The sequence below is a fragment of the Haliotis rubra genome, unplaced genomic scaffold, assembly GCF_003918875.1.
Source record: "Haliotis rubra isolate DU_JTF1 unplaced genomic scaffold, ASM391887v1 Scf376, whole genome shotgun sequence".
In the NCBI taxonomy this organism is placed as follows: Eukaryota; Metazoa; Mollusca; class Gastropoda; order Lepetellida; family Haliotidae; genus Haliotis; species Haliotis rubra.
The window spans coordinates 566,785-638,873 of NW_025767053.1; the positions used below are offsets into that span (position 1 = coordinate 566,785).

Genomic DNA, 72,089 nt, shown 5'->3' on the forward strand with positions numbered 1-72,089 from the left:
AAGCGATCAGAAGTTTGGCAGCCACATTCCATCCAAGGTCATCATCATTTTTACAATCCGTATAGTGTGTCACGTGACATATTTGACGGGGTGTATAGTTCGCTTACACGGTTTCGTATGCCTTGGCAATTGTCCAATCACAATTCGACAAATGTATCTTAAGGGTGATAATAATTATTGTTGTGTATAGTATTCACTGTGTGACAATGTTGTGAGTTGTATATGATGTTAGTCAGTGAGGGACAGCAGCGTGCTATGCGTAGACAAGTGCTATGTATATTTAGTTTTCAGAGCGGTTCGAGATGCTAATGTATCCCCTGTGATCAAAGAAGCAGTGTAAAACATGTTCTGACGGCATTGTGTGTTCCATTACAAGGAATACACACGACGTCAGTGCAAATACAGTTAAATATATTTTTAATGTAAATTGTCAAATAATTATGTGTTTTAAAAATGAAGTGAATTGTTTGAAAACATTTGACACAATGCTTTGTAAATATTATGCTTGAATAAAATAACTGTGCATCATTTGATGTTGTGCCATTCTTTAATGCAGAAAGATAATTACATGATTTGTGGCGGTTTCCTTAATCACTGTTTCAATGTTGACAGGTTAATATCAAAATCTGTATGATTTGACACTGGACACTTCGCTGATGCTGCCTCCCATATTGTAACACTCAAGTACACTCAAGTAATGTTCAATGAATCTTATGCTGAACTGTATATTTATATGCCCAAAATAAAATGCCCATTAACAAATATCTTACAGGGAGGATGAAGATACTTCCACACCAGTAACGAATCTTGATTGGTCAAGGCTTTTGGTCATGTCATCCCCAAATGCAAATCCACTTAAACTTAATCCTTTTGCCATAGCAAAGGGTATTGAAGGTTTAGCTGGGGATGTAAAAGAAATTAAAAAGTTACGTTCTGGCTGTCTTTTGATTGACTGCAGGAAAACAATTCAATCGCAGATCCTCCTTTCAACTAAATCGCTAGCTAATGTTCCTGTACAGATGTCTCCTCACAGGACATTAAAAAACAGCAAAGGAATTGTGAGAGATGCCATACGTTGTCTCTCGGACATGACGGGAACGGAAATTGTGACAGAATTGAAACCAGAAGGTGTCACTGACGTCAAACGCTTCACATTGGAGAAGGGTGCTGGGTAACGCTTAGCGCTCTTCAACACCCCGTTGTGGACCCGGGGGTATATTTTGTCCGCCAATCCGTTTGCCGTGGGTTGCGCCCCTGTGTCGGTGGAGGACGGGAGTCTGGTGGTTCAGGGCACTGGGAGCGTTGAACCATGTTCCTTTTGCCCAAGACACCACTTCGCCCCTTACTTCACCTAGACGGGTAGTAGAACTGGCCCGGTGCCCTGTGCATGTATTTGCGCATTTATATTATTGGGCTTTGGACATTTTGATTTTCAATGTACAAATTCTTTATATATGAAATTGCCTAGAGTCCTATGCCAGAAGGCGGTGGCTCATGGGCCAATCTGGTGATGTTGACCTCTGAATAATGTATGTCTCGAATTTCTTGTCAAGGGCCAAACCAGTCTGGCATTAAATTGGTAGATAAACGCAGCTATTCATGTCGTATTCACTTGAGTATAACACCCTTGTATCCCTGGTGTCAGCATCTTGGAGATCCGGTGTTATATGACACCGTCCTTGTTGACATTCCGTGGTGGATGGGGAGCAGGGGTGCCGAATCTTTTTCCTTTCATTATGGCGTCACAACAATCTGGTTCACTGAAAAATGTAGAGAAAAGGCGTTTGGATGAACTTGACCAAACTACAAGAAATACCTCTTCAAATGCTGAGTCATGGGCTAGATTTCTGGTTATTGAGGGCAAAGATAATTTACCTATACAACTTAATCCTTTTGCGATCTCCAAAGCAATATCTGGAAATTGTGGAGAAGTGGCGAACTTCACCCGTCTTCGTAGCGGCTCGCTTCTGGTCGAGTGTGCACGGAAACAGGAATCTCCAAATCTTTTGTCAATCAAAATGTTTGCAAATATTGAGGTTGCTGTGTCTGTGCACAGAACTATAACTTCTTATCACGGCATTGTTCGGGACAGGGCTCGTTGTGTTTCGGATATGTCTGAGGAGGACATTGCAACAGAGCTTAAGGAGCAGGCTGTTACAGTGGTGAAACGTTCAAGAGATAGGGTGTCGTCATTAACACCAACACCTATCTCCTGACATCTGCTCTTGCAACCATTCCCCAATCAATTAAAACAGGATACTTAAACCTCGGAGTGGAGGTGTATGTCCCCAATCCAATCCAGTGTTCTACATGTCAACGTTTTGGCCATGGGTCGAAATCATGTCGTAACTCTGTGGTGTGTCACCGCTGTGGAGATCAGACTGTCAAAAAGAGTATAAATGCGCAAATTGTGAAGGTCCTCATCCTTCTTCATACAGATCCTGCCCTGTGTGGCAAAGGCACGGAAGAAAGCTGAACATTACTTCCGTCGCCATCCTATGGTCCACAATTTAGACAAATTTAAAAATATTAACGCTAAAGCATGGCGTACTCTCAAGCATAGTAAACGCCAATCTTGGCGAAACTATGTCTCAAGAATCAATTTGCGCACACCTATATCAAAGGTGTGGAATATGATCCAGAAAATCAAGGGTAAGGGCTATAAATCTAGCATTCACCATCTCAAAGATGGGAATCAGTTATTGACTGATAAATCAGATATTGCAAATAAACTACGAGAGACGTTGGCCAAACATTCTTCCTCATCTCATTATGTACCTGAATTCCAAAATTATCAAAAACAGCAAGAAAAGAAATCTCTTAATTTCAATTCAGATAATGGGGAAGACTACAATGAAACATTTTCGATACATGAGCTACATACTGCTCTTGATCTGGCTAATGATTCCGCTTCAGGGGCTGATAACATACATTATCAACTTCTGAAGCACTTACCTGAATCATGTTTAGAGACGCTCTTACATATTTTTGATGGCATTTGGACATCTTGAATTTTTCCTTCGTCGTGGGACGATGCTATTATTGTTCCCGTACCAAACCCTGGACGTGATCATACTGATCGTTCTAACTATAGACCAATTTCACTGAATAGCTGCGTTTGCAAAACCATGGAACGTATGCTCAACAATCGACTTGTTTCATACTTGGAAACCAATATCCTTATAACTCATATACAATGTGGTTTCCGCAAAACAAAAACCGTACTACCATCGATCATTTAGTACGTTTAGAGTATTTTGTGAAAAATGCCATAATTAATAAACAACATGCAGTGTCGATCTTTTTTGATTTAGAAAAAGCATACGACACGACATGGAAACATGGGATTTTAAGAGATTTACATGCCTTTGGATTACGAGGCCGTTTGCCTCAATTTATATCCAACTTTTTAAATGACACGCAATTTCAAGACCAAGTGGGTTCAACCCTGTCTGACCATTATAATCAGGATCAGGGTGTCAAGGCAGTATTTTGTCTGTCACATTGTTTAGTATCAAGATAAACAGTTTATCAAAGGTGTTAAACGATTCAATTGATGGATCACTTTTTGTGGATGATTTTAATATTTCTTGTCGCGGTAAAAATATTCATACTATTGAACGGCAATTGCAGCTGTGTTTAAATAAAATAAATAAATGGCGTCTTGAAAATGACTTTAAATTTTCCAAATCAAAAACTAATTGTGTACACATTTGTAGAAAATATAAACCGCATAAAGATCCAAAACTATCTTTAAATGGCACTCCCATCAAAGTTGTGAAGGAGGCCAAGTTCTTGGGTCTTATTTTTGATTCACATTTTCTGCCACACATTAAGTCACTAAAAGCTAAATGCCTGAAGGCACTTGATCTGTTAAAAGTCGTTTCAAATTCCAAGTAGGGAGGGGACCAAACTACCCTACTACACCTATACAGATCTCTCATCCGTTCGAAAATTGATTACGGCTCCATTGTATACGGTGGAGCTTGTAAAAGCAACCTAAAACTACTTGATTCTGTCCATCACCAAGGCCTAAGACTTTGTCTTGGGTCCTTTAGAACCTCTCCTATTGATAGTCTGTATGTCGAAGCAGATGAGCCTTCTCTTACACAACGTCGTATAAAATTATCTTTACAATACATTACTAAACTATATTCTAGCGAGTCTAACCCTTCATTTGACTGTGTCTTTAACCCCCTCTATGACGATTTATACAACAAAAAACCTTCTCTTGTTCCGCCTCTTGTGCTAAGAATAAAGCCCTTCATTTCTGCTGCCGGCATTGAGCTGGAAAATATAGCTCCTTCCCGTTTTCTTTCTTCTCCTCCTTGGCAGCTGGTGAGGCCTGACGTTGACCTAACTCTGACAAAGTTTAAGAAATCTGTAACTAATGAATTGCAATATAAACAAGAATGTAATCAATTAAAAAAAATATATATAATACTCATAAATCCTTATTTACAGATGGGTCCAAGGATGGTTGCGCGGTGGCATGTGCCACTGTCGTTGGATCCCGAACAATATCTTCTCGACTACCAAATAACAGCTCTACTTCACAGCAGAAGCTAACGCCATATTAACAGCTCTTAAATATATTAATAAACACCGTAAATATGAGCACTATGTCATTTTTTCCGATTCTCTTTCTTGTCTTCAGGCTATTAAAAATCTTTCTTGTAAACATCCACTTTTATTAGAAATTATTGAATTGTATAATAAGTTTGCTACTGGCCAATGCGACATCGTCTTTTGTTGGTTACCCAGCCACGTTGGCATTTCTGGTAACACAATGGCTGATATTGCTCATAGGCAGCACTCAACAAATCTGTACACCACTTCTGATCCCAAACTCTGATTACAAAGCTGCTATTATTAAATCTTATATCCGTGATCTGATGCAAAATAAATGGGACAGCCAAGTAGGTATCAATAAATTACATGTAATAAAACCAACTATCGGTTACACCTACTTGGGTTGTCTGTCCAGATTTGAAATGGTTTATCATACGACGATGTCGTATTGACCACACAAGATATACACATGAGTACCTATTAAAAGGTGACGATCCTCCGTTTTCTATCTCTTGTGATGAAAGAATCACGGTCAAGCATGTCCTGCTTGATTGTGTTGAATATTCCCTCACAAGGGATATCTATTTCAAGTCACGAACTATGAAGGATCTTTTAGTAGTATAAGTTCTCATTTAATTATTGCATTTTTAAAAAATTAGATTTGTTAACTGATTTGTAAATAGATAAAGATTTTATTATTGGTAATTTGAATTAGTAACTGATATTGTTGGTGGCTGTACCCTCAAAGGGGGTTGAACTTCCTCAACCATGTAAAATCATGGGAGATCTAAACGGCCATAATCCTTTGTGGGGTAGTGCCGATACCAACAATAAAGGAAAAATCATTGAGGACTTCATTTCAAACAATAATAAATGCATCTTTAATGAAGGATATGTCATATACTTACACCCTGGTTCAGGAACGTATTCTGCACTCGACCTGTCGCTCACAGACCCAAGTATTTATAACGAATTTAAGTGGTCTGTCCACGATGACCTGTGTGGAAGTGACCATTTTCCTACAATACTTTCTGCTATAAACCCGAGTGATGACCCATCTACTACAAGGTGGCATTTTAATAAGGCTAACTGGCCATTATTTCAGACACTGTGTGCTGACAACTTGAAATCTGACTTTTTTGTCAATGTTTCAGATCCGATTGAGTTGTTCTCTGCTAAACTGAATAATATTGCCGATGAAACTATTCCTAAGGCTTCTGCTAAACCACATGTTCGTAAACCATGGACTACTGACGATTGTAAACAAGCTAGGAAGTGTAGGAAGAAGGCAGAGAAATACTTTCGACGTCATCCTATAGTTCACAATTTAGATAAGTTACAAAGCCAAGTCTCGACCTACTTTTAAAAATAGTAAACGTCAGTCTTCGACGAACTTTGTATCGAAGATTAATTCCCGTACGCCAATGACGAAGGTATGGAACATGATACAGAGAATCAAGGGCAAAGGTAGAAATTCTAGTGTTCATCATCTCAAAGAAGTGGTGAAGATTATAATGAAGTATTTTCACTACATGAGCTGAATACTGCATTAGCGCAAGCTCATGATACGGCAACAGGTGCTGATAATATCCACTATCAGCTCCTGAAACATTTACCCAATGCATGTCTTGAAACACTTCTGAACATTTTTGATAATATTTGGACAACAGGGCACTTTCCTCCGTCATGGCGTCATGCTATTGTTGTACCAATACCTAAGCCTGGCCGGGATCATACAGATCCATCAGACTACAGACCTATTTCACTAACTAGCTGCGTTTGCAAGACCATGGAACGCATGGTCAATAATAGATTAGTATGGTTTCTAGAATCCAATAATCTTATTACTAACATCAAATGTGGTTTTCGCAAAAATAGAAGCACTATTGACCATTTGGTTCGGCTGGAATCATTTGTTAAAATTTCCATGGTAAATAATCAGCATGCTGTATCAAGCTTTTTCGACCTGGAAAAAGCTTATGATACAACATGGAAATATGGAATTTTAAGAGATTTACATGACTTTGGTTTGAGAGGCCGTTTGCCTCAGTTTATATCACAGTTTTTAGCAGACAGACAATTTCAAGTTCGTGTTGGATCAACCCTGTCTGACCATTATAATCAGGATCAGGGGGTTCCACAAGGCAGTATTTTGTCTGTTACTTTGTTTACCATAAAAATAAATAGTCTCTCGAAAGTATTAAATGACTCAATAGATGGGTCTTTGTTTGTGGATGATTTTAACGTATCATGTCGTGGTAAAAATATGCATACCATCGAGAGACAATTACAGATGTGTTTGAATAAAATTCATAAATAGCCACTTGCGAAGGTCTTTAAATTTTCACAGATTAAGACCAAATGAATACATTTCTGTCGGAAGTATAAGCCTCATAAGGATCCCGAACTGTTCTAAGACGGCTCTCCAATTAACGTTGTAAAGGAAGCCAAGTTTCTGGGACTGATTTTTTGACAAACATTTGACCTTTTTACCACACATTAAGTATTTGAAGACTAAATGCCTGAAGGCATTAGATTTATTAAAAGTCGTGTCAAATTCAAAGTGGGGAAGGGATCAAACTACCCTCCTGCATTTGTACAGATCACACATCCGATCAAAACTTGACTATGGCTCCATCGTATATGGTGGAGCCTGTAAAAGCAACTTGAAACTACTTGATTCTATCCACCACCAAGGTCTAAGACTTTGTCTTGGATCTTCCCGCACTTCTCCCATTGACAGTATTTACGTTGAAGCTGACGAGCCTTCTCTAAACCAACTCCGTATCAAATTATCCTTGCAGTTTATTACTAAACTATATTCTAATCAGTCGAATCCTGCTTATAACTGTGTCTTTAATCCCCTGTATGAGGAACTGTACAACAAAAAGTCTTCTCTTGTTCCGTCTCTGGGAATAAGAATGAAGCCTTTCCTTTACGCTGCTGGCACTGGGTAGAATAAATTTCTCCTTCCCGTCTTCTTTCTTCTCCTCCTTGGCAATTGGTTAGGCCAGAAGTCGACCTAACATTAACCACTTTTAAAAAATCAGAAACTAATGAATTACAATATAAACAAGAATTTAATCAATTAAATACTAAATATAGTACATACCAATCTTTTTTCACAGACGGGTCCAAGGATGGTGGCGCGGTTGCTTGTGCCACTGTCATTGGATCTAAAACAATATCTTCCCGATTACCAAATAACAGCTCTATTTTCACAGCAGAAGCTAACGCCATACTAACAGCTCTTAAATATATTAAAAAAACATCCTAAATACAAACAATATATCATATTTTCAGACTCTCTTTCTTGCCTTCAGGCTATTAAAAAATCTTTGCACCAAACATGATCTTTTTAATCATGTTGCTCCTCATTTAATTCTTTGATTTTTACCAGAAATTGATTTAACTGATAAATTTTGATATTGTGTAGATAGTTGATTTTGAATATTAGTAGAGTTTAAGTTAGATGGTCAGAGGCAACTTAGATGGTCAGAGGCAGTATCCTCGAAGGGGGTTAAATCATTGTAAAATTATTGTCCTCCTGAGAGGATACGTAAGTCCCAAAACTTTCAAAGTCAATTTCGACCTACAAAGTTATTTTAATCGTAGAATAATTGTTGTTTTAAATGATGGCTAAAATTCACTACAATCCCCAGTCCAGCTAGGGTCCATGCAGGTAGCCTAAGTATTGTAACCCCACATGGTCCCTAGTATGGTGATCTACCTTCAGTTGTTGGCGATCTATAGCCCATTTTTACATTGTATTGTCCAAAAATAGTTTTGTACTTTTAAAGATATCTGCTAGCTAGTTTTAACTCAATCTGTGATAACCTAATGGTTTTACTGTCCTTTGCTGACAGGGTTTAATATATTACATGTATGTATTATTAATTTAGAACTAGTTTTAGTCACGATATGGCTGAAATATTGCCGATGTGACTTTAAATCTCAACTCACTCACTCACTCTAAAAGGGCACTAATCCAGAGCAATTTCCGCGCACTGTTATTGTTTTTCTCCCCTGAGGACCCGGATGATATATCACTATTTTCGACTGCTTCGTGACCTTTGCTGCGCCACCCGCATGCGCAATTGATAGCATAGGTCCAGATTGATCAACAAAAATGAAATCTTTTTTACTCGATTATAATTCCATCTTCAATTCTATTATAACAAATGAAAACATTTTGAAGTTTAATTATCTGTCAGTGGTAAAAAAACGTCCGGACAGAAAACTAACGAAGTCAATGTATGTCTTTATATTTTGTCTTATAATCCTAATTATTTCGTTGTCATATTTGTATGCATTTTGAAACTTAATAAAAAGCATACGATCTGCTTATAGTTATAGTGTATTTATAAGATGACTGTAATATCTAGACATTTTCTAGAATGCCAACATGAATCATATTTCACACACGCCTTAGTAATCACCTAGTGTATGTTGTCTGTCTCATTACGTTACACGGCGAAAACAAATGATTATGTTGAATGATACCACAAATTATTAAAAACAAAATGCAAATATTAGAAATAAAACAGACTAAAGTCTGCAACAATCTCAGGTTATTACCTTGTTAGAGGAATGTATCCATCAATATCCACATAAGTTTAGTCCCGATTTTGACAGCCTCAAATTTGACAGTAAAATGTCTCACTTCTGTTATTGATCTAGCCAGGTATCCCAATTTTGTCAATGAACTTTGGTACACTTGTCAGCTCTTCTCGTGCCCGTTTGTGTACATTACTGGTAAGGATATAGGAACCAATAGAGCATTGGTCTGGATGTGTATGCTGTTTGTCTCATCTTCAGACAACAGTCCCATTTGCTGTTGTAGTGACTGAGGCTGTTTTCAGGCACTGACATCTCCATATAATGGTACCATTCCTGTTGGCAGTTCGTCTCAGATACCTATATCCATCCAGCAACAATTCTCCACCTGGTCTCCTACCATGTAACTTTGTAAGAAAATGTGATGAATTTGTGAGCATATATACTTTGCAAGTAATTGGTAAAGCTACTTCTCCCATCCTGCTCATTCATGACGTAACCTTTTTTTAAATATTGCATTCACACATCTCAACGGATAATGCTGCTTCTCGCATCCTTTTCTCTCAGTTGATTGTGGAATTAGTGTTCAAGAATGATACTTGTTCTGTACCTCTCTCGGGTTATTGTATTTACATAACTACCCTTATTTGGTACAGCTAGTTATCCCAGGTTTGAGAGCGAAACTTCGCGAATCAGTGACCAAGACGCTGTCAAAAATGGGACACTACCTCCACATAAAGGAACAATATGCCATTGATCTGCAGCTGACAAAGAATCCTGTTCCATGTCAAGTGTCTTTTAACAGTATAATATGCGAAAAAGGGCTACATCGATTCAGATCTTTTAACATTGGTGTATAATCTAATTGGTCATCCAAGATCGCACACATGGCAACTAATTGCATGATGTCCGCCATTCTTTAAAGAAGTAATTTAATTAGCCAGTAATGAGCCATCAATCCACTTGTGTCTTTCTCGGCTTGGTCATCTCCTGCCCCACCCTCCCACCCACCATTGTCTTGCTAATTAACATGGTCTGGTGATCCTCTTACGCCTTAAGTAAACAACTTGCCCGACTGGCAAAAGAGGAACACCCCCATAAACGTACTGGCGGTTATTCCATTGAAGGAAAGATGTTTTTACACAGGTACTTTACGACAGGGTGTAATCAGTATTGATTAGTAAATCTACATACATAAACACTACCTTTTGACAAATCCGCTGTGCAAGATAAAAGTAATTAATTAATCAACGTGTTATCGGCTAATCCTTTGATCAATTTTTGTTTTTGTATCTCAGCTGATAATTCGTCTTGCTGCACTTCCATGAGCATATTACATAACATGTAATACATTTGTCGCATCGGACCTTAATTCATAATGCTGAGTATTTACTCCAGACACAAGAAATGCGAAATGGGAACCTTTGTTGGGTAATCTAAGTGGTATTACCGCCATACTTGTTATAAATTCATTAACTGACCATCCAGTGAATGATGACAAATAACATGTGTAGGTTTATACCACCAAACACTGGTTACAGCAAACGGAGTAGTAATCGCTGAATTGCATGCAATTTTAATTGCCTTAAAAAACTTATGGGCCGACACTGTTTGGAGGATACGAACGGAACTTCATTGTGGCATAAGAAATACATTTAAGCATTTGATGTGTACTGAAGTTAAAATTGTATATACCCAAGTATATTTTCATTTGTCATTAACATAATATGTAATAGACATCATATGTTTGCATGGCATGATTAAATATCGAGGTAAATAAATAAACCCCACAGAAATAAGATCAAATTGGATCAGTCACTATGCCATCCATGCATTCGAAAATCCGGAAAGCATACACACTGCTGGGATACTTTATTGCAATTAGACAGGAACTACCGGGGATAGTCTCAAATAACAGCATCTGATGAGCATGTACCCTTCCTAATGTCCCGCAGTTTGGGTTGAAGAAATTTTGTCAAGGTGGCCAGAAGCCTAGTCAGTGTGTCCGTCACGGTCGAAGGAGCAGATACCGACCAGCTTGCAGTTTATTTTGCTAATTAGACTGTTGGCGAGAAACATTAATCGCTCTGGATCAGTTCCCCTCTAATTACATGGGGATATATAATGAGAAGAAGCATGAAAGTGTACATTCGATTTCGAAATGGCTAATGCTCAACTTGAACATAAGTTTATTCCTACACCTTATCTGTGCAATATGCCTTAGGCCAAAGACAACCCACGAAGAAGAAATACCGATACGTGGAACGTCGTGTTCAAGAACTGAAACACCAGTTTCAAAATGGAATGTTAACCGTTAGACAGTTTGCTGATTCAGCGTCTCTTCTTTCACATATTTAATATATTTATAATATACTTATAAATGTGTATGTATATTTAAAATTTGGTAATATTTCGTAACATTTCGTAATATAATGTAATATAACTATTTATAATTCCTGTAAAATGTAGCATGTTGTGACATGATTAGGTATAATCTGTCTATATAGTCTCCCGTTAACACTCGTGGCTTACGCCTTCTATGTATTTTATGTGTTTTATATTTCAATGTATATGTGCTAAGTGAACTGAGACTGAAATAAAACACTATATTTATACATATATTTGGCTCGTTTTCTCATTAGGTGTGCTCCCATCCGCATCATCCGGATTATCCTCTTCTATCAACACGTAGCCCCATCATTGTCTTTATAATCCAATGTTAATTGCTAACGGACGGGACATCGACCTTTTTTTCTTAACTCATCCAATTGGACCAAAGGTCGATAGAGGGGAGTTTCCATGTATATTCTCACGCCGTTATCAAGATAAAAGTTACTACAACCAGGTGAATAGAAGTATATATGCATAGTGACAAGCAGCAAATTAACAACAACAGGTAATTCAGCAAGTAGCACATCGTTGGGGCCAACAGGAAAGTAAGATCAACAAGTCGAAATTCACTCCATTGTCCAAGTGATGGAATCAATCAACATTCAATCAGCTTGTTTATCCTGAACGATGTACATCGAAATGCCGCTGTGTGCAATAAACAGGGAGTTGTTATCACGTAAGTGGTATGATTAGTTATGAATTCGAATATTGTTTACTGCAGTATAAATGAGATCTGCTTCCAGTTTGCGAATGACCAATCTTTTGAAGTTGGTTTAAGTTCTACTTTAGTAAACTGCTACCTAACAGATTGATCTCAGATTAAAACATCTCATTCCAAATTCGTGTTTCTACTTTTAGATGCTATGAAATGCTGAGATTTTAAACATTAGATATAAATCTATCGGTACCAGTTTGGTGTGTCTGGTCATGAGTTAACTAACATAGTGATTATATACTCTTTTACAATTACATGTGTCATTAACATCGTCATTTATGCCATTATAATGTTCTCTCATAAATTTCATCATACAGCATTAATTTCATTCAATGTTTGTGAAGCTCATATGATAACATGAAAAAATGTTACAGTTCCTTTTGAAGTGTGAAATTATTTTTGTTCCTCAAATGTTCCAACCAATATAGTCATTATGGTTACAAACGGCTGATTTTTAATACCTATCAAGTTAGATGTTATATGAGTGCTCACAAAACATCCATGATTTGTGAATTCTGTTCGGACGATAAAGAAATATCTATTTTATAAGAAACACTATATAAATTATCTTCCTTACTCTGAGAGAAGCGTGACATTATTCGTTCAATATTAAATAATTTGTATCTTCATAAAAGAAGGTACTATCAAAATATGGAACAAACTTCCGTATACTACCATTTCACTAACATTGCGATATTGACCATGGAATATTGTTTAGTTTAATCTGTTTTCAATGTCATAATATGTGAGGTTCCTCATTCACACATAGTAGTATAAGTTCCATTTAATTACGTGCATTTTTAAAAAAAAAATAGATTTGTTAACCGATTTGTAAAATGGATAAAGATTTTATTATTGGTAATTTGAATTAGTAACTGATATTGTTGGTGGCTGCACCTCAAAGGGGGTCGAACTTCCTCAACCATAAAATCAAGGGAGATCTAAATGGCCATAATCCTTTTGTGGGGTGTGTGCCGATACCAACAACAAAGGAAAAATCATTGAGGACTCTCTATTTCAAACAATAATAATGCATCTCTTTAATGAAGATATGTCATATACTTACACCCTGGTTCAGGAACGGCCTCTGCACTCGACCTTGTCGCTCATAGACCCAAGTATTTGCAACGAATTTAAGTGGTCTCGTCCACGATGACCTGTGTGGAAGTGGACCATTTTCCACAACATTTCTGCTATAAAACCCGAGTGATGACCCATCTACTACAAGGTGGCATTTTTAATAAGGCTAACTCGGCCATTATTTCAGACACTGTGTGCTTTGACAACTTGAAATCTCTGGCCTTTTGTCCAATGTTTTAGGATGCGATTGAGGTTGTTCTCTGTAAACTGAATAATATTGCCGATGAGAAGCTATTCCTAAGGCTTCTGCTAAACCACATGTTCGTAAACCATGGTTTTCTACTGACGATTTGTAAAACAAGCGTGTAGGCAGTGTAGGAAGAAGGCAGAGAAATACTTTCGACGTCATCCTATAGTTCACAATTTAGATAAGTTACAAAGCCAAAGTCTCGACCTATTTTAAAAAAGTAAACGTCAGTCTTCGACGAACTTTGTATCGAAGATTAATTCCCGTACGCCAATGACGAAGGTATGGAACATGATACAGAGAATCAAAGGGCAAAAGTGTAGAAATTCTAGTGTTCTATCATCTCAAAAGAAGTGGTGAAGATTATAATGAAGTATTTTGACTACATGAGCTGAATACTGCATTAGCGCAAGCTCATGATATTTGGCAACAGGTGCTGATAATATCCACTATCAGCTCCCTGGAAACAATTACCCAATGCATGTCTTGAAACACTTCTGAACATTTTGATAATATTTGGACAACAGGGCATCCTCTCTCCGTCATGGCGTCATGCTATTGTTGTACCAATACCTAAGCCTCGGCCGGGATCATACAGATCCATCAGACTACAGACCTATTTCACTAACTAGCTGCGTTTGCAAGACCATGGAACGCATGGTCAATAATAGATTAGTATGGTTTCTAGAATCCAATAATCTTATACTAACATCAAATGTGGTTTTCGCAAAAATAGAAGCACTTATTGACCATTTGGTTCCGGCTGGAATCATTTGTTAAAATTTCCATGGTGGTAATAATTCAGCATATGCTGTATCTGCTTTTTCGACCTGGAAAAGTTTTTCTATGATACAACATGGAAATATGGAATTTTAAGAAGATTTACATGACTTTGGTTTGAGAGGCCGTTTGCACTCAGTTTATATCACAGTTTTAGCAGACAGACAATTTCAAGTTCTGTGTTGATCAACCCTGTCTGACCATTATAATCATCAGGATCAGGGGGTTCCACAAGGCAGTATTTTGTCTTCGTTACTTTGTTTACCATAAAAATAAATAGTCTCTCGAAAGTATTTAATGACTCAATAGATGGGTCTTTGTTTGTGGATGATTTTAACGTTTCATGTCGTGGTAAAATATGCATACCATCGAGAGACAATTACAGATGTGTTTGAATAAAATTCATAAATAGCCACTTACGAAGGTCTTTAAATTTTCACAGATTAAGACCAAATGAATACATTTCTGTCGGAAGTATAAGCCCCCTCATAAGGATCCCGAACTGTTCTAAGATGGCTCTCCAATTAACGTTGTAAGGAAGCCAAGTTTCTGGGACTGATTTTTTGACAAACATTTGACCTTTTTACCACACATTGGTATTTGAAGACTAAATGCCTGAAGGCATTAGATATATTAAAAAAGTCGTGTCAATTCAAAGTGGGGAGGGATCAAACTACCCTCCTGCATTTGTACAGATCACACATCCGATCAAAACTTGACTATGGCTCCATCGTATATGGTGGAGCCTGTGTAAAAGCTAACTTGAAACTACTTGATTCTATCCACCACCAAGGTCTAAGACTTTGTCTTGGATCTTCCCGCACTTCTCCCATTGACAGTATTTACGTTGAAGCTGACGAGAGCTTCTCTAAACAATCGCCGTATCAAATTATCCTTGCAGTTTATTACTAAACTATATTCTAATCAGTCGAATCCTGCTTATAACTGTGTCTTTAATCCCTGTATGAGGAACTGTACAACAAAAGTCTTCTCTTGTTCCGTCTCTGGGAATAAGAATGAAGCCTTTCCTTTACGCTGCTGGCACTGAGCTAGAATAAATTTCTCTTCCGTCTTCTTTCTTCTCCTCCTTGGCAATTGGTTAGGCCAGAAGTCGACCCTAACATTAACCACTTTTAAAAATCAGAAACTAATGAATTACAATATAAACAAGAATTTAATCAATTAAATACTAAATATAGTACATACCAATCTTTTTTCACAGACGGGTCCAAGGATGGTGGCGCGGTTGCTTGTGCCACTGTCATTGGATCTAAAACAATATCTTCCCGATTACCAAATAACAGCTCTATTTTCACAGCAGAAGCTAACGCCATACTAACAGCTCTTAAATATATTATAAAAACATCCTAAATACAAACAATATATCATATTTTCAGACTCTCTTTCTTGCCTTCAGGCTATTAAAAATCTTTGCACCAAACATCCACTTTTACTCGATATAATTGAATTATACAATGAGCTTGCTACTGGCCAATACGACATCGTCCTCTGTTGGTTACCCAGCCATGTTGGAATCTCTGGTAACACTATGGCCGATTTTGCTGCAAGGCAGCACTCAACAAATCTGTGACACCACTTCTCATTCCATACTCCGACCACAAAGCAACCATTAGATCATACATTCGTGATATGATGCAAAAGAAATGGGACACCCAAATAGGTACTAATAAATTACATGCACTAAAACCAACTATCGGTTATACCTACTTGGGTTGTCAGTCCAGATTTGAAGAGGTCATCATGCGACGATGTCGCATTGGCCACAGCAGGTATACTCATGTGTAAAATGTGTACTCGTGTGTACTCATTTGTTAAAAGGCGAAGATCCTCCATTCTGCATCCCTTGTGATGAAAAAATCCCGGTCAAGCATGTCTTGATAGACTGAATTGATTTTGCCATCACAAGGGAAAAATATTTCGATGTAAAAACAATGAAGGATCTTTTTAATCATGTTGCTCCTCATTTAATCCTTGGATTTTTAAAAGAAATTGAATTAATTGATAAATTTTGATATTGTGTAGATAGTTGATTTTTAATATTAGTAGAGTTTAAGTTGCAACTCAGATGGTCAGAGGCTGTATCCTCGAAGGGGGTTAAAGCAATGTAAAATTATTGTCCTCCTGAGAGGGTACAGAAGTTCCACAACTGTCCAAGTCAATTTCGACCTACAAAAATAGTTTAATCGTAGAATAATTGTTGTTTTAAATAATGGCTAAAGTTCACAACAATCACCAGTGGCTGAAGGGATGGTGTAAATCCAGCTAGGGTCTATGCAGGTAGCCAAAGTACTGTAAGGCCCCATGGTCCATAGCATGGTAATCAGCCTTCAGTTGCTTACCTTGTATTGTCCAAAAATAGTTTTCTACTTTTAACGTTATATGCTAGCTAGTTTTAACTCATTTTGTGATACTCTACTGGTTGTACTGTCCTTCGTTGACATGGTTTTATATATTACATGTATGTATTATAAATTTAGAACTAGTTTTAGTCACGATATGGCTGAAATATTGCCGATGTGACTTTGAATTTTAACTCACTCACTCACTCTAATTAACACTTGTCACAATGGATGGACCGTTTGGGTGGTTTATCATGGCGTAATCAACAGTCAACAGGCCATGAAATGTTGGTTTGAGACTGTAGACGAATTGGGATGTAGGGCAATAGAGAACAACCCGTTTGGGTTTTTGGGTCAGAGACGGTGTTATGCAGTTGGTATATTCACGAAAGATCATGAACTTGTTAATAGATAATTGGTTATGTTGTCCACACATGGGTGGACTGGGGCAAAACCAACCCAAATGAATTCCTTCTTAAAAACTTCATAGTGTAACTAATTAATTTGGTCATTTACAATAAAAGATGACAAAATGTTTAATGCATTATTCATTTTAGATCACGTTAAATAATTTCTAGAGAAATCACTACACAAGTTCATATCACAGATGATTCCAGAGACAAATAGTAAATGAGATTCTAGCTTATGAAAAGCATTAAATTCCAAAAAAAGCAACCAATCTGTTCTCTAATGCTCAGGAATTATTACCACTTACATGACAATAGTTTGAGAAGGTGTCGATTTTTATAAGGCTCGGGACGTTGACAAAGGGGTACACTTTGAAGTTTGGGTGTTATTTTAGCACCTGGCTAAGCTCATGCGACGTGTTATTACAAGCTGGTGGTTGATGGAAGTTCAACACATCGCACACGGAAGCCGACCGTGTAAAAACATGATTAAAACAATTACATGATGAACACATTTAAAAGGGCACTAATCCAGAGCAATTTCCGCGCACTGTTATTGTTTTTCTCCCCTGAGGACCCGGATGATATATCACTATTTTCGACTGCTTCGTGACCTTTGCTGCGCCACCCGCATGCGCAATTGATAGCATAGGTCCAGATTGATCAACAAAAATGAAATCTTTTTTACTCGATTATAATTCCATCTTCAATTCTATTATAACAAATGAAAACATTTTGAAGTTTAATTATCTGTCAGTGGTAAAAAAACGTCCGGACAGAAAAACTAACAGAAGTCAATGTATGTCTTTATATTTTGTCTTATAATCCTAATTATTTTGTTGTCATATTTGTATGCATTTTGAAACTTAATAAAAGCATACGATCTGCTTATAGTTATAGTGTATTTATAAGATGACTGTAATATCTAGACATTTTCTAGAATGCCAACATGAATCATATTTCACACACGCCTTAGTAATAACCTAGTGTATGTTGTCTGTCTCATTACGTTACACGGCGAAAACAAATGATTATGTTGAATGATACCACAAATTAATAAAAACAAAATGCAAATATTAGAAATAAAACAGACTAAAAGTCTGCAACAATCTCAGGTTATTACCTTGTTAGAGGAATATATCCATCAATATCCATCATAAGTTTAGTCCCGATTTTGACAGCCTCAAATTTGACAGTGAAATTTCTCACTTCTGTTATTGATCTAGCCAGGTATCCCAATTTTGACAATGAACTTTGGTACACTTGTCAGCTCTTCTCGTGCCCGTTTGTTTACATTACTGGTAAGGATATAGGAACCAATAGAGCATTGGTCTGATGTGTATGCTGAATATATACCATATAATGGTACCATTCCTGTTGGCAGTTCGTCTCAGATACCTATATCCATCCAGCAACAATTCTCCACCTGGTCTCCTACCATGTAACTTTGTAAGAAAATGTGATGAATTTGTGGGCATATATACTTTGCAAGTAATTGGTAAAGCTACTTCTCCCATCCTGCTCATTCATGACGTAACCTTTTTTTAAATATTGCATTCACACATCTCAACGGATAATGCTGCTTCTCGCATCCTTTTCTCTCAGTTGATTGTGGAGTTAGTGTTCAAGAATAATACTTGTTCTGTACCTCTCTCGGGTTATTGTATTTACATAACTACCCTTATTTGGTACAGCTAGTTATCCCAGGTTTGAGAGCGAAACTTCGCGAATCAGTGACCAAGACGCTGTCAAAATGGGACACTACCTCCACATAAAGGAACAATATGCCATTGATCTGCAGCTGACAAAGAATCCTGTTCCATGTCAAGTGTCTTTTAACAGTATAATATGCGAAAAAGGGACACATCGATTCAGATCTTTTAACATTGGTGTATAATCTAATTGGTCATCCAAGATCGCACACATGGCAACTAATTGCATGATGTCCGCCATTCTTTAAAGAAGTAATTTAATTAGCCAATAATGAGCAATCAATCCACTTGTGTCTTTCTCGGCTTGGTCATCTCCTCCCCACCCTCCCACCCACCATTTTCTTGCTAATTAACATGGTCTGGTGATCCTCTTACGCCTTAAGGAAAACAACTTGCCCGACTGGCATAAAAAGAGGAACACCCCATTAACGTACTGGCTGTTATTCCATTGAAGGAAAGATGTTTTACACAGGTACTTTACGACAGGGTGTAATCAGTATTGATTACTAAATCTACATACATAAACACTACCTTTGACAAATCCGCTGTGCAAGATAAAAGTAATTAATTAATCAACGTGTTATCGGTTAATCCTTTGATCAATTTTTGTTTTGTATCTCAGCTGATAATTCGTCTTGCTGCACTTCCATGAGCATATTACATAACATGTAATACATTTGTCGCATCGGACCTTAATTCATAATGCTGAGTATTTACTCCAGACACAAGAAATGCGAAATGGGAACCTTTGTTGGGTAATCTAAGTGGTATTCCAGTGAATGATGACAAATACCATCCAGTGAATGTAGGTTGTAGGTTTATACCACCAAACACTGGTTACAGCAAACGGAGTAGTAAGCTGAATTGCATGCAATTTTAATTGCCTTAAAAAACTTATGGGCCGACACTGTTTGGAGGATACGAACGGAACTTCATTGTGGCATAAGAAATACATTTAAGCATTTGATGTGTACTGAAGTTAAAATTGTATATACCCAAGTATATTTTCATTTGTCATTAACATAATATGTAATAGACATCATATGTTTGCATGGCATGATTAAATATCGAGGTAAATAAATAAACCCCACAGAAATAAGATCAAATTGGATCAGTCACTATGCCATCCATGCATTCGAAAATCCGGAAAGCATACACACTGCTGGGATACTTTATTGCAATTAGACAGGAACTACCGGGGATAGTCTCAAATAACAGCATCTGATGAGCATGTACCCTTCCTAATGTCCCGCAGTTTGGGTTGAAGAAATTTTGTCAAGGTGGCCAGAAGCCTAGTCAGTGTGTCCGTCACGGTCGAAGGAGCAGATACCGACCAGCTTGCAGTTTATTTTGCTAATTAGACTGTTGGCGAGAAACATTAATCGCTCTGGATCAGTTCCCCTCTAATTACATGGGGATATATAATGAGAAGAAGCATGAAAGTGTACATTCGATTTCGAAATGGCTAATGCTCAACTTGAACATAAGTTTATTCCTACACCTTATCTGTGCAATATGCCTTAGGCCAAAGACAACCCACGAAGAAGAAATACCGATACGTGGAACGTCGTGTTCAAGAACTGAAACACCAGTTTCAAAATGGAATGTTAACCGTTAGACAGTTTGCTGATTCAGCGTCTCTTCTTTCACATATTTAATATATTTATAATATACTTATAAATGTGTATGTATATTTAAAATTTGGTAATATTTCGTAACATTTCGTAATATAATGTAATATAACTATTTATAATTCCTGTAAAATGTAGCATGTTGTGACATGATTAGGTATAATCTGTCTATATAGTCTCCCGTTAACACTCGTGGCTTACGCCTTCTATGTATTTTATGTGTTTTATATTTCAATGTATATGTGCTAAGTGAACTGAGACTGAAATAAAACACTATATTTATACATATATTTGGCTCGTTTTCTCATTAGGTGTGCTCCCATCCGCATCATCCGGATTATCCTCTTCTATCAACACGTAGCCCCATCATTGTCTCTATAATCCAATGTTAATTGCTAACGGACGGGACATCGACCTTTTTTCTTAACTCATCCAATTGGACCAAAGGTCGATAGAGGGGAGTTTCCATGTATATTCTCACGCCGTTATCAAGATAAAAGTTACTACAACCAGGTGAATAGAAGTATATATGCATAGTGACAAGCAGCAAATTAACAACAACAGGTAATTCAGCAAGTAGCACATCGTTGGGGCCAACAGGAAAGTAAGATCAACAAGTCGAAATTCACTCCATTGTCCAAGTGATGGAATCAATCAACATTCAATCAGCTTGTTTATCCTGAACGATGTACATCGAAATGCCGCTGTATGCAATAAACAGGGAGTTGTTATCACGTAAGTGGTATGATTAGTTATGAATTCGAATATTGTTTACTGCAGTATAAATGAGATCTGCTTCAGTTTGCGAATGACCAATCTTTTGAAGTTGGTTTAAGTTCTACTTTAGTAAACTGCTACCTAACAGATTGATCTCAGATTAAAACATCTCATTCCAAATTCGTGTTTTCTACTTTTAGATACTATGAAATGCTGAATTTTTAAACATTAGATATAAATCTATCGGTACCAGTTTGATGTGTCTGGTCATGAGTTAACTAACATAGTGATTATATACTTTTTACAATTACATGTGTCATTAACACGTCATTTATGCCATTATAATGTTCTCTCATAAATTTCATCATACAGCATTAATTTCATTCAATGTTTGTGAAGCTCATATGATAACATGAAAAATGTTACAGTTCCTTTTGAAGTGTGAAATTATTTTTGTTCCTCAAATGTTCCAACCAATATAGTCATTATGGTTACAAACGGCCTGATTTTAATACCTATCAAGTTAGATGTTATATGCGAGTGCTCACAAAACATCCATGATTTGTGAATTCTGTTCGGACGATAAAGAAATATCTATTTTTATAAGAAACACTATATAAATTATCTTCCCTTACTCTGAGAGAAGCGTGACATTATTCGTTCAATATTAAATAATTTGTATCTTCATAAAAGAAGGTACTATCAAAAATATGGAACAAACTTCCGTATACTACCATTTCACTAACATTGCGATATTGACCATGGAATATTGTTTAGTTTAATCTGTTTTCAATGTCATAATATGTGAGGTTCCTCATTCACACATACAAACAAACGGACAGCATAACACAAAACAATATGCAACCAACCAAATTCAATACAATACAATTTTCACCGCCTGTGCATACCACACTTTTAACGAATCTCTCAGGTGTGTTAGAGCGATAATGACATCGCGACATGATTAAGAAACGTACAGCTCAGCAATAAGAAAAGCAAGATTTATGGATGACAACATCTTTATTGTGAATAACACGACGTTTCAGAGCATATGCTTGCTTCTTCATCAGGTGAAAATCAGGTCACAGTAAAGAACTTGACATCCATAAATCTTGCTTTTTGTATGCATTCCACTTCTAAATGCCCATCAAAAATTATACTTACTTCCAGAGGCTTCTTTAAGAGGCATACAAACTTGCAAATTGGTTTTCCTTCCAGAGGCTCTCTAAACTGACTTGACTCGTTCATTAATTAACAATTTTGGCTAATTGGTGACTTTTGTTAATTGGTGACTCTTATTTGCCTTGACTCACTAATCACTTAACAAGGGATTAGGTCCTGGGGCGTGCAAAGAACAATCATTTACCATCACCCACCAGTTATCTCCCCTTGTGGACATTTCCAAAATTGTAAATTTTTGGAAATCTCATATTTCCAAAATTGGAAATGTCTTGGAAACATCATCTTTCCAAAATTGGAAATGTCTTGGAAACATCATCTTTCCAAGACATTTCCAAGCTTGTAAATGTGGACTTTTTTTTTCCCATTGAGGCTAACTGGCTTTTATATGAAATTCTCCGTGCTGACAGACTCAAACCTGAACTCTTTAATGATATTCCTGATGCCATACAATGTTTTTCAGATACAATTAACATAGCTGACGAGTGTATTCCAAAGTCCTCTTCAGCTCCTCGTGTACGAAAACCATGGTTTCCAGACGATTGCAAACAAGCTAGGAAGAAAGCTGAACATTACTTCCGTCGCCATCCTATGGTCCACAATTTAGACAAATTTAAAATCATAAACGCTAAAGCAAGGCGTACTTTCATGCAAAGTAAACGCCAATCTTGGCGAAAATATGTATCAAGAATCAATTTGCGCACGCCGATATCAAAGGTGTGGAATATGATCCAGAAAATCAAAGGCAAGGGCTCTAAATCTAGCATAGATGGGAACCAATTATTAACCAATAAATCTGATATTGCAAATGAGCTTGGTGAGACGTTGGCAAAACACTCTTCCTCTTCAAATTATGTACCTGAATACTAAAAATATCAAAAACAACAAGAAAAGAAATCTATTAATTTCAATTCTGATAATGGGGAAGACTATAATGAAGCCTTTCCGATACATGAACTTCATACTGCTCTTGATCAGGCTCACGACACTGCTTCGGGAGCTGACAACATACATTATCATCCCTTAAAGCACTTACCAGAATCATGTTGAAAGACGCTCTTACATTTTTGATTATATTTGGACATCTTGAAAAATACTTTCATCGTGGCGTGATGCTGTTATTGTTCCCATGCCTAAACCTGGACGTGATCATACTGATCCCTCTAATTATAGATCAATTTCACTCACTTGCTGCGTCTGCAAAACCATGGAACGCATGATCAACAATCGGCTTGTTTGGTACTTGGAAACCAGTAACCAAATAACTAATATACAATGCGGTTTCCGTAAAAAACAGAAGTACCATTGATCATTTAGTGCGTTTAGAATCGTTTGTGAAAAATGCCATAAATAATAAACAACATGCAGTGTCGATCTTTTTGGATCTAGAAAAGGCATACGACACTACACGGAAACATAGGATTTTAAAAGATTTACATGACTTTGGTTTACGAGGTCGTTTGCCTCAATTTATATCCAATAATTAAAATGACAGGCAATTTCAAGTCCGAGTGGGTTCAACCCTCTCTGATCATTGCCTCAAGGAAGTATTTTGTCTGTCACATTGTTTAGCATTAAGATTAACAGTTGATCCAAGGTTTTAAATGATTCAATTGATGGATCATTATTTGTGGATGATTTTAATATTTCATGTCGTGGTAAAAATATATATATGTATACCATTGAACGGGAAATGCAGTTGTGTTTAAATAAAATAAATAAATGGTGTCTTGAAAACGGCTTTAAATTTTCTAAATCAAAAACTAATTGTATACATTTTTGTAGAAACATATAAGCCTCATAAGGACCCAGAACTATCTTTAAATGACACTCCCAGTAAGGACATTCCTTGGATGAAGAATGATGGCAACCCGCGGAGTTGACACAAACAGGTGTTTCGTTATTCTTTTTAACTGTAAAGCGTTTGACCTGACGTACTCCTTGGGAGTGCAGTTCAGTCATTATATCAATTTCGCTCATGTCTGAAAGGCAACGTCCAGTATCCCGGACGATGCCCGTGCTGCTATTTAGCGTCCTGTGAGGGAACACCTCCACAGGACTGACTGACGCCGCTTTTAGCAATATTCCAGCAATATCACGGCGGGGGACACCAGAAATGGGCTTAACACGTTGTCCCCATGTGGGGAATCGAACCTGGGCCTTCGGCGTGACGAGAGCCAACGCTTTAACCACTAGGGCTACCCCACCGCCCACCTCCACAGGAACATTTGCTAACGATTTTGTTTTGAGCAGAATTTGTGACTGTATTTGTTTCCTGCACTCGCTTAGCAGGGAACCAGATCTCAACTTTTTGATTTCCTTCACGTCGGCCAAACCTTTAATGCCCTTTGATACACCAAAGGGATTAAATTTTAAAGAGCCACCATCAGGAGCACACATAACTAGAAAACGGGGACAATTATCAGGATTGTTAAGGCTGCTTGACCGTCATCTTCTGAAGACAACAAATCATCAGAATCGTGTGAGTATTTTTTTTGAGTGGGGTCGCCATGATAGAAATTTATATAATTCATCGTCCTAGCTCCAAACCCACCATGGAGTGTCAACAAGGACGATGTCCCAAGTCTGTGGGTCTCCAACGGACGACACCAGCGATACTAGGAGGGTATACTCAAGCAGGAACATATCTTGAAAAGATAGATCCTACCATATTGGCCCATGAGCCAAGGCCTTCTGGAATATAGGCAAATTAACAAATCAATAATTTGTTTTTGATTATGTAACGGCAACTGCAGTTGTGTTTTAAACAAAATAAATAAATGGTGTCTTGAAAACGGCTTTAAATTTTCCAAGTCAAAAACTAATTGTCTACACTTTGGTAGAAAATATAAGCCGCATACAGACCCAGAACTATCTTTAAATGGTACTCCCATCAAAGTTGTCAAGGAGGCCAGGTTGTTAGGTCTAATTTCTGACTCCCAATTAACTTTTTTGCCGCATATTAAATTCCTTAAAGCCAAATGTCTGAAGGCCCTCGATTTGTTGAAAGTTGTTTCCAACTCAAACTGGGGAGGGGATCAAATTACCCTCCTCCACCTATATCGATCATTTGTCCGTTCGGAACTTGATTATGGCTCAATCGTATATGGTGGAGCCTGCAAAAGCAACCCAAAGCTACTTGATTCTGTCCACCACCAAGGCCTAAGACTTTGTCTTGGGTCTTCTAGAACTTCTCCTGTTGACAGTCTCTATATTGAGGCCGACGAGCCATCACTTAACCAACCCCTTATAAAATTATCCTTACAGTCTATAACAAAACTACATTCTAACGAGTCTAATCCTGCATTTAACTGTGTTTTAAATCCTCTTTATGCGGATTTGTACAACAAGACGTCTTCTCTTGTTCCGCCTCTTGGTTTAAGAATTAATCAAAATTCTGCTGCTGGCATTGAGCTGGAAATAATATCTCCTTCCCGTCTTCTCCTCCTTGGCAACTGGTGAGGCCTAAAGTTGACCTAACTCTGACAAAGTTTAAGAAATCGGAAACTAATGAATTACACTATAAACAAGAATATAATCAACTAAAGAATAAATATAATACATACAAATCCATATTTACAGATGGGTCCAAGGATGGTGGCGCAGTGGCATGTGCAACTGTCATTGGATACCGAACAATATCTTCTCGACTACCAAATAACAGCTCTATTTTCACAGCGGATCTGTAACACCACCACTTCTTATTCAATACTCCGATTTTAAAGCTAGCATTAGAACTTACACCCGGGATCTGATGCAGAAGAAGTGGGTCACCCAAGTAGGTATAAATAAATTCCATGAAATAAAACTCTATATTGGTTACACCTACTTGGGTTGTCAGTTCAGATAAGAGGAGGTCATCATGCGACGATGTCGCATTGGCCACACGCGTTATACTCACAAATACTTGTTAAAAGGTGAAGAGGGGCGGTGGGGTAGCCTAGTGGTTAAAGCGTTGGCTCGTCACGCTGAAGACCAGGCTTGATTCCCCACATGGGCACAATGTGTTAAGCCCATTTCTGGTGTCCCCCGCCGTGATATTGCTGGAATATTGCTAAAAGCGGCGTAAAACTAAACTCAGTCAGTCAGTAAAGGTGAAGATCCTCCGTTTTGTATCCCTTAGGATGATAGAGTCACGGTCAAGCACATCCTGCTTGACTGTGTTTAATATTCCATCACAAGGGATCAGTATTTTAATGTCAAAACATTGAAGGATCTTTCTTATAATGTTAATTATCATTTTAATAGTTGAATTTTTAAAATAATTAGATTTGTTGACTGATCTGAAAAAATAGCTAAATATTTTATTGTTGGTAGTTTATATTAGTAACTGAGATTGTTTGTGGCTGTACCCTCAAAGGGGTTAACGTAGCGTAAAATTATTGTCCTCCTGAGAGGGTACGTAAGTCTCAAAACTTTCAAAGTCAATTTAAACTTCCCAGGATTTTTAGACGTAGCATTCTTGTCTTTTTAATTGTAGCTAGCATTTCTTACAATCGCCAGCAGCTGAAGGGATGGTGTAAATCCAACTAGGGTCCATGCAGGTAGGCAAGGTACTGTAAGTCCCCTTGGCCCCTAGTTTGGTGATCTACCTTCTGGTGTTGGCGATCTATAGCTTGGTTTTATATTGTATTGTCCAAATAGTGCTACCAGTTTTAATTCTCCATACTAGTTTTAGTTGTACTTGTGATATTCTAGTTGTTTTACTGTCCTTCGTCGACAGGTTTTCTAATATACATATATTTCATTTCAATGCAAATGTTCTCGTCACGATATGGCTGAAATATTGCCGATGTGACGTTAAATATTAACTCACTCACTCACTCACTCACATCCTGCTGGACTGTGTTGAATTCTCTATCATAAGGGATTAATATTTCAATGTGAAAACAGTTAAGGATCTTTTAACACTGTTAATTTTCATTTAAAAGAAAAGATTTAATAGATGAATTTTGAATAATATCTTCTATAGTAAATGACTTGTATTTCAATGATTGGTAGTTTAGATTAGTAACTTAGAGTGTTAGTGGCTGTATCCTCAAAGGGGGTTGAAGTACTGTAATGCTATTGTCCTCCTGAGAGCTTTAAAAAATAAGTCCCAAAACGTTTAAAAGTAAAATATATATTATCATATTTTTAAATGTAGTATTTTTGTTATTTGAACTGTTGGCTAGATTTTCCTACAATCGCCTTCTCTTGTTCCGCCTCTTGGTTTAAGAATTAAACCATTTCTTTCTGCTGCCGGCATTGAGCTGGAAAATATAGCTCCTTCCCGTCTTCTTTCTTCTCCTCCTTGGCAACTGGTGAGGCCTGAAGTTGACCTAACTCTGACAAAGTTTAAGAAATCTGAAACTAATGAATTACAGTATAAAACAAGAATTTAATCAATTAAATACTAAATATAATACATACAAATCCTTATTTACAGATGGGTCCAAGGACAGTGGCGCAGTGGCATGTGCCACTGTCATTGATCAGAACAATATCTTCTAGAATACCTGATAACAGCTCTATATTTACAAGCAGAAGCTAACGCCATCTTAACAGCTCTTAAAATATATTCAAAGACATCCCAAACATAAACAATATATAATATTTTTTACTCTCTTTCTTGCCTTCAGGGTATTAAAAATCTATCTTGCAAACATCCACTTTTAATTGAAATAATCGAGATTATATAATGATCTTGCTACTGGCCAATGCGACATCGTCTTCTGTTGGTTACCCAGCCACGTTGGCATTTTTGGGAATACAATGGCCGATCTTGCTGCCAAGGCAGCACTTAACAAATCTGTGACACCACTTCTTATTCCATACTCTGATTACAAAGCTTGCATCCGTGATCTGATGCAGAAGAAGTGGGACACTCAAGTAGGTATCCATAAATTACATGAAATAAAACCCTATATTGGTTACACTTACTTCGGTTGTCAGTCCAGATTTGAGGAGGTCATCATACGACGATGTCGTATTGGCCACACAAGATATACTCATGAGTACCTATTAAGGTGAGGATCCTCCGTTTTGTATCCCTTGGTGCTTTGAGACTCTCTCAGGCTTTTGGGGTGCCTTGGTGATTGCTTTGGTGGATGGGGCCTTGGTAGGTGGCATCTTTGTGGGTGTGTTGGGTGCTGTCTTGGTGACCTTCTTTGCCTTCTTTTGTTTTTCTTTGGATAAGTCTTGGCAGGAGTGGCCTTGGGAGGGATGCGTTTTCGATGGACAGGTTTGGGCGTCGTGCCTGTGACCTCTGGATCGTTGGAGAACAAGGGTAGAGTGTAGGTGGCACGTCGAAGATCTTACCTGGGCGAGTGAGCCCAGAGATTTACCTGGAGTTTATCCAGCAGCTTGATGTACAGTACTTGATTGATCAAGGTCATAGAACGACCATTCCTCAACTTGAACACGATGTGTAACAGCTTGCTGAGGAATGTCTCCTGCATTTTCTACGGCATGCGAATCGTTAATACCTATGAGCACCAAGCAAACAGAGTTGTTGGCGCTGTCGGAGAGGAGCTGTAAGTGGTCCTGGTGATACGACATGCAGTAATAGTCTTCCTCCGTCAACTCATGGAAGCGGCCCATCAACCCATACAGTGTCTCTCTTTTCGGATGAATACCCGCCAGCTTGCGGATGATCGACAGTAACTTTCGTTCCATCACTTGGATCTGGTCCTGAGATCCATGTAGGTCGTCTTGTTCAACTGGTTTTGAGCCACATGTTGTGGAGATTGGTGAAGTCAGAAGCCAGGTCCTTTGCCTGCGAAACCATGTTGATGAAAGAAGAAGGGAGGTTGCCTGGAGATGTCATGTTCAACGGCTGAGCTGCTGCGACGGATGACCCACCCTGAATGATCCTGAGCTTTAGGGAGATGCAGGGCGAGCTATGACGTCACTTCAAATCGTGTCACGATGCTGGTGCTCCTGCACAACGCCTTGCACCGCTTTTTCTGAACCGTTCTAAAAGTATCTCTCTTCTAGATACGATGCGACCACAAAGAGCATGGTAACTCGGTCAGAAATGCCTCTTTTATATACAGGGTGATGATGACGTCACTTGTTTTTTTTTCAATGGTTTTGTTTCTCAACAATGGATGGCGTCACTTGGGGTGACCATGACATCCACCTGGATCACTATCGCAAAAGAAAACGGAAACAGGCCGTTGGATTCACCAAGTCCAGATGGAAAAAGTTCTGTTCAACACCACACACGGTACGGTGAAGATGATGCACCAGGATGCCTGCAAATGTTCCAAGGCTCAACTGGATCTCTTTCCTGTCCCCCTGTGATGACTTTGGTTCAAGAAGGTCAGTGGGTTCATTACAACCCTCTTGTTCTACCTTCAGTCATGGATCCCATCCATTTAATCATTGCTAGCCTTGTCAATGCCTACATCGATTTGAGTCAGTGTTACTTCCTGCATCTTTGGTCAAATATAAGCCTTTTGGTCAAATATGACATAGATTCTAATGTCGTTGTCAAGCAAGCATCTTATTTACAGCAAAACTGGAAAAGTATTAGAAATTTAAAACAACACATTTGTTTATCACCAGACAATAACAAACATTATTCATGATTTTCGAACAGACAAAAGGAAGGAATTTTAAAACCATAATGAAATTAACAAGTTAAACATGTTTTATTTCTCTCAAACTCAAGGAATATTGTATCAGCTGCTTCACTGCATGTTCCAACATGTTGTTTAAGGTGCTCATTAAACACACAAAAAGTTGCATTTACCTTAGAGTATACGTGACGTCACCACGTTTAAATTAATATGACTATCAAATTTTAGGGTGTTCCCATACTTTTTGTTTGTAGTATATTATCCAATGACCCTTGGGGCATAACTTCTCAGGTTGGGAAGTTCAATTAAGGGTACCTTTGTGGATAACAACGTCTTCGTGAGGGCGATACAGATTATGGTATCGTTGTCAAGCTGGAATGAAATACTGTCAACGCGTAGATATGTGTTGGAAGGTGAATTAGCTCATAATTGAGACGATCAATACGTTGTTGAAGACGAAGGAATACGTTGAGTTCAAACTTCTTTACTTGGTTATACAGTACATGATAAAAGAAGCATACATGAATTAGGTGAGCGGATTTCCAGCTCAACCCCAGGGCGTTTCCTACGAGCGGCATTATCCTGCTCGCAGCCATCACTACACAGACAGTCGGCATACCCCACTCCTTGACAATATAGATGTGAGCATATTTACAGTTTTTGACAACAATGGACAGGCGAAGACTCGACAATGGACAGATAGAGAAACAACAGCACTTCCGTGGACCAGTTGATGTAATGGCAGACACGGCCAAGGGGTATGATCAATTAAGGCTATAAATGTCTCATACAGTAATAACTGTATTAATGAATTAGACGCTATGACAATACCACCGCAGTTAATGTCAAAACAAGTACAAGTGACGGCCCACACAACAACAGAAATACTCTGAAACCCCGCAGCAAGGTTAAAGAGATCTGGACGCCTTGCATTAGTACTATTTGATAGAAATTGATAGCGAGTGAGTTTAGTTTTACGCCGCTTTTAGCAGTATTCCTGCAATATCACGACAGGGGACACAAAAAATGGACTTCACACATTATACCCATGTAGGGAATCGAACCCGGGTCTTCAGTGTCACGAGCAAACGCTTTAACCACTAGACCACCCCACCGTCCCTGGTTATTGATAGACTCATTATAGTCAAAATCGTATCCTTCTTTTCACATGTTGGCTTTCGTATTGCTTCATTTATGTATTTGTGACTCACATTTATGTTTACAAGATTCACTTGGATGTGGAATGTACGTACGTGTAACAGGTAGTAATGGAATAATTATGAAGTACATAAGGTAGTGAATTTTAACTTGAGCAGTGATTGTACTACAATGTAAATGCTACTGTACTACACCTGATATCGCAATTACATGGAGACGAATCAATGGGCATGACGAAGCTTCTGTATATATTGTTTCACTTGAACATCAGAAGCTCGAACAATATATCTGAAGAGGGTTCCAGGGTCGTAAGAACAATTGTAGTGTTTCTTGTCCAACAGTTGCCACGCCCCATCTTGCTCCAGCCACTGCATCAGAGGTTCCAGCCTGTTGATGTATTCCTTTACCTCAGTGTATCGAGCGTCCAGGATCCCGAAACATATCACACCTCCTGCAACGGACAACGACGACCACCAAATCAGTGGATTTGTCCACAGGTCAATTTCTGCAGGGCATACTGGCTAGAATTAAACTATTTCAAAGACATATATTTCCTGAAGAGGTCTGGTATGTATTGTCAAGTGTCCTGACCCATCACCAATGTTGGGAGTAATTTCGGTTGCGTGAAAATATATGATCCCAGTATCCATAACCTTGCCGTATAGCTGAAATACTGCCGCTGTGACTGTTAACGTTAACTCACTCACTCACTCACAAAAACTGGTCACAATCACAAATTATCAATAAAATCCAACGTACATATTGTGTGTGTTTTTCATTCTGTTTTAAATACACCATAGTCTGTTTACTGACTTGCTAACTATCTTGGTTCAGTGACATCACACATTTTCGAAGTGGCTTGATGTTAAAAAGAACTTAAAGTTTGTTCTGGTATTACTCAGGTTCTATCTATCTCTCAGTAATACGTTTAATACATAGGATTTGTGATAGTGATCTCTGGAACATCGCAGTCTAAAAACGGGTACTTCAATGGAACTTGTCTGTAAATCCGAATCTCAAACACATACGAATCAGGAACACCACTTCAGGTGAACCACGTGAAGAGGAAGTAAAATCCCAATACCCGGCTTCACAAGTCGCACCATCTCTAGCAACGCAGCACAAGGTAGCAGCCCGATGTTGAAAGCCCCAGCTGCCACCACGCAGTCGTAGGTGTCTGAAAGTTAAGCAAGCGATATACATACCACCCACAAAACAAAAGATGAAGTGAAAATGAAGATATATGTCAATCAATTTCTGTAAACTGTATATCGGACCTAGTGAAACGTCCCTGAATAATAAAATCACCCAAAAATGGAATACATACTATTAGCATGTATGAGCTAATTAGGATGTTGCCTCTATCAGTGTGTTTTCAGAGAACGATGCATTGCAATAGTTAAACGGATATGGAAATCAATCTGTTCTCCAAGCTTCGAATGTATTTGTCAATTATAACTGTCTTGTGATGTACACGTATCATCAGTTACAGTATCGTATGAAGAATAGATTTGACTAACTGTTAGTGACGACTGATTGGCGATTTGAATGTTGAGTGAGTGAGTGAGTGAGTTAATATTTAACGGCACATCGGCAATATTTCAGCCATATCGTGACGAGAACATTCGATATTAGAATGAAATATATGTATATTATAAATAACCTGCCGACGAAGGGCAGTAAAACAACTAGAATATCACAGATATCAATATAAAACTAGCGAACAAAGCTAAAATATTCCAATTAAAGAAGACAATACAATGTAAAAATGGGCTATAGATCGCCAACAACTGAAGGTAGATCACCATACTAGGAACCAAGGGGACTTACATTACTTTTGCTACCTGCATGGACCCTAGTTGGATTTACAGCATCCCTTCAGCCATTGGCGACGGAAGAGAAATCTAGCCATAAATTAAAAGCACACATATTCTACGATTAAAAACCTGGTACACTTAAATTGACTTTGAAAGTTTTTGGACGTACGTACCCCCTCAGGAGGACAATAATTTTACGCTACGTCAACCCCCTTTGAGGGTACAGCCACTAATAATCTCAGTTACTAATATAAACTACCAATAATAAAATATTTAACTATTTACAAATCAGTCAACAATCTAATTTTTTTTTAAATGCAATAATTAAATGAGAACTGACATTATTAAAAAGATCCTTCAGAGTTTTGGATGTGAAATAGATATCCCTTGTGATGGAATATTCAATGCAGTCAAGCAAGACATGCTTGACTGTGATCCTTTCATCACAAGGGGTACAAAACGGAGGATCTTCGCCTTTCAATAAATATGCATGAGTATATCTGGTATGGCCAATGCGACATCGTCGCATAATGACCTCCTCACATCTGGACTGACATCCCAAGTAGGTGTAACCAATGTAGGGTTTTATTGCATGTAATTTATTAATACTTACTTGGGTGTCCCACTTCTTTTGCATTAGATCGCGGATGTATGTTCTAATGCTGGCTTTGTAATCATAGTATGGGATAAGAAGTGGTGTCACAGATTTGTTGAGGGCTGCCTTAGCAGCAATATCAGCCATCGTGTTCCCAGGAATGCCAACGTGGCAGGGTTACCAACAAAAGACGATGTCGCATTGGCCAGTAACAAGTTCATTGTACAATTCAATAATTCCTAATAAAAGTGGATGTTTGCAAGAAAGATTTTTAATAGCCTGAAGACACGAAAGAGAATCTGAAAAGATGATATATTGTTTATATTTACGTTTTTTTAAATATATTTAAGAGCTGTTAAGATGGCGTTTGCTTCTGCTGTAAATATAGAGCTGTGATCCGGTATTCTAGAAGATATTGTTCGGGAACCAACGACATTGAATGTTGAGTGTTCCAGATTTGTATATTTGGTCCATTTGTGTTATACCATTGAGTTAACCATATGATACTTTGAAAATTCAAAATAATTCTTTTTTTTTTCATTGTTAATTACACGTCCATGACCGTTGAATTCCTTAGCTACGTTCGTCCTTCTTAACCGGAATGAAACGCCGTAAAGGTTATCTAATATCCTACCCCGTTAATGCAATCGGAGACTATATGTCTCTCTCCCTCTCCCTCTCCCTCCCTCTCTCTCTCTCTCTCTCTCTCTCTCTCTCTCTCTCTCTCTCTCTCTCTCTCTCTCTCTCTCTCTCTCTCTCTCTCTCTCTCTCTCTCTCTATTTTCATTTCACTCGGTAAATATGTGAGTGATAAATGTATGAATATCGGCTGTGTTTTGGCAAACTCTTCCAAACTGAAACACTGCTTTTCATTATCTGAAATGTGCGGCTAAACAATGGCACCAATGACTTATCACCATCATCATCATCATCGATAACATCATCGCTATGATGATCTATATTAAGAGGTGCTCAATTAAATTCCATGTGTATAGTTTGCAGAGTGATTTTACTTTCGGTCAACGCTTCATGTATGACTGTTGAGAATGTAATTCAATTACTTATATTATAGTTTATAATAAATTTTATTTCAGCCAGAAGTTTGAACATTAATTATTTATTATAGCAATGACTTCTCCCTTGCAAAACTGTATAATGATATATCCCCGCTATGCAGGGTTTGTTTCATGAAGCCGAGACGGACGGCATGGTCTGCCAAGAGAAAATCGCGTATGAGCAATTATGTGTCGAGAAACCACTCTTCATGTATATATTATTGATTCTATGTCAAGAAATAAGTTTCATATCGTACATTATATATTAGTAACACGTTATGAATATTGAATGTAAACTAATGTAGTTGTAGTATTAGTTTCGGTCAGTTGGCAGCAGTCTGTAAACAATCGAGTCTGGACAAGACAATCCAGTGATCAACAGCATGAGCATCGATCTAACACGTGACGCTAATATATGGATCAAATTAACATAATGCTTATGGAATATTTTTAGTGAAAATACAATCAGGATAATTATAGCGTATACCAATATGTCATAGTTTTATTGCACGTACGCACGAGTGCACACACTAGGGCATAAACTAAAGAAAACAGTGGGCCATATTACAACAAGAGTCGGCTAAGTATGAAAAGAATAACTGGAAAAGAGCCAAGTATACCTAATTATCATCTAATGGAGGGTGTTATCGATGCAATAAAGCAATCTGATAAACTTGGTGTCCAAATCTGATAGCTATGCAAACTACGTCAACGAACTACTTTCATAAAACTCCATACACGGCATGCGAATCATATACGTTTTAACATTTCACTGATAACTTTGTCGCGAGTTTACATTTCGTTGACGAGTTTATAAACAAACATAGCTGCCCCCATTCTCAAAATTGGTTATTCTGTAAGAATTGCTGACAGAGGGTCTGGAGTCGTTACAGCAGTAATTGACTTTGGAAAACATGAAACGGATTATTTCGTTCAAATTCTAGGTACGAATGATGAGGCACAAGTGAAAGGCGATTGTCTAAGAAAAGTACCAACCAAGGATTGTGATCTGTCGATCACTATACAGATGACTAATCGATTCCGTCAGGTATCAGAAACTGATATTGATGAGGTGATTACCCGCATTGAAAATAGAAACACTACCAAGAAAACCCTGCCCGATTTGTTGTTCTTTATAGACCGACAGATCTCATTTTAAGCATGTGTTATGTTTGCACTGTATTAGCGACTTGTCACAACCATAAAATTATGCCGCCGTCATGAACGACCTTCACCTTGGTGTACCGCTAAGTATTCTTATGCGAATGCTCGATTCTCTTCATATAAATTCACATATGATTTCCCTTCTTTTTTTAGAATAATTTTAAGAATGACATCATATGATAAAGCGATTATTAATCTCGTGTGTTTTTGCATCATTAATATCACATATTAGGACAAAAAATTATGCATTATGCTCTCCAAAGGCACGAATAATACATTTATTATTCCTGATATATGATATTAATGATACGGAAACATACTCGGTTAATAATCTCAATGTAATACATTAAGAATTTTGTGTTTATGTTGCCATGCGGCGTTTCCGACACAAGGTCTTCTGACCTTATATATTGTATCTAAATAGCTATCTACATCTCAAAAGCTCAAGACAGAAAACGACGCATACATTTCTGTATGTTATGAGAAGTGAGTGAGTAAATAAGTTTAATATAAATCACTTCATTCCCGGCAAAATTGTCTAAACTGCTGAACTGGAATGGAATCAGCTGGGGTCCATGCAGGAAGTAAATGTACTGTAAGTCTCCATGGTAGCTAGTGTGGTGATCTACCTTCAGCTGTTGGCGATATATATCTTGTTTTTTTTATATTGTATTGTCTTCTGTAGCTGACATATTTTAGATTTACCTACTAGTTCTATATTCATAACTGTTGTTTTTACTGTCCTTCGTTGAAAGCCTTTTTATAATTTACATGTATTTATGGTGAATTTAAGACTTGGTTTAGTCACGATATGGCTGAAATATTGCAGATGTGACCGTACATCTTTACTCACTCACGTGGTATATACAAAAAGAACTTAGTTTTGCACCCCCTGACCTAGTTCACGACTGGATGAGCCCCGATCTTAACCCTTTGAAGCATATCTGGGACGTGACTGGTCGTCGTGTGCAACAAAGGGATCCTTCAGTACAGAAACTGGCCCAGTTCGAAGCTGCTTTACACGAAGAATGGCGTGGACTGCTTCTTAAGAGGATCAGGAATCTGACAGGGGGTATTAGGAGGAGGGTGCTGGCTGAGAGTGCTTTACACAAAACCTATTCCGACAGACACGTTGTGGGTTAAATGCTAATACAAGAAGGTTCCTACTTGGATGGACAACATAAATATATCATGCATGGGGCTTCATGTTTGTAATTGTAAGTGGTCGATCAAATCTGGAAAAAGAAAACATTTGAAATCCCCAAGCAGGTCCCGACTGCTCATAACCCCCGAGCAAGGGTCTTAACTCGCTTGCAGATATCATAAGTCATTTTGCCCCAACCAAAACAAATTAGATGACGTAATCCATACGAGTGTTGTATTAAACCGTAATCTTTCAGATAGTTCCAGCAATGTTTCTAGCATGCGTGAATATCAAAGATAATATACCGAAATGCAAATATGCACAGTACATCTTAACCGATGTAATCATAGGCCAATACAGAATACCTTTGGCATAATTTAGAAGCAGTTCACGCAGGTTAGTAGATGAAGTTGACTTTCACGTTTTGCTTGTATGTTGTATATATGATAATTTAAGAAAAAACATACATTGAAGAAAAGTATTGTTAAAAGTGTAAACAAATAAATGTTCATATCTGTAATGTCACATGTGAGCAAAACAACTTCGCAAAATCTTTCTCGGTATATAAACTTAAGTACAAAAGAAACGCTACAAACAAAAAAATTATAAAATATGAATTACTAAAAAAAAATTTTAGTTTCCAGGTACAGGAACTATATCACCCGAACACATCTTAGGTGTTTACAAACAAAAATTGGAACAGAATCCTTGCTTTGTACACTTCCAAACAAAAACATGAAATGCACGTTTTTAGTCATTAAAATACAATTTTCGTTCGACTGGGGTATAAATTCGATGCAGAAGGCAAGCACAGCATCATTGTCTCAAAACGACACCAGAAGAATGCCGAGATTGACAGCGCAGCAGCGAGAAAGAGCATTGGGAATGTTGGAGATGGGCGCCACTCACGACCACGTCGCTCAAACCCTCGGCTGTCACCGCGTAACAGTGTCCAGACTCGTCCAACGATATCGCCAGACTGGCCAGACTACTGATAGACCCAGAACTGGCCGACCCAGGGTTACAACACCACGCGAGGACCGGTACCTGCGCACATTGCACTTGCGCAACCGTTTCCTGACGGTGACGTCATCGGCGGCGTTGGCGTTAGGTCGTCGTGTCAGTCGACACACAGTGACCAGGCGGCTTAGAGCTTTTGGCATCAGGGCTTACAGACCGTTCCGGGGACAGCGGCTGACCCAGGCACATCGACAGAGACGACTGGAGTGGGTACGGCGAGTACTACGATGGCAGCGACGTCAATGGCAGCGAGTGCTCTTTAGCGACGAGAGCAGATTTTCTTGTACCGAAACGATGGCAGGGCACGGGTTTATCGTCGTACTGGAGAACGACAGGCCGCCTGTTGCGTTCAGGAGGTCGTTCCCTATGGAATGGGAAGTGTGATGGTGTGGGGAGGCATTTGTGGAGAACAAAGACGCCACTGGTCATCGTCAATGGCAACCTGACGGCCAGACGGTATATCGATGACATTCTTCGCCCCACAGTACTGCCATTTCTGCGCAATCGCCAACAGGGCATCCTGCTTCAGCATGACAATGCAAGACCCCATGTGGCAAGAATTACACAGAACTTCCTTCAAGCAAACAACGTTAATGTTCTTCCGTGGCCAGCATGCTCCCCTGACATGTCACCAATCGAGCACTTGTGGGACGCTCTTGATCGTCGTGTTCGGCGCCGTCAACATCCCCCAACAAACCGTCAAGAACTCGCTGACACCCTCCAAGAAGAATGGCGGAACATTCCACCTGCTGACGTCAGACGACTGACGTCATCAATGGGTAGAAGGGTCTATGCATGTCTTGAGGCGCGAGGAGGCCATACTCGCTACTAGAGTTCACCATAGTCATTGCTATAGACTTTTCTTTAGCAGAAGTTTATGTGTAAAAAAATGAAAATGAAATTGCTGAAGTGTCGTTAAAAGAATCCTCTGTAATATTGGTACCATATCGTTATTTATAATTGTTGACAAACATCAAATAACTTTTTATGTCAGTCGTCTCAATAAACTTTATTGCATGTTTCTAGTGTTTGTGGTTTCTTCACAGGGTAAGTTTGAAAAGTTGGTAGCGTTTCTTTTGTACTTGAGTTTATATCATGCCATGCTATTGGGAAATGAATCCACAACATCAAGTCTCCCACTAATGGAATCCCAACATCCACTCTCACACTTATGGCATCCCAACATCCAGTCTCCCACTGATGGAATCCCAACAACCAGTTTCCCACTAATGAAATCCCAACATCCAGTCTCACAGTAATGGCATCCCAACATCCAGTCTCCCACTAATGAAATCCCAATATCCAGTTTCCCACTCATGGAATCCCAGAATCAAGTTTCCCACTAATGGAATCCCAACACACAGTCTCACACTAATGAAATACCAGCATCAAGTCTCCCACTCATGAAATCCCAACACCCACTCTCCCTATAATGGAATCCACAACATCCAGTCTCCCACAAGTGGAATCCCAACATCCAGTCTCCAACTTATGGAATGCCAACATCCAGTCTCCAATTAATATAATCCCAACATTAAGTCTCACACTAATGGCATCCCAACATCCAGTCTCCCATTAACGCAATCCCCAACATGGAATCCAGTCTCCCGCTAATGGCATCCCCAACATGCAGTCTCCCACTAATGGAATCCCATCATCCAGTCTCCCACTAATGACATCCCCAACGTGCAGTCTCCCGCTAATGGAATCCCATCATCCAGTCTCCCGCTAATGGCAATCCAACATGCAGTCTCCCACTAATGGAATCCCATCATCCAGTCTCCCACTAATGACATCCCCAACATGCAGTCTCCTGCTAATGGCATCCCCAACATCCAGTCTCCAACTAATGGAATCCCAACATCCAATCTCCCACTAACGGAATCCCAACATGCAGTCTCCCACTAGTGGAATCCCAACATGCAGTCTCCCACTAGTGGAATCCCAACATCCAGTCTCCCACTAGTGGAATCCCAACATGCAGTCTCCCACTAATGGAATCCCAACATGCAGTCTCCCACTAATGGAATCCCAACATGCAGTCTCCCACAAGTGGAATCCCAACATGCAGTCTCCCACTAGTGGAATCCCAACATCCAGTCTCCCACTAGTGGAATCCCAACATGCAGTCTCCCACTAATGGAATCCCAACATCCAGTCTCCCACTAATGGAATCCCAACATCCAGTCTCCCACTAATGGAATCCCAATATCCAGTCTCACAATATTGGAATAATCCCAACATCCAGTCTCACACAGATGGAATCCCCACCATCCAGTCTCCTAAAAAATGTAATCCCAACATCCAGTCTCCCGCTAATGGAATCCCCACCATCCAGTCTCCCAATAATGGAACCCCAACATCCAGTTTCTCACTAATGGAATCCCAACATGCAGTCTCACAGTAATGCCATCCCAACATCCAGTCTCCCACTAATGAAATCCCAATATCCAGTTTCCCACTAATGGAATCCCAGAATCAAGTCTCCAACTAATGGAATCCCAACATCCAATCTCCCACTAACGGAATCCCAACATCAAGTCTCCCACTAACGGAATCCAAACATCGAGTCTCCCACAAGTGGAATCCCAACATCCAGTCTCCCACTAACGGAATCCCAACATCCAGACTCCCATTTATGAAATCTCGTACATCCAGTCTCCCACTGATGGAATCCCAACATCTAGTGTCCCACTAATGGAATCCCAACATCCAGTCTCACACTGTCGGAATCCAAACATCCAGTCTCCCACTAGTGGAATCCCAACATGCAGTCTCCCACTAATGGAATCCCAACATCAAGTCTTCCACTGGTGGAACCCTAACATCAAGTCTCCCACTGATGGAATCCCAACATCCAGTCTCCCACTAATGAAATCCCAACATCCAGTCTCACAGTAATGGCATCCCAACATCCAGTCTCCCACTAATGAAATCCCAATATCCAGTTTCCCACTCATGGAATCCCAGAATCAAGTTTCCCACTAATGGAATCCCAACACACAGTCTCACACTAATGAAATACCAGCATCAAGTCTCCCACTCATGAAATCCCAACACCCACTCTCCCTATAATGGAATCCACAACATCCAGTCTCCCACAAGTGGAATCCCAACATCCAGTCTCCAACTTATGGAATGCCAACATCCAGTCTCCAATTAATATAATCCCAACATTAAGTCTCACACTAATGGCATCCCAACATCCAGTCTCCCATTAACGCAATCCCCAACATGGAATCCAGTCTCCCGCTAATGGCATCCCTAACATGCAGTCTCCCACTAATGGAATCCCATCATCCAGTCTCCCACTAATGACATCCCCAACGTGCAGTCTCCCGCTAATGGAATCCCATCATCCAGTCTCCCGCTAATGGCAATCCAACATGCAGTCTCCCACTAATGGAATCCCATCATCCAGTCTCCCACTAATGACATCCCCAACATGCAGTCTCCCGCTAATGGCATCCCCAACATCCAGTCTCCCACTAATGGAATCCCAACATCCAATCTCCCACTAACGGAATCCCAACATCAAGTCTCCCACTAATGGAATCCCAACATCCAGTCTCCCACAAGTGGAATCCCAACATCCAGTCTCCCACTAATGGAATCCCAACATCCAATCTCCCACTAACGGAATCCCAACATCAAGTCTCCCACTGATGGAATCCCAACATCCAGTCTCCCACTGATGGAATCCCAACATCCAGTCTCCCACTAATGGAATCCCAACATCCAGTCTCCCACTAGTGGAATCCCAATATCCAGTCTCACAATATTGGAATAATCCCAGCATCCAGTTTCACACAGATGGAATCCCCACAGTCCAGTCTCCTAAAAAATGTAATCCCAACATCCAGTCTCCCGCTAATGGAATCCCCACCATCCAGTCTCCCAATAATGGAACCCCAACATCCAGTCTCTCACTAATGGAATCCCAACATGCAGTCTCCCACTTATAGAATCCCAACATGCAGTTTCACACTTATGGATTCCGAACACCCAGTCTCCCGCTATTGGAATCCCAACATCCAGTGTCCCAACAATGGAATAACAACATCATGCAGTCTCCCACTAATGAAATCCCAACATGCAGTCTCCCACTTATGGAATCCCTACATGCAGTCTCCCACTGATGGAATCCCAACATCCAGTCTCCCACTAATGAAATCCCAACATCCAGTCTCACAGTAATGGCATCCCAACATCCAGTCTCCCACTAATGAAATTCCAACACACAGTCTCACACTACCAGCATCAAGTCTCCCACTCATGAAATCCAAACACCCACTCTCCCTATAATGGAATCCACAACATCCAGTCTCCCACAAGTGGAATCCCAACATCCAGTCTCCAACTTATGGAATGCCAACATCCAGTCTCCAATTAATATAATCCCAACATTAAGTCTCACACTAATGGCATCCCAACATCCAGTCTCCCATCAATGCAATCCCCAACATGGAATCAATCTCCTGCTAATGGCATCCCCAACATGCAGTCTCCACACTAATGGAATCCCATCATCCAGCCTCCCACTAATGACATCCCCAACATGCAGTCTCCCACTAATGGAATCCCATTATCTAGTCTCCCGCTAATGACATCCCAACATCCAGTCTCCAACTAATGGAATCCCAACATCCAGTCTCCCACAAGTGGAATCCCAACATCCAGTCTCCCACTAATGGAATCCCAACATCCAGACTCCCATTTATGAAATCTCCTACATCCAGTCACTGATGGAATCCCAACATCTAGTGTCCCACTAATGGAATCCCAATATCCAGACTCCCCTGATGGAATCCCAACATCCAGTCACCCACTAATGGAACCCCAACATCCAGTCTCTCACTAATGGAATCCCAACATGCAGTCTCCCACTTATAGAATCCCAACATGCAGTTTCACACTTATGGATTCCCAACATCCAGTCTCCCACTTATGGATTCCGAACACCCAGTCTCCCGCTATTGGAATCCCAACATCCAGTGTCCCAACAATGGAATAACAACATCATGCAGTCTCCCACTAATGAAATCCCAACATGCAGTCTCCCACTTATGGAATCCCTACATGCAGTTTCACACTTATGGAATCCCAACATCCAGTCTCACGATAACTGAATCCCCACATCATAACTGAATCCGTGTCCACACTGGTATGTGTTCCAAGTTCCAATCCCACGTTATTTGCATTTCTGACACCCAGTACCACCCCTTACACACCGAGGATCCCCACGTATAGCATACACAATACATGGTCTGAACCTGACAATTTCATGGATACTGAATCAGTCTTAGCCTTTCCACAAGTAACACCAGACCAATGGGCGCACCTGTTCCGCTAACATTCCTGTGCCTGCAGCAACATCCAGAATCCTCACAGATGCCCTCTTATCTTCTTGAAAGAAAGCCGAGACACACTCGGCCACGTGTATAGGGTCCCTGTAACTTGGGATTGTCCACATCTGTAAATGTACATCATCCGTATAAAATCCCAGTACGATGAGAAGCAATCATCCAACTCACCCAGCCTGACAGCCAAGTGCAGATGGTCGGTTTATGGTTAGATTGGTATATCCGTGTGAGTGAGTGAGTTTACTTTTACGCCGTTTTTAGCAATATTCCAGTTATATCACGGCGGGGGACATCAGAAATGTGTTTGATATATCTTACCCATGTGGGGACTCGAACCCAGGTCTTCAGCGTGACGAGCGAACGCTTTAACCACTAGGCTACACCACCGCCCCTGTGTTTTGTATAGTGTTGTGAAGGATAGGACAGGTGTCCAAAAAGCGTTTGTATATATGTAGGAATTGTGTGTATATTTTATGCATCTGTGTAAATCATGAAATCAACTGTCACACACACTTGTCAAAAAGGCAAGATAGTACTGTAGTAAATGAATCGGATGGACCTTGCGTTCATTTGAGCAGCACATCATATTATTATATCATATATACAATTTATTGCAATCAAAATACCTCTGTCTTAATGCATATATGGATAGTTGGAATGAATTGTGTCCGTCGCTCTTTGAGGTAACATATTGGTGAAAATAGGAGACTATAGCGTATAATGTGTCATTCATCTCACCTGATCGTAGCTGCTGGCAACGCTTGTGAAGAGATCGGCAACCTGTCTTGGGGTCATGCCCTCTCTCTTGTTATAGTCATCAAATGACATATTTCCTTTCTTTCCTGTTTGAAACTAAAGTTTTGAATAGGTGAAACGCTATGGATTAATTAGTATGTATTTCTTACATCTAACTAACTTTCATCAGGTTATAAACACATTCCCCTCTAAAGGGTAATGTTCAAATGGGAAGCATCCAGGTATTTTGTGATCAAAGTCATAAACTTTCTATACGTTCAATGGCATGAAAACAAATGTCTGATACAGTGCACATTTTCAACAAAAAATAATCAACTGACTCGATATGTACTATCTATGAGCACATCTTATAACAGACTCGATATGTACTATCTATGAGCACATCTTATAACAGACTCGATATGTACTATCTATGAGCACATCTTATAACATCACTTCTTTATTAAGGAATATGACATTGTAATAGGATGTTCTATGCCTCTAGATACATAAACATCCATTTATATGCCCTTCCGTCTTCAAAACAGCATTTCTTTGAAAATAAACATGTTTGACAACTTTGACACATCAAGGTCTAATTGCTCGATCGGCATAGTCTGAGATGAATAAATCACGAAGCATGCGAATTTGTGCATATAACAAATTCTGGTTAAATTGCATGGATTGACTATGCAATAATAAAGAAGTTATTCTGCACATAACAGTACGCATTGTTACATAAGTCCTGGATGTAATTATCAACCAGACATGTTATCAGTGGACTACCGTTATACTCCACCCCCAGACATGTTATCAGTGGACTACCGTTATACTCCACCAACCAGACATGTTATCAGTGAACTACCGTTATACTCCACCCCCAGACATGTTATCAGTGGACTACCTTTATACTCCACCCCCAGACATGTTATCAGTGGACTACCGTTATACTCGACCCCCAGACATGTTATCAGTGGACTACCGTTATGCTCCACCCCCAAACATGTTATCTGTGGACTACCGTTATACTCCACCCCCAGACATGTTATCAGTTGACTACCGTTATGCTCCACCCCCAAACATGTTATCAGTGGACTACCGTTATACTCCACCCCCAGACATTTCATCAGTGGACTACCGTTATACTCCACCCCGCTATGTTATGTTAATATGATCAGAAAGTATTCTGGAAGAAAGGACAATGTGCCTACTCGGTGTGTGGCCACTGTTTCTCCAGTCGATATTGTATGCAATTGTGACACTGCTGAGAAATATGAACCTGTAAAGTGTAATGGCATTTAAGAATGTCCTATCACTGAGCTATGCAATTGTGAATGTTAACATTACATAGATGTTAAGCTGGATCATATCCCGAAAGAACAAAAGCCCAAATATCAGAGTTAGTCCAAGAGTCCCCTCAGTTGTTTCTGGATGTTCCTGGAAGTACAGATTAAACTAGTGTCATGTGAAACAGCATCACTACCGGATGAATCCAGTCAAGCTTGAAGTCGTGAGGCAGGAGGTTCAATACATGCGAGGCAATGGCACTATTGAACCAAGTCAAAATGACTGGAGTTCACCTTGTATTCCTGTACAAAAGCCCGATAGAAGTAGGTGTACCGACATGAAACGTGTGGATGCTGTTTCTTAAAGTGATACCAAGAATCGACTACATCAACAGAATCGGTCAGCACAATTGACGTGATAAAGGGTTTTGGCAGATTCAGCTGACAGATAGTGCCAGAGAGTAGTTGCGTTTGCGACTCCAGATAGACTGTATCAATACAAATCCATGCCATCACACATTCCAGGGACCTGGAACACCTGAAGAGGAATGCTGCCTGACTTGAAAGACTCGCTGAAGCGAAACTAATGTGATTTTACACAGACCTCTGTTGTTAGGTCGTGTATTAGGTCAAGGTCAGATCCAAGTGACGGAGGAATCAAATCTTAGTACCCCCATACGAGAAGGATTTCTGAGTATGGCTTTTTACAACTGTACATTGTTTACAAAATATCCCTCTTGTGGAAGCCCCTCTCATTAATTGAAATTTGTTTGGGATGGCAATTGTCAGGCTGCTTTTGAGAAACTTCCCTGCTCCTCAAGCACCACAGTCTGAGAAACTCTCCTGCTTCTCAAGCACCACAGTCTGGGAAACTTCCCTGCTCCTCAAGCACCACAGTCTGGGAAACTTCCCTGCTCCTCAAGCACCACAGTCTGGGAAACTTCCCTGCTCCTCAAGCACCACAGTCTGAGAAACTCTCCTGCTCCTCAAACACCACAGTCTGGGAAACTTCCCTGCTCCTCAAGCACCACAGTCTGGGAAACTTCCCTGCTCCTCAAGCACCACAGTCTGGGAAACTTTCCTGCTCCTCAAGCACCACAGTCTGAGAAACTCTCCTGCTCCTCAAGCACCACAGTCTGGGAAACTTCCCTGCCCCTCAAGCACTGGTCTGGAAACTTGTCTGCTTTCCTGTCAAGCACCGGCACCACAGTCTGGAAACTCTCCTGCTCCTCAAGCACCACAGTCTGAAACTTTGAAACTTTTCTGCTCAAGGAAACTTTCCTGCTCCTCAAGCACCACAGTCTGGGAAACTTCCCTGCTCCTCAAGCACCACAGTCTGAGAAACTTCCCTGCTCCTCAAGCACCACAGTCTGAGAAACTCTCCTGCTCCTCAAGCACCACAGTCTGAGAAACTTCCCTGCTCCTCAAGCACCACAGTCTGAGAAACATTGATGCTTAATCAGGTGAATCAGGCTTTGGTGATATTAGGAATGACAAGTCGTTATGGATTATCAACTTCTTTATTGTACAATAGTGACGTTTCGGTATAGATACTTATATCGTTTTCAGTATTGGGTCGATGAATAGATACAGCAGGATATAAAGAAGTTGATTATTCACAAAGACTTGTCATTCCTCTAACTTACAACTTCTTGAATGCCTCTCAAACAGTTATTTGGTTATACTGCCTCTTTTTGTCAGCCCTGCACAGAATTAAATCTGGCGTGTTCCACTCCGTACGCGAGAAATGTCGCCAGGCTAACACTCCCAGTCGACAAACGCCCTCCCCCTTGCCCCCTTCCCTGGCCCTCGCCACAGCATAGACCCACACACCAGAGACCGTATAATAGATATTATAGATATTATATGGTCTCTGCACACACGCAATGTGAGTCACCAGTGTTTTTTACAGCTCGGAGCGGGAGACCTCCACTAGCTTTGCTCCATTTCGACCATAAACGTTAAACCCGTTGGTGTATAGTAACTCTATCCTATAAATAGACTAGTCTAGATAAGCGCGGACAGTCTACCCCAGTCCATCAGAGGAATATATTTCTATTTTTTATAGAAATTATCATTTAAAATATTCATTATTACCTTAGAGACTTGTGCAAGTCTACCCTGACCATACGTTAAGCGCCTGAAATTCCATTTGCATCGGCAGTGTCAGGGACGTGTTGGGAATAGCCATGTTTGTGACAAACACTGAACTCTTATACGAAGTGTTGGTTGATTTCAAACAATTACAAACATGTGGGATTTTTCACTACCATCGGATATCATTATGTATTTTGTTCATGGTCTATGAAAGGTTTGTTAGCACGATTTTTTCAACACTTCAGGAGTTTAGATTGGGTGAACTTGATGACACATGAAAACTTTATTTTATACATGATGCATCCCCAATACGAGTAATATGATTACACCGCTTTATACCTTCATACTGTGAGCGATAACGTGACATCTAGTCTAGATGTAAAGTATAATATTCATACCTTTTCGTTTGTTGAACTTGTTGAAGACACTTGTACTCTTGAGCTCAAATGGTCGTGACCTAACTTCAAAGTGCAGTCGGCAAGTGATGCATGGTGTTGAATTAATGGGGCTTTATAGCTAGAATGGAAACCGGATGAAACTAGTTTGTGGTCAGTGGTCCAGTAAGTTCAATAGTTGCTCTCTGCTGATTGGTCCAAATTAATGGTGTGATGTCATGGTGGGATGCTATGATGTGTCATCCGTTTCCCACGGGGTACGCGGTCAGTGGTCCCAGCCAGCGTGAGTCACACCGGATCCGTTTCCCATGGGGGTACGCGGTCATTGGCCCAAGTCAGCGTGAGTCACACCGGATCCGTTTCCCATGGGGGTACGCGATCATTGGCCCAAGTCAGCGTGAGTCACACCGGATCCGTTTCCCATGGGGGTACGCGATCATTGGCCCAAGTCAGCGTGAGTCACACCGGATCCGTTTCCCATGGGGGTACGCGATCATTGGCCCAAGTCAGCGTGAGTCACACCGGATCCGTTTCCCACGTGTGTGTGTGTGTGTGTCATTGGTGTGTGTCAGCGTGAGTCACACCGGATCCGTTTCCCACGTGTGTGTGTGTGTGTGAGAGAGAGAGAGTGTGTGTGTGTGTGAGTGAGTGTGTGAGAGTGTGAGTCAGGTGTTTAACTGAATCACCAACATGGCGGATTTGGGACTGTGTTCTCCAAGGTCATTGTGAGGTCATTCTTCTAGGTTATGCCTAATGAGGTCACACAGGTGGCGGATATTTGTCTATTCCAGCCTGTTTACAACAGTAAGACCAATTACATGCACAAGGACCAATACTATTGGGGTAAAATATCAGGCTAATTAAATTGGAATTACGACTATTAACTAACAAATGTCCTGTTGAAATAATTAAAGATTGTGTGTGACATTCAAAGTGATTGATCAATAGCATGAGCATCAATCTGTACAATTCTGAACCGATGACATGTGTCAACCAAGTCAGCTAGCCTGACCACCCTATCTTGTTAGTCGCCTCTCACGACAAGCATGGGTCACTGGAGGCCAATATTCTGACCCGGACCTTCACGGGGGACATTCAAATTATTACATACACAAGTTATAGATCCGTTTGAAGTGTGTTGTTATTCTAATCCAACTTCAAATAAAACAGACCGCCTCCGTGATGTAGTGGTTAGAGCGTCCGCCCGGAGAGTGGAAGGTCGCGGGTTCAATCCCCGACCGCGTCATACCAAAAGACGTAAAAATATGGTACTTGTTGGTCCGGCTGGCGCTCGGCAGTAATGGGTACAACAAGGACTGGTTGGCTATGAGTCAGTATAATGTGTCCTAGTGGGGTATTCATGCTTCACTGCAGCATTGTATCTCAGTGGGCTAGCACTATTAAATCAGCTTCAGTCTAGGCTAGTACAAGCAGCCGCACATACACGTTCACACGCATGCACGTCGTCATATGAGCGAAATATTATCAAGCACGACGTTATTAACTCATTGAGGACGAGAGCCGCATATAAAGGGCAAATTAATCAGCTCCTCACAGCGAGTGACGTTTTTATGGGGCAGGTAATTGGCACTATTATTTCAACCAGTTTAGTAGTACTGAGCAAATATTAGCTTTTCTTACGAGAGATGCTACCTTGAGTGTCAATCAGAAGAAGTATTTAGAGTGTTTTGATAGCAATTGCTAATCATTATCATAGGCTTGTCCAGCGTTTGGCAAATGAACACATGTCGGCGAGAAAGGGGATGATGATGTTTTTACAGAGGTAGGTGTCTGGTACTCTTCATTGGGAATGGATACTAAAATACTTCGTATGCACATTGATTAATTATATGTAATGGTTTAGAGGTTACTGAAGATTATATTTTCTTCAACTTCCTAATAAATAGGAAACAATATACGAAATTTGAAGGACATACAAAGAATTCAAACACAATAGAATAGTTTGAATATATTTTTTAGGTATTCGTATTATAGGCCTGAGATTATAGTATTTGCTACAATAATAGATATACAACCGACATTATTAATAACAGGTGATTAAGAGGTGATAAGATACACATTATGAGAGGATTTAATAATATATTTAACATATGAAGTGATTAATAACGTTGTAAGGTAGGAAGTCAGTAACGGAGGTAATAAACATGAAGGTAGGTCGGTAGAGCTGATGGGGGCAAGGTGAGGTGACTCATAGCTTAGGTAAGGTGAAAACTACTACACTATCAAGATGGAGCAGCGTGGCCGGGGACCTTGGTACCAGTTCTTGGTATGCTACAAGTCATATATAGTTAGGGGAGAGAAACTCTGAGATTCCTGGAATCCACCTCACGGTCTTACAAATATGGTATTGGGGGTACGAAATAGAGGTAGGGGGAGAGTAATAGATAGTCAGGTTATGGGTTACTGACCAATAGAAAAAATGGAAAAGGGTGTTGGCTGTGACGTAGAAACCCAGCTTCAAGCTGGAGCAAAGCTCAGAGACGAGAGTCTGGTGCGGGCCTACTCTTGCTGTTGGTCACTAGGAATCGTCTCAGAAATTATCGTGAAGCACCAGCATTTGGCTTAAGACTTTGCGGCTGAAGTCTTATAGAGCTACCATTGAGTAGGTTGACCAGCAACACAGTGTTAATAAACCTGTTGAACGAAGATCATATTGAGAGGATGAAAGTGCTGTGCAGCGGGTGCACACACAGCAAATTACAATAAGCAGAATAAAGCTGGGCTGCTTAAAATTGAGAGGTTGAAAGTGCTGTGCAACGAGTGCACACACGGCAATTTGCAATAAGCAGAGTAAAGCTGGGCTTCTTATTTACAAAGCGAGTCTGAAAACGTGCAGCGACGCCAACTTCGACAAGTGTAGATTGCCCACCGACCCCAGATTCTCCCACTTTCTCCCCTCCATCACCAACAGACCTATCACTCAGCCACCGAACCCCGGGGCGAACCATTACGAAGACACTAGGCACCCCTCCTCTGCAAATGGAACTTGGCCAGGAAAGGTTACAGTCAGGGACGGGAAACCGTGCTTCCCCTGATCTTCCTCCACAGACAGACAACACCCCTAGTGCTTTACTTAACCTAAACTACACTACTGCCAGCAATACTACAGCTGGGTTAGACGTCAATCATGTTACTGAACCACGGGGTAGATAGAGGTGCGTTGTCCGTCTCCCCCACCGATAGTGGTTCCATCACTTCACACCATTAATAGTGTACACTTGGCAAACAGCATGATACCAATAAACATTAAGGCCCAGGATTTTCGTGCATTGGTGGACACAGGCGCATCCTCATCATGTCTTAACTCACAACGCTACAAACAAGTAGGGAGTCAGGGATCATTACCCACTACAGTCAGCTCCACAGGTTAAACTAACTTGGGCAGACGGAGCCACTCTCACGGTCATAAGAATAGTCACATTACCTGTCATAGTAGCTCACTTGAAATTATTTGACATTTTATGTGGTCGATGGGCTACAACAGGACGACATCTTGGGGTCAGACCTTTTAACAGACCATGCGGCCTCGATTGACTTCACTAAATGAGTGTTACAGCAGGGTCTCACAGCCACACCATTCCTCACACCGTATGCAACCACACCTGCTCGAACACCACACTCACTACCCATCCCTCCACGCGCGGAAGCTTGTTTTTTGGTACTACTTGACTCTGACACAACTGGACTCACAGGGGTGTTGAAACTTCCTCAAAGCTTGCACAACTATATTCAGTTCCGGTTCAGTTGGTACCAGTTGACAACATTTCTGCACCATTCCAAGTTCTCAATCCCACTGACACGCCCGTACATATTACAAAAGGGACTGATGTCGCACTTTTTGAAACACTACAGGATGATTTTGATATGCAAAATGGATGGAAACTCGGGACCGCCAACAACAGGACCCAGCATCGAGGTGCCGGCCCTAACCAATGACCACCAACCCAGTGTCTCTGATATTAGCTTGTCACCACCCCCTGACACAACTTTAGAAATGTCTACAGTGTCCAACCATGTCACACCTTCTATCTACGCCGATGGCGGGTCACCTGCTCTCATCCCCACCGAGTCGAGACCAGCCCAGACGACAGCCGCACGGAATGACCCGTCACCCAGACCAAGTCTTAATATGTCATCGGTCGTCTTTAAGGATCTGTCAACTACTCCAAGTGTCCCCACGTCCGCTGACCTCTCGGGTGAAAGCATCACAATGTTGAGTGTACCTCAGACGACTGTCACACCGACTGACCAGCCTCCCATGTCAGGCGTCGTCAAACCCGCCGTCACCCCTGATGAGCTGTCACCAAGGTCAACTGTTCTCAAGCCATCTGTCACCAGTGATGACCTGTCACCAAGTCCAAGTGTACTCAAGCCCCCTGTCATCCCTGAGGACCTGTCACCAGGATCAGATGTTCCCAAGTCAACTGTCACCAGGGAGGGTATGCCACCAAAGTCAAGAGTATTCAAGCCTGCTGTCACCCCTGATGTGATGTCACCCAGGTCAGATGTCCTCAAGCCGTCTGTCACCAGTGATGACCTGTCACCAAGTCCAAGTGTCTTCAAGCCTGCTGCCACCCCTCATGAGCTGTCACCAAGGTCAACTGTACCCAAGCCATCTCACACCAGTGATGGCCTGTCACCAAGTCCAAGTGTATTCAAGCCTGATGTCACCCCTGATGTGATGTCACCAAGATCAGATGTCCTCAAGCCGTATGTCCCCAGTGATGGTACGCCACCGGGGTCAAGTGTACTCAAGCCCCCTGTCACTCCCTTGAGCCTCTCACTAAGACCAGATGTCACCAAGTCTCCTATCCCCATGGACGCCCTGTCACTGCCGGTGTCACCTGACCCCGGACACAACCCCTCAACACTGGATCGGCTACTACAAGAGGACCAGGCTACACGGGGTGGCTATCGTCGCCAGGCTGTGGACTTAGCCATCGATTTAACTCAAACTAACCCTACATCCATGGGACAGGAGACGTTTTTGTTATTACTTGGCTGTCATAGAGATGTGTTCACAAAGGACATCACAGAGCTTGGACGTGGTGTGAAGCCTTTCCTCTTAAATCCAAAACAGCAAAGAAGGTCGCAGCAGCGTTCTATGGCGGCATAATCACCCGACACTCTACCCCAAGAGCCCTCTGGACAGATAATGGGGGTGAGTTCATCTCGCGCCTCCTCACGGAGCTCTGCAAACTGTTTGAAGTCAAGCGACTCCAGACGTCCCCATTCCACCCGCAGACTAATGCCGCTGTTGAACAAATGAACAGTGTCATCTCACAAGCTATCCGGGTCTACTGTGAGGATGCTAGGGAAGCCTGGCCACATCTCCTTCCAAGCATTATGGCAGGATACCGACTGAGCCCAGCCATCAACTCTACTGGCTACTCACCTTACTTCATGGTTTATGGACGGGAACCCTGGCTTCCTATTGACAACATCCTGCAACCTCTCCTTGATGGCCTCCCGTACACAGTCAGAACAGACCTGCGCCAACTGCTAGACAACTTGGATATTGCTCGAAATATCGCTCAGGCCAATGTTAAAACAGCGCAAGAGGCATACAAGGCAAGATATGACCTCAAAGCCCGGGACCCCAGCTTCACGATGGGACAGAAAGTGTGGCTAAAGAAAGGAACCCTACAGCGTCATATTTCACGAAAGCTCCAAAGGGCCTACACGGGTCCATTCTACATCATCTTCGCGTACGAAACCCCAAACTACCTCCTACGCCGTTGCGGAACACACAGACCATATCGGGGCCCGATCCATGCTAACCGTCTCAAGCCATACCTTGGTCTGAAAAACCGCCCCCGTGACCTACCCCTGCCAGATCCCACCAACGTGGGACAAACGCTACAAGGTGAAGCACGCCAGTGAAGCCTGGAGCAGCTGGGTACCACACACTGTACTACCCGACATGCTGATGGAAGACTTCCATGCCAGTCTAACATGGACTATGAAAACCAGACTCAGGACGAAGCAGGAACAACAACAGTCACCGGTACATGAACACTCTCACACAGCAACCACCATGGGAACCTAGGCGCACCGTTATGACACCAAGCCAACCTAACACTTATCACATACACACACCCAGATGGACCACATGTCACGTATTGGTTTGCACAACAACAACAAAAAAGGGGGGGGGGGGGAGCCCAACTGTCCTGATTAGTTGATGGGCGGCAGGCAGTCACACTATCGAATTGGACAAACGAATTCTTGTCGGACGAGATCTGTATTACCCGTTGAGGCGAATTCTTGTCGAATGAGATATGTGTTGGCCCTTGAGGCAGAGTCTTGTCCGATGAGATATGTATTAGCCTGTTGATGCGGAGTCTTGTCCGATGAGATATGTATTAGTCTGTTGATGCGGAGTCTTGTCCGGTGAGATATGTATTAGCCTGTTGATGCGGAGTCTTGTCCGATGAGATATGTATTAGTCTGTTGATGCGGGGTCTTGTCCGATGAGATATGTATTAGTCTGTTGATGCGGAGTCTTGTCCGGTGAGATATGTATTAGCCTGTTGATGCGGAGTCTTGTCCGATGAGATATGTATTAGCCTGTTGAGGCGGAGTCTTGTCCGATGAGATATTTGTTGTATTAGATATGTATTAGCCTGTTGAGGCGGAGTCTTGTCCGATGATATGTATTAGTCTGTTGATGCGGAGTCTTGTCCGTGAGATATGTATTAGCCTGTTGAGGCGGAGTCTGTGAGATATGCGGAGTCTTGATGCCGATTTGAGATATGTATTAGTCTGCGGAGGTCCGATGAGATATGTATTAGTCTGTTGATACGGCGTCTTGAGATGATGTATGCGTGTTGATGCGGAGTCTTGTCCGATGAGATATGTATTAGCCTGTTGAGGCGGAGTCTTGTCTGATGAGATATGTGTTAGTCTGTCCAGTTGGTTCTTTGTCCGATGAGGTTATTATGCATCAGTCTGCTAGGGATGACTTCTGGTTGACGATTCTTGGCCGACGAACCTAGGATACTAATCCACAGTATGGGACAGTAACGGTTGACAATATGGGCAGCGACAACATAAAGGTGAGTTTGCCACTGTCAGGTGCACGTGATAGAGGGATACATCACAAAAAGTACGGCATAAGAGAGACTGGGACGGCGCCTGCCTCCTACTGTAGTGTAACTAGGTAGGGATGGTGGAAACAGTACTCCAAGCGAAGTTAAAATGGAATACCGCACAGAGACACTAGGCACGAATCACATACACTTACAAAAGCCCGAGACAACGCTACCGAACTATACTGCCCACGCGTCCAGAAAGACTGTATAAATGAAAGCCCCAATACAACAATGTCGCTGTATTTTGGCTGACGACCACACATCCACAATGTCCTTCTTGACGTATATTTATTTGTTTTCAGACATGATGGACCCCTGGCTGTTGATGGCTATCATCCTAGGAGGGTCCTGGAGTATACGGGAGACTGAATGCATAGAGGATGACGACATCCAACGGCTACATTTTGGGGTTTTGTTGAAGAATCTAGGGAGACTTAAGACTTATGACCAGACGTGGCTACATACTTTTGCTCCTACTTTACCAAACACACTCCCTGCAGATATCAGGTTTACATTTCCACGTTGCGTCGCTTCCTTTAAGGGCTCTATCGCCAGGTGTAGGCAGGCAAAGGACGCCGCGGACCCAATACTGAATTATACCTGCAACATACATAATGCTGCCACCACGCACATACAGGATACCCTTGAAACACTTAAACACTTTATTCCGGAGGGGGAAGAGCCAGAGAGCCAGACCCGCCAACAAAGAAGCTTGTTACCATTTCTGGCAGACATTGCTATAGGTCTCGCGGGGGTCGCCACGTGAAGGGATTTGAAAATAATCGCCGACCATGTTAGATTATTGGTAGGACAAGTACACATGAGGGACATCGCCTTTAACATCACAGGCCATGCCATGTCTTCCTTTATGGTTAACATAGTTAAGCTCAATCATGATCTTATAGTATGTTCCCCACAGACCACAATTCGTGGTATAAGCAACTATTTTCCCTACTACTACTCTGGACTACAAAACAACTTCACCTCACCAACAAGCTCAACTCCCAATCACAAGACTTAATGCTAAGTACATCCAAGCTGCTAAAAGGACAATTGCCACAACAACTCGTCCCCTTACCAACACTTCGTGTCGTCTTGAATCGAATTAAAGTACAACTAGCTTTCAATTAGCAGATCAATTACTACTGTTAAGAATCTCGGAGGTTGTCTATCCGTCTCTTAGGGTTTAGGGGTCGTCACAAGGATCCCTGATCACTTCCAGCAATTACATGACACATGCAACACAATAACATGACACATGCGACAATCACCACAAACCCTGTCACACCAATGCATCTCCAACACTTACACGACATATGCACCTACTACCACGAACACCTCCGCATACACCGCAACCTAAATACGCAAGATCGGCTCAGTTGACGATATCACGCACGCACACACCTACAACATGTACCTACATCCTAAAATACATGGAGGAATATGGCTGATAACATTTTGCCCGTGCTAGCTACGATAGTGAGGAAACGGGGAGAAAAAGGTATTTCAAACATTTTGTTCAAGCTGTTTCAAAGTTTCATGTTGATTTGAATTGTCACTTTTCTATGCAATTTTACAGGAGCATTGTGCAAAATATTTGCATTTGATATGCACATGAAGTTACGCCCTTTGTTGAAAACTTGGTCCCCTGACAAGTGTAAAATAAACAGATGCGCTGTAATTTCATTGGACAACTTGTTTTATGGAGTCACGCCTCTCCGTAATGTTTATGCATGCATGCACATCTGTAATTTTATGAACCTCGTTTGCATTCAGTACAAATATAGGCACGCCCACCTTCATAAATATTGGACGGGTTGGGGGGGCCAACTGCAAGTTTATACACTATAATAATTCAGTATAGTGTCACTTCGTGAATTCTGTGACACGAGTACTTTAGTTTCGATATTCATTCGTATCAAGCTGAAGATTATATTAACATGTACAGCAAACCAGTATGTTTTATGTACTAGTTGTGTGCGTAAAATGTATATGAAAATAAATACTATCTCTTCTTTCAATTCAATCGCTTTGTTATACTTATCGAAAAACACTAAAATGAGGACAAATAAACTCGCGAAAGTGTTTATCTACTCTTATTTGTCTTATGTGTATATTCCATACATCGTTACCAGTGTGTATGTTTACAATACACAGACTGTTACATGATAGCTTGAGTTGATAAAGCCGAAACCCAGCATATCGACTGGTCAACGATATAGTCAAAAATCAATCTCTATCCAAGCTGTTGAGTGACCAAACGTGCTCTTCAGAAATTTCAATGTCCCATCACCTGTATCTTTCCTCTGTAACAGGTATCTCATACGATTGGTCACAGTTGACATATGACCAGCCACTATATTGAACATATACCGAACGTTCACAGTTGACATATGACCAGCCACTATATTGAACATATACAGAACGTTCACAGTTGACATATGACCAGCCACTATATTGAACATATACCGAACGTTCTATTTGGGAAATTTGATGACGCCCTATCACTTGACTCTTTGTTTTATGTCTATGCAAGGAATATGTAGTATACAGTTTTAATATGTACGTTTGTATGTATGGTCACGTATGCTTTCTGCATTAAATCTAGATGAAACAAAGTGCCAAGCTATGAATGTGCTCTATGTTAGGCACAGACTAGCGTGATAGTACTTTCCTTAAAATATTCAGTATACGCTAGAAATGTATCACCAAAAACGCTAATATCGTCGAAGATTATAAAGTATGGAAGTAAATTCTTTACAGTATGTCATTGTCCCAGGTGTTTTGTAAAATTAAACCTCACACAACGATATCAGAGAGATATTTTTTATGTGTGTCTCATCTCTTACATACAAAGAATACATGCATATTGTGATAAAAGTATATATGTACAAGCCACCAAAGGTCTACAAGAGAAACTTGCAATAAAATTACATAAAACTTTGCAATACACGATATGTATTCACACCTGCTTTCTTTCAACATATATCTTTACGACACAATTAAACAATCAGAGCTTGTTTGTACGACTAGACAGTTTCCTGTCATCCCCGAAACCTGCCAGGGAAATCAGGTGTGATTAGCACTAATTAGTCTCGCAACAGCGAGTCGGGCAATCAGCGAGGGGTTCCAGGTGTTGAGTAGTGAAGTGTCTCTCAGGCTTAATGAGTTAAACCCAATTTCACCTCACCTCACCTCCAAATAAAACAGGTAATGATTCATTTGTATGAGTCCATCTACTCCAAACGTATAAAACATGACTCACTGATAAACATCTATCCTGATGTCAACAGATTTAAGATGTCAGAAGATTCTTTTGTCCGTCTTGATGATATTGGTAAAGATACTTGGGCAACCCGTACTCGTAATCATTAGTTTAGATATGGCTTTGTGTTGTTTGGTTATCCCCAAACGGTTGGTGATGTTAATACATTTATAAAAGATCAAATTCGCACCAGGATAATCGATATCTTTTAAAAAGACTGGCATCCATCTTTCTATGAAAGTTAAAGATATGATTGTTATCTTGAGTTGAAATCTTTACTCGAACCCGAAACGTATCTATACGACTTACGTACTAAAAGTCTTCGTGATGTTTTCATACGCCTGAGACTTGTTCGAAACGATTTATCCATCAATCAAGAAAGATATTCATCTATTGTAAAATCACAAAGATTCTGTTCATTTTATAATACTGTAGAGAATGAATTACACTTTCTATTTCTTTGTCCTGTACATAACGATTAAAGGCAAATGTATTTTCCACGATATTAATGCTACAAATCTGTATTCAATACCTTCCTGTAAACCATCCTTATTACACTGTAAGGTAGCTCTATTTATTTATCATGCGCTTGTATTGAGAAGAGATTCAATGGAACGTGTGTGTCGTATGTTGTATATGTTGTACATATTATGCACATTTATTTACACTCTTCAAATAAAGAAATAATACATGTTGTTTTAGAGTTTACTTACGGAGTGCCCATAACTGATTTAAACATGACATCATTTCTCAATTACTGTAAACTCATCACTTTACAAATTTCCAAACCGTGATTATCCAGAAAGCGTTTGGTGAAACCACAGATGTCTATTAAAGTCTCTTGGTCAAAATGTTATGTCAGTATGAGGTGTGACCACCATGAGCATCGATAACAGCCTGGCAGCGGTGACCTATACAAGAAAGGAGATGCCGAATGCTGTGTTGATGAATGTTTTGGTACTCTTGCTGAAGTGCTGTGTGCAGTTCTTGTAGTGTCTGAGGTATCCCATAGATGTTCAATTGGGGACAAATCGGGTGATCGAGAAGGCAAGGATAACACCTGAACATTGTTTGCTGGAGGAAGTCCTGAGAAACACGTGCAACGTGAGGTCGAGCATTGTCATGCTCCAAAGATCAACCGTTGGCGTTGATGAAGGGAACGACGTGACGTTAAACTGGTCTAAAAGTCTGGCTCCCCATAGCCAATTGCGCACTGTCTGGTCGGAGATTCGGCGCAGACCAGGGATTTGGATTGTTGTGGATGAAGCGGCCGTGGTGTTTGAACAAAGATGTCTCAACCGGATGTAGAGATCCTGGGTGGCGGTGGTAACTCTAGGTCGATCTGACTTGGGTCTGTCATTAACCGTCCCAGTAATGTTGTATCGGATCCATCGGTTTGAGATGGTTTGTCTGGACACGCTAAAGTCCCTTGCCACATCATGCTGCGATGTCCGTCCTATGGCGTGTTTCAATACATCACGATTTGGGGAATTGAAGTCAGGACTCCTGGAGGGCCAACATAGAGTTGATACCGCCTCTTGACGTAAGAAATCACCAACAGCACGCCCACCATCCATGTAGTCTTGCATTGTCGTCTATGACTACTGGGCTTGTGTTCAGAGGATGGTAATCCAAATGTGGTACAACAACCCTGTCTATGATGTCAGTGTTTTACCGTTGTCCATTCAGTTTTTGTCTAATTATCACACAGTCAAGTTTACCACCATGCCAGAGGCAACCAAACGTCATCAACAAATCCCCGCCAAAAAGTACTTGCGGCGCCAAACACAAGCTCGATTATCAGTCATGAATAAAAGAAGTCTAGCCGAGAAGATTCGGGTTAGAATTGATCATCAGTAGCCTATGCTTGTCGTAAGAGGCGACCAACGGGATCGGATGGTCAGGTTTGCCCACTTAGTTGACCACACGTCATCGCATCCCAATGCGTGGATCGATGTTTCATGCTGTTGATCACTGGATTGTCTGTTCCAGACTCGATTATGTACAGACAATACCAATAGCTGGAGTATTGCTGAGTGTGGCGTAAAACAACAAACAAAACAAACAAAACACCAAAAGTAATCAGCTTTCCATAAGTTGTTTGATTGACATCTATAGAAGTTTGGTAATGATAAATGTAGCAATTGTATAGATTACAACTTCTTTATTATTTTCTTTAATATCTATATGGCGACATTCCGATACAGATCTCTATACCGTTAATAGGTTACCATTCTGTTGGACAAACGACGATGTTTTAGACACGCCACTTGACATGAACGGATGAAGTTTCCTTTAATCATATTTGCTTATCAATCAATTGATTTTACCGAGTTATTGAGTTGTATGACAATTTACCAAACATCGGTTTTTGCTTGATGACGGGACAAAGGATACTCGTCTTTGATCGTAGCACGTCCATAGCTGAAATATGGCCCACAGGAAGTTTGCCCTTAAGGAACTTTGCCTACTGGAACTTTGCCCACTAGAAATTCTGCCAACCACAAATTTGTACAGGGGAGAAATCTTGCCCATAATATCAATATTTTGCCCACCACAATAATGCGACATTACATGAAACAAGTATGTGTCTTGGAAATCCGTTCCACCGGGAAAAGCAGGAGCTGCTCTCCGGCGCCAGAATCCCGGTTGAATATGCTGACTCTTATTGGTCTATACATAGACATCAATGTTAAAGTGAATAAGTTTGTATTATAACATGTTTGTGTGAAAGTTTTACATATGCTTTGTTAATCCGTTCTTCTATTTCATAGTCCATACATATACAGACACTTACCTAAAGATGTAATAAAAACATGTCAACCACGAAACAGTCTATAGCAAGACATTTACTTAGATGTATAATGCCGATGTGACGTAAAGCCCAACTCAACTCAACTAACAACTCAACTTAACTCATCACAAGAGATGCACAATGGAGGATCATCACCTTTCAGTAGGTAATCGTGCGTATACCTAGTGTGGCAAATACTACATTGTCTAAGAACCACCTTTTCAAATCTGGATTGACAACCCAAAAAGGTGTCACCAGTCATACAACTGGTTGCAAACAATCAACTTTCAAATCAATAATCAATCCTTACATACCCAAAGCTGTATAACACAATCTGTTTGACACCAAGCTTACTTCCAAGATACACGCGGTCTCTCAAAGTACACGTACTGTGATGTTGATGACGTGGCAAACTGGCGGGTAACATTGCCATGAGTCTGACTCGGTATTAAAATACAAGTTTTTAGCGCTACAAGAGACATCTACCTACACCAAGTGGTTAGTATTTGAACTGTTTACCCACTAAGATGACTGAAGGCAAAAATAGCGGTTCTCGGCTGACAAGAGGAAAAAAGAGTCCCTATCGTCAGTGAGCGAGACAAACACACACAAGAAAGGAGCACGGAATACGGGTGACACCCCGACACTCATTATGGCCAAACTTGAAGGTATGCAGAAGAAACTGGTACCCGAGTAAACTGATTGAGTTGAGTTGAAGTTATGGCTTTACGTCACTTCGGCATTATTCCAGCCATATAGTGACGAGATCAAACCTGCATTAATAACATTGTGAGTACATAGTCAAAATGACTTTTATTTCAAAAACATATATTCATTATATTGTCATTTAAAAACAGAAAAAGTCATAGCACTAAATGTAAAAGCAGGCAATTTGTTAGTCACATTACACAGTTACAATTTATGATACAGACGAACTTCGCTCAGGTAGTTCACTATCAGATGAGCGCTCACACGGGAGAACAGATCTTTTAGTTTTGTTGCATCATAATGTGAGTCCCTTGTAGACGTTAAGTCCACACAGTCAAGCAGAACATGCTTGATGGGGAAAACTTCATCGCAAGAGACACACATGGGGGGTCCATCCCCATCCGTTTTCAGCAGATAGTCATATGTAAACCAACTGTGGCCAATACGACATCGTCGTAAAATTACCTCATCACGTCTTGACTGACAACCCAATTAGGTATAACAAATTGTTACCTTCAATTCAACAAATTGCTGCCTTCAAGAAGTTTTTTTCTTCCTACTCGAGTGTCCCACAAGTTAGTGGACAAGTTAGAGGAGAGTGTCTCATGGAGGCAACGAGAGACAATAAGAAGGCAAATATCACTGTTGACAAACTCTATGTTGAGAACAGACTGCAAACTGTGCCTGTGCCACCCCCATACAGAGCACCCAGTACCTCTACCAGGTACAGTGCCAGGCCCCACCCTAGACCATAGGGGTGCGATGGTGGTCTTGAGAACTTGAGTCCCATCTGTCTGGAACACTCATATAGTGCTACTCACTCACAAGTGAACACTTGTGTACATGAAGCATCTTCTCTTGTGAATACTTCCAGCTATGTAAATGATATGCACTTCAATGTAATTACATGCACTGTTCACTGTGTTACTCCTTTGACTGTCACTAATTGTGTTATGTCTCCTCATGTGAACAACAGTGAGTGTTAAAGTACGTCTTATGTTGAAACACATAGTAATATACACTGTATGTATAATGATCAATAACATCATAAGTGATGATAATCATGCTCTCCCTCAACCTACGAATATGTATAGATCAACTTCTTATGTGAATGATACAAGTGTTGAACGTAACACTGTTCGTAAAACATCTATTACCCCTGAAAACCATAGCAATAATCAATGTCTCTCAGATAAAAACATGTGTGTATATGAATCCTCAACCCATATGAATGATGCTAGTTACATTGATAGCAATGTCTCTCAGATAAAAACATGTGTGTATATGAATCCTCAACCCATATGAATGATGCCAGTAACATTGATAGCAATGTCTCGCAGATAAAAACGTATGTGTTACTGAATCCTCAACCCATATGAATGATGTCAGTACAACATTGATATCAATGTCTCTCAGATAAAAACTGGTGTGTATATGAATCCTCCACCCATATGAATGATGCTAGTAACATTGATATCAATGTCTCTCAGATAGAAACATTTGTGTATATTAATCCTAAACACATATGAATGATGCCAGTAACATTGATAGCAATGTTTCACAGATAAAACCATGTGCACATTAAATTATCAACCCATATGAATGATGCTAGTAACATTGACAGCAATGTTTCTCAGATAAAACATGTGTGTATATGAATCCTCATCCCATATGAATGACGCTACTAACATTGATGCTACATATAATAATGACGATGCTAGCTAGGATCACAACATTTTGACAAATGATGTAAATGATGAATTTGTAATGAACATAAACACTGTTGATATATCAGATAGCAATGTCTCTCAGATAAATACATGTGTGTATATGAATCCTCAACCCATATGAATGATGCCAGTAACATTGGCAGCAATGTCTCTCAGATATAAACGTGTGCATATGAATCATCAACCCATATGAATTATGTCAGTAACAGTTATATCAATGTCTCTCAGATAAACACATGTGTGTATACGAATCTTCAACCCATATGAATGATGGCAGTAACATCAATAGTAATGTCTTTCAGATAAGGACATGTGCGTATATGAATTATCAACCCATATGAATGATGCCAGTAACATTGACAGCAATGTCTCTCAGATAAAACATGTGTGTATATAAATCCTCTACCCATATGAATGATGCCAGTAACATCGATAGGATTGTCTTTCAGATAAACACATGTGTGTATATGAATTATCAACCCATATGAATGATGCTAGTAACAGTTATATCAATGTCTCTCAGATACAAAATGTGTGTGTATATGAATCATCAACCCATTTGAATGATGTCAGTAACAGTTATATCAATGTTTCTCAGATAAACACATGTGTGTATATGAATCCTCAACCCATATGAATGATGCCAGTAACATTGCTGGGAATGCCTCTCAGATAAAAAAACATGTATGTATATGAATCCTCCCCATAAGAATGATGCTAGTAACACTGATAACAATATCTCTCTGATAAACACATTTGTGTATATGAATCCTCAACCGATATGAATGATGCTAGTAACATTGATATCAATGTCTCTCAGATAACAACATGTGTGTATATGAATCCTCAACCCATATGAATGATGCCAGTAACATTGACAGCAATGTCTCTCAGATAAAATCATGTGTGTATATGAATCATCAACCCATATGAATGATGCTAGTTACATCGATAGCAATGTCTCTCAGATACAATCATGTGCGCATATGAATTATCAACCCATATGAATGATGCTAGTTACATTGACAGCAATGTTTCTCAGACAAAAACATGTGTGTATATGAATCCTCAACCCATATGAATGACGCTAGTAACGTTGATGCTACATATAACAATGACGATGCTAGCTAGGATCACAACACTTTGACAAATGATGTAAAATGATGAATTTGTAATGAACACAAACACTGTTGATATATCAGATAGCAATGTCTCTCAGATAAACACATGTGTGTATATGAATCCTCAACCCATATGAATGATGTCAATAACATTGACAGCAATGTCTCTCAGATAAAAACATGTGTGTATATGAATCATCAACCCATATGAATTATGTCAGTAATATTGACAGCAATGTCTCTCAGATAAAGACATTTGTGTATATGAATCATCAACCCATATGAATGATGCCAGTAACAGCTATATCTATGTCTCTCAGAAAAACACATGTGAGTATACGAATCCTCAACCCATATGAATGATGGCAGTAACAGTTATATCAATGTCCCTCAGATAAACACATGTGTGTATACGAATCCTCAACCCATATGAATGATGGCAGTAACATCGATAGCAATGTCTTTCAGATAAACACATGTGTGTATATGAATCCTCAAACCATATGAATGATGGCAGTAACAGTTATATCAATGTCCCTCAGATAAACACATGTGTGTATACGAATCCTCAACCCATATGAATGATGCCAGTTACATCGATATCAATGTCTTTCAGATAAACACATTTGTGTATATGAATCCTCAACCCATATGAATGATGCTAGTAACATTGATATCAATGTCTCTCAGATAAACACATGTGTGTATATGAATCCTCAACCCATATGAATGATGCCAGTAACATTTGATATTAATGTCTTTCAGATAAAAGCATGTGTGTAAATGAATCTTCAACCCATATGAATGATGCCAGTAACATCGATAGCAATGTCTTTCAGATAAAAGCATGTGTGTAAATGAATCTTCAACCCATATGAATGATGCCAGTAACATTTGATATTAATGTCTTTCAGATAAACACATGTGTGTATATGAATCCTCAACCCATATGAATGATGCCAGTAACATCGATAGCAATGTCTTTCAGATAAAAGCATGTGTGTAAATGAATCTTCAACCCATATGAATGATGCCAGTAACAGTTATATCAATGTCCCTCAGATAAACACATGTGTGTATACGAATCTTCAACCCATATGAATGATGGCAGTAACATCAATAGTAATGTCTTTCAGATAAGGACATGTGCGTATATGAATTATCAACCCATATGAATGATGCCAGTAACATTGACAGCAATGTCTCTCAGATAAAAACATGTGTGTATATAAATCCTCTACCCATATGAATGATGCCAGTAACATCGAAAGGATTGTCTTTCAGATAAACACATGTGTGTATATGAATTATCAACCCATATGAATGATGCTAGTAACAGTTATATCAATGTCTCTCAGATACAAAAATGTGTGTATATGAATCATCAACCCATTTGAATGATGTCAGTAACAGTTATATCAATGTTTCTCAGATAAACACATGTGTGTATATGAATCCTCAACCCATGTGAATGATCCCAGTAACATTGCTGGGAATGCCTCTCAGATAAAAACATGTATGTATATGAATCCTCCCCATAAGAATGATGCTAGTAACACTGATAACAATATCTCTCTGATAAACACATTTGTGTATATGAATCCTCAACCGATATGAATGATGCTAGTAACATTGATATCAATGTCTCTCAGATAACAACATGTGTGTATATGAATCCTCAACCCATATGAATGATGCCAGTAACATTGACAGCAATGTCTCTCAGATAAAATCATGTGTGTATATGAATCATCAACCCATATGAATGATGCTAGTTACATCGATAGCAATGTCTCTCAGATACAATCATGTGCGCATATGAATTATCAACCCATATGAATGATGCTAGTAACATTGACAGCAATGTTTCTCAGACAAAAACATGTGTGTATATGAATCCTCAACCCATATGAATGACGCTAGTAACATTGATGCTACATATAACAATGACGATGCTAGCTAGGATCACAACACTTTGACAAATGATGTAAATGATGAATTTGTAATGAACACAAACACTGTTGATATATCAGATAGCAATGTCTCTCAAAAGATAAACACATGTGTGTATATGAATCCTCAACCCATATGAATGATGTCAATAACATTGACAGCAATGTCTCTCTCAGATAAAACATGTGTGTATATGAATCATCAACCCATATGAATTATGTCAGTAATATTGACAGCAATGTCTCTCAGATAAAGACATTTGTGTATATGAATCATCAACCCATATGAATGATGCCAGTAACAGTTATATCAATGTCTCTCAGAAAAACACATGTGTGTATACGAATCCTCAACCCATATGAATGATGGCAGTAACAGTTATATCAATGTCCCTCAGATAAACACATGTGTGTATACGAATCCTCAACCCATATGAATGATGGCAGTAACATCGATAGCAATGTCTTTCAGATAAACACATGTGTGTATATGAATCCTCAAACCATATGAATGATGCCAGTAACAGTTATATCAATGTCCCTCAGATAAACACATGTGTGTATATGAATCCTCAACCCATATGAATGATGCTAGTAACATTTGATATTAATGTCTTTCAGATAAAAGCATGTGTGTAAATGAATCCTCAACCCATATGAATGATGGCAGTAACATCGATAGCAATGTCTTTCAGATAAAAGCATGTGTGTAAATGAATCTTCAACCCATATGAATGATGCCAGTAACATTTGATATTAATGTCTTTCAGATAAACACATGTGTGTATATGAATCCTCAACCCATATGAATGATGGCAGTAACATCGATAGCAATGTCTTTCAGATAAAAGCATGTGTGTAAATGAATCTTCAACCCATATGAATGATGCCAGTAACAGTTATATCAACGTCTCTCAGATAAACACATGTGTGTATACGAATCCTCAACCCATATGAATGATGCCAGTAACATCGATATCAATGTCTTTCAGATAAACACATGTGTGTATATGAATCCTCAACCCATATGAATGATGCTAGTAACATTGATATCAATGTCTCTCAGATAAACACATGTGTGTATATGAATCCTCAACCCATATGAATGATGCTAGTAACATTGATAACAATGTCTCTCAGATAAACACATGTGTGTATATGAATCTTCAACCCATATGAATGATGCTAGTAACACTAATATCAATGTCTCTCAGATAAAGACATGTGTGTATATGAATCCTCAACCCATATGAATGATGCGAGTAACATTGATAGCAATGTCTCTCAGATAAATACATTTGTGTATATGAATCCTCAACCCATATGAATGATGCCAGTATAACATTGATATCAATGTCTCTCAGATAAATACATTTGTGTATATGAATCCTCAACCCATATGAATGATGCCAGTATAACATTGATATCAATGTCTCTCAGATAAAAACATTTCCGTATATAAATCCTCCACCCATATGAATGATGCTAGTAATATTGAAATCAATGTTTCTCAGAAAAACACATGTGTGTATATGAATCCTCAACCCATATGAATGATGCTAGTATAACATTGATATGAATGTCTCTCAGATAAAAGCATGTGTGTATATGAATCCTCAACCCATATGAATGATGCCAGTAACATTTGATATTAATGTCTTTCAGATAAACACATGTGTGTATATGAATCCTCAACCCATATGAATGACGCTAGTAACATTGATGCTACATATAACAATGACGATGCTAGCTAGGATCACAACACTTTGACAAATGATGTAAATGATGAATTTGTAATGAACATAAACACTGTTGATATATCAGAATTACCAACAGAAACTATGATAAATGCTTATTATAATAATTTAACAAGCCACACTGGTGAACTCCACACCAGAACTACTGAAGAGAGTTCATACCGCTGAAGTTGGGGAATACATCATACCACAAACACAGTCTGCATTCATCAACCAGTGTAGTCATGAACCTGCAACTAATGATGATTCATCAAGTTCTGCCAGTAAAGTAAAATTTATCAATCTAAATGTATGTGGGCTAAGAAGAAAACCGCAGTATCCTGAATTTACATCTCTATTAAATAAAACTGATATAATTGGCCTACAAGAAACAAAAACAGATTTGTTTGATGAGCTAGAAATTTAAGGCTATAAATTGTATCTTCACCATAGACCAGGCTTCTGTAGGAAGTCTGGTGGTATTGTGTTAGCAGTAAGAAATACCTTTTCTGACCATATCTCATTATATAACAATGAATGTGAATATATTATCTGGTATAGAATATCTAAAGAATTGGAAAATATTGATAATGATCTTTATCTAGGTAATGTGTATTTACCACCAGATAGTTCTAGATATGCAAAAGATGATATGTTTCCCCTTGTACAACAATCCATTTTAGAAATGCTTGCTAAGAGTGATTACATTTTACTTATGGGTGATTTCAATGCTGGGACTAGACTATTGAAAGAGTATTACACAGTTGACAAGCATATAATTCAAGAACTTGATATTGATATTGCAACAATGACAGATATTTTTTAACCTGAAAATATTCTTTTTGCCTCTTCTCTCCCTATAATAATAGCTAACCAAGATTTAGGAAAAGTTAAGGCTTCAGGACTTGAGCTCACAGAGCTTTGTAAAGCCACTAATATGTTTATATGCAATGGGAGACTAGACAAAAATAAGGATATAGGTAAAGTGACATGTAATGACTCAAGTTTCATTGACTATGTTTTATCCTCGCCACAATGTCTTCTATGTTTTGTTGATTTTGATGTTATTTTTTTTTCACCTCTGTATTCAGATGTTCACTCTCCCATCACTTTCTCATTAGATATAGGATTAAACTATAACTCAAAACCACCTGAGCATAGGCGGGAAAATGTTACAAACAAATTCACCGAAAGACGTTTCTACAAAACCAAAGCGGTATGACATAAATGAAGCAAACCATTTGTAAATGAAATTAACATAATTTCTGTCCTGGAATTGACCCATTTATTGCAATCAACATCAAGTCACGACGACCCAGCACGTGCAGTCAATGACTTTGCCTCTGGGGTAGCGCACCGTAAATGCTTTCAAAGTAAGACGATACCATGGAATTGGTTCCTCTGCATGGTCAATTTCAATTTGAATTCTCCACAGGAATAATGCCTATCTGGAACTTGGAAGGAGACCATTAACCTCCTTAGTGACCTCCAATGTGGTTTCCGAAAAACGAAGTACCGTTGACCATCTGGAGCGCCTGGAATCTTTTATAAAAAATTCCATTGTCAGCAAACAGCATCTATCTTTTTCATTTAGAAAACGATACAACGTGTAAACATGGTATCTTAAAAGATTTACATGAATTTGGATTGAGGGGCAGATTACCTCAGTTCATATCTCAGTTTTTAAACTACAGACAAGTTCAAGTACGGGTAGATTCCACATTGTCTGATTATTTCCACCAAGATCAGGGCGTCCCTCAAGGCAGCATCCTGTCTGTCATCCTTTTTAGCATCAAAATTAACAGCCTCACTAACGTCTTGAACAGTTGCGTTGATGGGTCCCTTTTCGTGGACGATTTCAATATTTCATGTCGTGGTAAGAACATGCACGCAATATGAAAGGCAGCTACAAATCTGCCTTAACAAAATCCAAAAATGGGCCAATGAAAATGGCTTTAAGTTTTCAAAACTTTTAATTTTTGTCGTAAATACAAACCACACAAGGATCCAGACCTATCTTTAGATAGTACTCCCATCAAGGTAGTAGAAGAGGCCAAATTCCAGGGAATTCCTCATATTCGACCGTCACTTGACATTCTTACCACACATAAAATATTTGAAAACGATGTGCTTGAAGGCTCAGATGTTTGGTTCGCTCTAAACTAGACTACGGCTCCATTGTTTATGGTGGAACCTGCAAAAACAATTTAGACAAAATTAGATTCTATCCACCACCAAGGCCTGAAGTTCTGTCTGGGAGCTTTTAGGACCTCTCCGGTAGACAGTCTATATGCAGAGGCTAACGAAACTTCCCTTGAACAACGCCGCATTAAACTTTCACTTCAGTATATCATTAAATTACATTCAAATCAGTCCAATCCGGCATACAATTGTGTTTGAAACTCTCTCTATGAAAACCTGTTTCCTAAGCTGCCAAGCCTGGTTCCACCACTTGGAATCAGAATTCAACCACACATATCTGCAGCTAAAATTGATCTCAATATCATAGCACCTTACCGACTGCCACCCTGGCAGATGGTGAAATCACAGGTCGATCTTACCCACACTAAACTCAAAAAGTCCGAAACATATCCTTTGGTGTTCCAGCAGGAATACAACCAGTTACGTTCCAGGTATGACACCCATACATCCATTTTCACAGGCGGATCCAAGGATGAGGGCCAAGTTGCCAGTGCTACAGTCATTGCATCTAAGACTGTCTCCTCTAGGATTCCCGACAACAGTTCCATTTTCACTGCCGAGGCCAAAGCTATCTTTTCAGCTTTGACCTACATTAAAACGCAGAATCAGTCCAAAAACTTCATCGTTTTCACAGATGCATTATCTTGCCTTCAAGCACTTCAAAACGTTACTTCAAGTTACCCAATCATTCTGGACATTTTAGAACTTTACAACGACCTTTCTACTGGCCAATGTGACATCGTCCTCTGCTAGTTGCCGGGTCATGTCGGCATAGCAGGTAACACTAAAGCCGATGCTACAGCTAAAGCAGCTCTTGACAAGCCCTTATCGCCACCGCTGATCCCGTACAGTGATTTCAAACCCATTATCAAATGCTATACTCGGGACCTCATGCAAAAAAGGTTGAACACTCAAGTAGGAGAAAAACACTTTATGAATTGAAGCCAACAATTTGTAAAACCTACTTGGGTTGTCAGTCAAGCTGTAATGAGGTAATTTTACGACGATGTCGTATTGGCCACAGTTGGTTTACACATGGCTATCTGCTGAAAACGGATGGGGATGGACCCCCATATCGTCTGCAAGGGAATCACATTATGACGCAACAAATCTAAAAGATCTGTTCTCCCGTGTGAGCGCTTATCTGATAGTGAACTACCTGAGGGAAGTTGTTGTGCATCATAAATTGTAACTGTGTAATGTGACTAACGAATTGCCTGCTCTTAAGTTTAGTGCTATGACTTTTTCTGTTTCTAAATGACAATGTAATGAATATATGTTTTTGAAATAATACTCATTTTGACTATGTACTTACAATGTTTATCAATGCAGACTTGTTCTCGTCACTATATGGCATGAATAATGCCCATGTGACGTAAGTCCCAACTGAACTCAACTAGAATTTCAGAAACCTTATGTGCCGAACTTTATTTAAGATTGTAGTCTCATAAATGATAATAGATGTGTTGGTCCTTACAAGCGCAAAAGTGGGTCCCTTCCACCCATGGTCGACTTTCTTCACCACTTGTTCCTTTTCATCCACAAACATGATTTGGCTATAACTCATGGCAATGGCCAAAGAACCATCATAATTCCATTTAAAGTACATAGGATTCAACACTCCAGGAATTTGTCCTGATTTTTTCGTCGTAAAACCAACTTCTCCAGCCTGAATGAGATATATCAGGCACCCTTTGCCGGCGGTGTATCGGTAGAGAGCCAATC

The 72,089-nt window shown here is 39.9% G+C and overlaps 1 protein-coding gene and 1 long non-coding RNA gene across 2 annotated transcripts; one reads left to right on the forward strand and one right to left on the reverse strand.

Moving 5' to 3' along the window:
- Positions 1 to 1,249: 1,249 nt before the first annotated feature.
- On the reverse strand, positions 1,250 to 23,584 carry LOC124286118. Its single transcript, XR_006900952.1, has 3 exons — positions 23,574 to 23,584; positions 15,707 to 15,709; positions 1,250 to 1,381 (listed from the first exon to the last, which is right to left on the reverse strand). It is a non-coding gene; the product is annotated as an uncharacterized LOC124286118 (long non-coding RNA).
- Positions 23,585 to 37,688: 14,104 nt separating this feature from the next.
- On the forward strand, positions 37,689 to 38,249 carry LOC124286102. Its single transcript, XM_046722434.1, has one exon. The coding sequence runs from the start codon at positions 37,689 to 37,691 to the stop codon at positions 38,247 to 38,249; it is 561 nt and encodes a 186-aa protein (XP_046578390.1).
- Positions 38,250 to 72,089: the final 33,840 nt, after the last annotated feature.

Bases quoted from the DNA above. Each gene is read 5' to 3' on its own strand.
- LOC124286102 (XM_046722434.1), top strand. From the start codon at position 37,689: ATGCCGAGATTGACAGCGCAGCAGCGAGAAAGAGCATTGGGAATGTTG.